This window comes from Euleptes europaea, chromosome 11 (genome assembly GCF_029931775.1).
Source record: "Euleptes europaea isolate rEulEur1 chromosome 11, rEulEur1.hap1, whole genome shotgun sequence".
NCBI classification, from domain to species: Eukaryota; Metazoa; Chordata; class Lepidosauria; order Squamata; family Sphaerodactylidae; genus Euleptes; species Euleptes europaea.
Window position 1 is genome coordinate 19,403,358 of NC_079322.1, and position 72,089 is coordinate 19,475,446.

General features: G+C 41.5%; 1 protein-coding gene across 1 annotated transcript; it reads left to right on the forward strand.

Annotated features, from left to right (window-relative positions):
* Nucleotides 1–12,189: 12,189 nt before the first annotated feature.
* On the forward strand, nt 12,190–33,211 carry INHBA (inhibin subunit beta A). Its single transcript, XM_056857334.1, has 2 exons — nt 12,190–12,577; nt 32,279–33,211. The coding sequence occupies exons 1-2, from the start codon at nt 12,190–12,192 to the stop codon at nt 33,157–33,159; spliced, it is 1,269 nt and encodes a 422-aa protein (XP_056713312.1). The 3' UTR covers nt 33,160–33,211.
* The last annotated feature ends 38,878 nt before the right edge of the window (nt 33,212–72,089 follow it).

Consider the following 72,089-nt stretch of genomic DNA (forward strand, 5'->3'; position numbering starts at 1 on the left):
GGAAAAGAGAAAAGCCTTTAATTCTTGGAGCAGGAGCCTGAAAAGAAAGTAACGTTTTTCTATGATGCATGTTGCCTGATAAGCAATGCATCAGCAGACAGAGGTTCTGAAAATTCAAACAACTGTCAAATGAGATGCCCAGAGGAAGAAGAAGTGGGGTTAGAAAGACAAAATAGGACCGGATTCTCAGAAAAGCTGGGTCAGCAAGCTCCAGTGGTCTAGAGAGAACAGCTGCAAGGCAGGAGAACTCTCAAAGCTGAACCAGGATTATAAGAAAAATACTAAGGCCCGAGCAATAGGGGTGAGCCAAGGGCTGGGCATTGATAGTTGGCCTAGGAAGATCTTGAACACACTTTAAGTGAATAGCTTGAGGCAGGATTTGTTTTGCACATCAGTGGAACCAGAAAGAAAGATAGAAGGTGGCTGCAGAACCCTTGCAGACTGTCTGTATTCGTGTGGTGATGTCCAACTAGGGTTGCCAACCTCTGGGTGGTGGCAGGAGTTCTCCTGCTATTAAAACTGATCTCCAGCTGATAGAGATCAGTTCCCCTGGAGAAAACGGCAGCTTTCGCAATTGGACTCGATGGTATTGAAGTCCCTCCCCTCCCCAAACCCCATCCTCCTCAGGCTCCGCCCCAAAAACCTCTGGCCGGTGGCAACCCTATGTCCAACTCAGAATCCAGGCAGCATTTTATTCATCACTCACTTCCTACTCTTCCTCTAAACAGCTCAGAAAGTGTTGTGATTTCTTGCTATCCTAGTCAACAGAAGCTGTGCTGAACATTAGCATTTTTTAGATGAAACATAAACTTGCTCGCTTCCTGGTTCAGAGGAAAAGTGAACTATCCATTTAATATAAATAAATAAAACATGTCAACCAAATTAAACTCACGTGCCTCTAAAAATTCTATGGATTCTATGGCATTATACCCCACTGTCCTCCCGAGGCTCCACCTCCAAATCTCCAGGAGTTTCCCAACCTGGAGCTGGCAACCCAACTCCCCCACCCCTCACCAGTGGCCAAGGAGAATCCAGCAACTCTAGAAGGGACCCTCTTCATTTTAATGAAGGGACTCTAACCCCATAAACAAAACATGGGTGTGAATCAGTTTCCTCCACTGAAGTTAACAGGAAGGTGTTGGATGAGGGGGTAGGGGTAGACGTTCTACCTGTGCCAGCGAGCCCTCATTTTCATCATTCCAGTTGCCAAGGGCTTTTCGGAATTATCTCTGAATATAATTTAATTTAAAACAAAAAGTGATCTTTATATAAAAAAAGTAAACTTTCCACTAAAGTTGCAACAAATAGTATCTGCAAGATGACACTCTCCCAGGAAGCAGGAAAATGTCACTGATTCAATGTGACCATTAGTCACGGTCTCTGGGCATATTTGAAGCAAATGTTAATTTGATCATTTTCTGTTCTCTGATGGGTTTTCAAGGGAACAGAGCAAGCAAAGTGCTGTAATTTATTTTCCTTTTATGAGAATAAAACAGTTAATGTAAACACCTTAAGTTCTTTACATGCAACACATGATTCACCCACAATTCTATATACTTTATAAACTAAAAAAAAACCCTCACAAAACCCTTTGTAAATAGATTTCAAACCTCCCCCTCGGGACATTTTAAGCACTGACTATAAAATGCATTTGTATCAACCTACCTAAATCAAGTACTGTCTTTGTGCCATCTGCTTTAGCATTCATATCTCCTACCTTTTCTTTTTAGTGATAAAGGTATTTGATAGCTAGGACACAGAAAATGTACTTCAGTGAGTTTCAACAGCCAGAACTTTTCTGCATTAGTTTTTTCTATAGTTTCTGGCCCCATACTACTTTAGTTTATCTCCCGATTTCCACACGCATTTCTGTGATTTTAGTTTTCACTTCTTTTTGTTTGTTTATTATCCCCTGGTTTTTTTCTGGTCCTTTTGAAACCACTTTTACCCCAGCGTGGTGTATCGGTTAAGAGTGGAGGACTCTAATCTGGTGAACTGGTTTGGTTTTCCCAGTCCTACTCATGAAGTCTGCTAGGTGACCTCGGGCTTGTCACAGTTCTCTTTGAACTCTTTCAGCCCCACCCACCTCACAAAGTGTCTGTTATGGGTGGGGAGGGGAGGGGAAGGGAAGGAGATTGTAAGCCTGTTTGATTCTCCTTTAAAAAAGGTAGAGAAAGTCGGCATATAAAAACCAACTCTTCTTCTTCTTCTCCCCCCCTGATTTGAGTTGTCTTTTTCCTTGTGCATAATGTTTCTGTCTGTTTTCTTTGTCCCATCCACCTCCCACCCACTTTTCAATGATTGGACTGTTTTTATTGACAAACCACTCCATCTTCTTCCCCCTCCCTGAAGATGAATGGTTCCAGTTTTATTTTTTTTAATGACCCTAAAATATTGATATAGTGTTGTAATGATAGTTTATGCAGATTCTCTGAATTCCCAGCTTCCATTTAAAAGCCCCTTTTCTTGCAGCGATATAAGGGAAAAGGAATATCTCTGTGAGGGAAGGGGATCTAGACTTTTTGAAATGAAAACTGGGAATTCAGAGAACCTGCATAAACTACCATTAAAATATCAATATAATGATATTTTAGGGCCTTTAAAAAAATAAGGGAGGTGCTATGATGCTACCGATGACAACAGCACCCTCCCTTGAAAATACTCATTATTTAAGTCATGTGGGGAAGAAAATTAACTGACCCCACAACTGTAAAAATGCACAGGGATGGCAGGTGCGTGGAAGAACTGTGCCCAAACCGATTCCATTGCTTGTGGATCAACTGCCAAGAAAATCAGGAGTTAAACTGGGCATGTGGAAAAGGTCCTGATGTGGTACATTGAATACAGCATCAGATTTGGACCCCATAGGCCTAGGTTTAAATCCCCATTCTGCCTTGAAACTCGCTGGGTCTCCCCAGGTGAGTCACTCTCTCTCATCAGGGCTTACTGTGAAGATAAAATGTGTAAAGCTCTATGTATGCTGCCCTCATATATTTGGAAGAAGGATGGGGATAAATAAATCTTGAAAAATACCAGTTAGTAGCACCAATAAAATCAAAATGGTGTTGATGATTATTTCTATAGCACCATATATATGCAAGAGAGCCAGTGTGGTGTAGTGGTTCAGGTGTCGGACTGGGACCTGGGAAACCCAGGGTCAAATCCCCATTCACACCATGGAAGCTTGCTGGGTGACCTTTGGCAAGCCACACAGCCCTGACCCTGGGTAGTATTTGGATGGGAGACCTCCAAGGAATACCTGGGTTGTGATGCAGTGGCAGGCAATGGCAAACTACCCCCAAACATCTCTTGCTTTGAAAACCCTAAAGGGTCACCATAAGTCAGCTGTGACTTGATGACAAAAAAATAAATATGCAAAGTGGTTTAAAAGCAAAATGAAAAGCCTCCTGCCCTTAGCATACATTCTAAATTGGCATGCCTGGTTTGTGGCCAAAACAGGTTGAATACAAAGAAAAGCTATTGGTGCACAATGAATAAACCAATAGTCAACTTGCTCCCCTTTTTATGTCTCTTCTCTCCTTATGTACTAAAGGACAGAAGAGGAAATTGAATCTTTACCACATGCTCTGAACTGAGGCTTCTCCCCAGTTGAACTTTATTTTTTAAAAAATAGCTTGCTAATTACCACTGAAAAACACAACCATTTCGAAGTCATCCAGTGTGTCATTTGCCATAGGTTCAGCAAGACAAGCTCTAATTGGTCAATTTGCATAAAAGTGAAAACACCAAACTTCTGACATTTCAGTTCTTTTTTGTTGCAATTACAGTAAAAAAAATGGCACAAGATTCTAGCTGATTCACATACTAATCCCTGCCAGTGTGTTTTCTAGTAATCACTTTTCAAAGCTAATAGTGATACAGAGAAGGAGAGAGAGAGAGAGAGAGAGATACACACTCACACATATGCCTTTATCTTTTTCAGTTCAAGGTTTCAGAAAGGTCAGTAAATCATGCAACCACTGCTGGGTGGTTAGTGCAACAACAATGGATCAGTTAGATGTTAATGTAGAGCAGTGGTTCCCAACCTTTTTTTGACCAGGGACCACTAGGACTTTTTTGTTCGGTGCAGAAACCCCAAGGTCCAAAACAAAAATTCTGAGAATTTGAAAATAAACTTTAATCATAACTGTTAGTTAAACATTAAACTTCGAATAATATTTGAATATATATTTTTATAATAGAGAACTTTTAATTGAAAATATTAATTTATTATGGCTTCATAACTTTGTTTCGCGGACCTTAATTTAGTTCTCGCGGACCCCTGGGGGTCCATGGACCCCTGGTTGGGAACCAGTGATGTAGAGGGTTAGAATCAACTATTAGAGAAAGGGAGATAATTTTTTGGCATAGCCACATTAAGGCCAATTTAATAAAGTACAGGAATCGGCTTGAAAAATGACATTTGGGGGGGCGCATCCAGATCATTTGTGCGGTTTCAGTGCTTGGACCATTGTGACTGAATTAGAAATCTCAAGCGTACTAAAGGAACAGTGCTTTCTAGATCCCCAGCCTGCCAAACAAATATCCACCATCATCAGTCACAAGAGCGGTCGCCTCTTCTGGCGGGAAGAAGTAAAAATAGAGGCAGCTCATTAGGATGGCTTGGCAGAGCTTAATGGCAGCTGGCGTGGAGGCTTGCTTTCAGTGGGTCTTTCCGGCTCACTGCCAGCAGGTGCTGCTGTAGGTACAGCAGAAGAAGACAATGAAACCCAGGAGGGAAAGACGATGAGAGAAGGACGGGGGTGGAGGGAGAAAAAAAATCTGAAGAGAGAAAGAAGTGAACATGTTAAAAAAAAAATGAGTCATCAGGTTTAGCACTCATTAGGCATTTGGAAAAGCTGTATTCCAACTCCCTGAGGGAATAAAGAGCATGCTCCGAGGTAAATAATAACACTCTTCTTCACCATTAAATCTCCCACAAAAAAATCATGTATTTTGTTGCTTCAGAATCACAGAATCATAAAAAAAAAGTGACATTACATGTAATCTAGTTATTCCCCTGGCATGAGGAAGGTTCATCCACCCCACACACTGGCCTATCCAGACCAAGAAATGCTTCAAGAAGAACTACCAAAGGAACAATTAACTGAGTAAAGTGAAACTTTTGGTGTACCTCAGCTGTTCAGTATTCGAAGTTATTTCCCCCAGTTTGTTTGTAACGCTGATGCTTCCCTGGGATGCTGAAATGCTGAAGTCAAAGGGCACAATTGCATGTTTGAAGTCGGAATGCCAGCTTGACCCCCACGTATTCAAGGAGGAGAAGGAAAATGGGGAGTGCAATGCAATGCGACAACTTTGACTACAGTCTAATACCAGAGTGAAATATTGTCGAAGGCTTTCACGGTCAGAGTTCATTGGTTCTTGTAGGTTATCTGGGCTGTGTGACCGTGGTCTTGGTATTTTCTTTCCTGACGTATCGCCAGCAGCTGTGGCTGGCATCTTCAGAGGAGTAACACTGAAGGTCCTTCAGTGTTACTCCTCTGAAGATGCCTGCCACAGCTGCTGGCGAAACGTCAGGAAAGAAAATACCAAGACCACGGTCACACGGCCCGGATAGCCTACAAGAACCAGAGTGAAAGTTGGTATACAGATTCAAGAAAACAATGGTTGGATCCAACCAGCTTTTCCATTGATGAAAAGGGGAGGAAGGGTTCCCCGTTGACCACCCAAAAAGGCTATGCTGGGGGGTCATTGGACTTGCATGAGCAAAAGCTGTAACAAGGGTAGGAACTGGCCCAAGACTGAGTTCAAAGTTTGGCTGAATCTAGCCCACTATACTTAAGGCAGAACCCTCATTTTGACCCTGTATTACTCATTATCAAGGAGTTGAGGAAGGATGGAAAGCAATGCTTTATCTCCTTGCAAACCAAAAGTATTACAGTATTCTCTGTAATACTGTAAACTTGGAATTACAGTATTCTCTGTTTGAAGACTGAACACAAGCTCAACCCTCACGTTGCAAGGAAGAGCAGGAGCCCCTCCCCTGGGCTGTGGTCCTCACCAGAACCCGGACCCTGCAGTGCTTCTCAATAGTGTTGTATACTTGCTGCTGCCATGTGGCAGCAGGTCCCCATGGCTCCACGTGGCAGATGTAATGTGTAGCTTGACCCTTGTTTTTTTCTATATTACAGATAGGAACCCATGTCTGAAACTTCATGGCTTGCCTTTATTCATACTTGCAGTGAGATTTGAAACATGGACCTGCCATCTCATTCTCTCACAGTGCAATCCTAAACGGAGTTACACCCAGTCAACAGACGTAGAGTGCAGTTCTGTTTAACGCTGCACTGTTAACTGCTCTGCTACAACAGAGTACTACTACCACTAACAGAAGATATTTGCCTAACAAATTCTGGACGAATCAAGTAAATCCATATACACACTGCAGTAAAAAGCAAAAAAGACAGCAACCCCTCCAAAAACCCAAATCAACTTTTAAAAGCTGTCTTGCAAACCATAAACTACTTTTGCATATTACAACTACCACACTTCAGAAATTAAAACAAAAGATATCAAAATAATAAGGATACAAAATATTGAATTATATGAGAGAAAAGGGTTAATGACAGTGAACCCCAAAATCGTGTAGTTCTTTTTAATTTGCAGTTTTTGCCCTGGGCTTAGAGATGAAATTTTTCTGGAAACTTTGAAGCCACAGGGGAGGGGAATTAAAAGTTTTGGGGAAAACTAAAATATATGCAATGCTTACTTTCCTATCAATCCCAAACTTTTTTTTATACCACACCCTCATTAGCACATTATCTTGATACTTACAGGACAATGATTAGCACATTACCTTTGATACTTTTTGCAGGACAATGATTCAGCTCAAACCCAACCCCTTTCTGACTATATATTACTCTTCCTACAAACTTGACACTGAGAGACACTGTCCTTCAGTGTTAATCCTCCGAAGATGCCTGCCAGAGCTGCTGGCGAAACGTCCGGAAAGAAAATACCAAGACCACGGTCACACAGCCCGGATAACCTACAAGAACCAATAAAATCTTTCACTTGAGTCTTTTTCAGTGTTTCCCAAAATTTCCAGTTTTTCTTTTTGGGTGGGGGTGGGGGTGGAGGGAGTTATTGGCAACAATGGGGGAATCCGCCCCCCCATAATTTTTACTGGTGGGGGTAGTTCACATATCTATATGAGCCAGGTTAGATGATACATCTATGGCTCTCTCTCCATCACATGGTGGGGAGTGGGAATACCCAGTGCATCTGAAGGGAGGGAAGGGAAGCTACACTTTCTACTTCCAATCTCCCTGGATATCCATCAGGGTTGCCAGGTCCATCTTTGCCACCAGAAGGAGGTTTTTGGGGCGGACCCTGAGGAGGGCAGGGTTTGGGGAGGGACTTCAATGCCTTAGAGTCCAGTTGCCAAAGAGGCCATTTTCTCCAGGTGAACTAATCTCTATCGGCTGGAGAGCAGTTGAAATAGCAGGAGATCTTCAGCTGGTACCTGGAGGTTGGCAACCATAATATCCATGCAGGGGCATAATGTTTGAACAGAGTATATACCATCCACATGCATAGGTCCCAGGTGTCACAGAATTTGGGAACTTTGCTCACTGAACCATATGCATCTGTTTAAATGCATATAATGAAGGTAGTATCTGGTGAGCAGGAAGGGAAGAAATATCCTGAATCCTCATAATGTGTCAGGAAGCAGTCCATGGACATATTTTACAATTCAGACCAATAAGACATACTATACAAGAGTGCACTTGGTGTCAAAATTGGACCAATAATGTTTTCCAAGGAGTCATTACTGTAGTGAACTCTGGCGCTGATACCTTGGGGTTGCTTGGAAGTTTATCATGGGCTCTTCAATGAGAAGATGAGTAACAGCAGTCCAGTTTCCGTGAGAGACAGGTCACCCACCACTACAATTCTTCCTCCATAAGGCAAAGCCACACCGGATAACTGAATATATTCTAGGTTGACCTTTCAGTGCACACAGTCAAGACCAACCACCATGGCCAATGATCTGTATAAACTTTATGTGCACTGGAATACTTCCCAGAATCCTCTACAACACAGAGAGATTCAGTCACAGATATATAGTCAATCCTTAGCCAAGAACTCGATGATTCTCTGAAGCAAAAAAATTGAACATCATTGCCTTTGGTTATGAGAAAAGTGCAAATTGAAAACCCATATGCTGTTCCGAAGAAAAATGCTGCATTGAGACATTTATTCTAAAATTCTAGCTATGGAGTTGGATCCAAACTAAATTTTCCATCAGTGGAATGGAACTTTCCTGCCTCCCACTGATTTCCACAAAATGCTGTCCCTGAAGGATGGGAGACCCCAAGAAACAACACAAGGATGGTCTGCAGCAGGAAGAAGGAATCGGTGAAAGTTTCCAGTTTTCTATGGATCCAACCCATTAAGAATTTTCTTGAGAATAAGATCTTAGGTGCAAAGAAATTATCCTTTTCCCCAATTGCCTTCACACAAAAGGTAAAAACCTGTTTCTTTCCATTATCATTTTAAATATTACAAAGACACTCGGTTCTCCAGCCTAAGGCATATGGTGACCCGACAGGCTTGTTATATGCATATTAAACCTAAAAAATGGGGCAACTTATCTGGTCATATGTTTTTCATTAGTTCCCAAATTTGGCTCATTATACCAAACTTGCCATAGGAACGCTGCTCGTGTGTCGTTCCCCCTTCCCCACTATGCTCATCTTCAGAGAGGAGCCTATGGTGTTCTAAGAATTCCTTTACAGGAAGATTTTTTTTCATATTCTTTCAATCTTTTCTATTTCAGATATAACTAATTCCCACATTAAATTCATCAGAAACTCAGAGTAAACAATGAGTTCTGTCTGGAAGTATAGGAATTTTCTTCTTCTTCTTGAAGCCAAAGGGCATTCCAAATGAAAATGGACTTCAGGATTTGGCCCATTGTCAACAATGTTTCCATGAAAGCAAAGCCAGTATCCAATCTTGGTTCAAATTGAATACTCATTTTGTTTTGAGGCCTCCCTCTTATTTATTTAAACTATTTACATCCCACCTCTTCTGTTCTTCAAGGCAGCTCATAAAAATAATAAAATAAAATAAACCCGAAAAGCAGTAAGCCCATAAAAATCAATTTTAAAACAGTAATTGTAAATCTACAAACTTCAAGTCTATGCACACTTATTTCCACTGAATTCAGTGGCAATTGCGTCTAAGTAAAAAAAAATTGCATATGATTGGCTGGCATATCTGACTTCACTGAAGTTAATGCTAAATTTTGCTGCATGTGTTGGATCAAATTAATCCATTTTAGTATGAGAAGTATTTTTTTAATTATTCAGCAACTTTAGAGACATTGATACTGCAAACATAATCTGACAATGAGTGTAGTACATCCAAGTTCTCCTGTGCACCTACCATTCCTTTTAATATTTCTAATTTCAAAAATTCCTACGATAACAGTAAATATTAGCTTGTAGAGGACCACACCTAATGTTGAATTATTCTGAATAAATTAGTCTTCCTAGCTTTTTCTTATTTAACATTTTCCAGACAGACTCTCCAATCATTTCTTACTTGTTTTGTATATAAACAACTGTTCTCTAAGAATTGATGGACTGATGCCACTGAGTACAAAATAAAGCGACAACAAAAGCAATAGTGAATTGACAGAGTTGGTTTAGAAAAGTAAATACAGAGGTGTGCAAGCCCATCAATCCCTTCCTCCACCTACTTGAGAACCAGTGGCAAATTCATTATTGCTTTTGACCTGGCTTGATTTTTGTCCAGGGTGTCTTAGAGAGGATGGAGAATGTGCAGGGCCACTTCTGTGTCAGTCTGCTTGGAAATCACTTCAGTGGAGCTCAGTAGAATTACAGCTCTAGATGAATACACAAAGCTTTGTGTCACACTAGGCAAATAGGACTTTCCATTAGATAAAGGTATGTCTCACACAGGAAAAGACACTCATACGCTGACGTAATAAGGGACTAGCCAATTGGGCATTACTTCATCCCACAGCACAGATTTCCATGAATAAGTAAGCGTACAAATGGGAAGTACAGTATAAAGCTGTATAGTCCAAATTGACCGAAGAATCTGAAAAAAAAATTCTTTAAGTACTATGAGAAAGATCTCTGGAGAGGCTTAGGAATCAGAAAGGTAAAAAAAAATAAATCTAAGCTTCATGTTCTCTCTTAAAACTTTTAAAGTTTTCTGTGGAAAATTCAAATACAATCTGTAACTTGTTTTTAAAGTTAGGCAGACTGTTGTACCATTATTGCACTGAAAATGAACATTAGATTTTCAGTATTTATTAAGCACAGCCACACCTAGAAGGAATCTAAGCAGGATATGGAAAGGAAAAGTATTTTCTCTCCTTTCATTGTCAGAGAACATCCATGCCCAAGGTGAAGAGTTAGACAAGGACAGCAGAACTTCAGACAGCTTATTTGGTTTCTTCAAATTGTTCCAATAAAGAAACTGTATTTTGTTATTTTTCTTTCATCGGCTTTTCTAGCTGCCTTATAGAAATTCTTGGGATCCTACATTTATAAGAAAGATGTTTCCATAACATAAAAGACATTTGAATGTCCTATGAGAAACTAAAGAGCATATCACGTGTAAGGCGATCGAGGTGTAATGGCTTTATGAACAAATGATTTAGTTTCAAGCAATATGAATTAAATGGAAGAACAGCAATAGCGTCTGAGGTCTCAGCTCCAGAAGAAAGCATGAATCATATAATAAGGATTTCGGAAATACCAGACAAGGGTCTAAATCTCTGTAGATAAATATACGACGACAGAATTTAGTGGAAGTCCACTAAAGGAGGATCTGGTCTATAACAGTATTTTTTCCTCTCATGTGTTCTTTTATGTAGAACAAGTGCTATGTGTGGGGGGGACGACCCTTCTAGGCTAGCAAGAGCCACTTCTGAAGAAAATTAAGCTGGAACTTGTAGTAAAAAGTTGGCATTTGTGACCTCGCTAATCTTTTACTCAACTTTTTACTTAGGCAAAATTTGCTGTAAGAATCACCATGGATTTGCCTCAAGTTTGTTAAAACTGAGAAAGGACTTCTAGGTTTGGCAGCAGCACATAGTTCTGGCAGCGTTGCTTCATTCTCAATGTATTTGTTGGCCACTTCCGCAAAGAACTAGAACACGGAACCTGGGAACAGAACACAAATTAGGGTCCACCTGGGCCTTTCGGTGCCTCTCTGTTTTCCTCCGCCGAGAAATATTGAGCGTATTATAAGGCCCCTAAAAATGCTTTATTTTACCGTCTTCGGATGCCTCGCCAGTGCCAGGAGCCTACAGCATCTAAGAGAGACCGGACCAGCGGGTTCCTCTTCTCTGCTTCGTTCAGAAAACAGTAAGACATCTCCCCTAAATGTTCTCCGTGTCACACATCACATAGCATTTCCTTGCAGCCTCTTATGCACAGCCCATAACTTATCAGAAAGTGCTTAAAAGGGCTGTCTTTTCCCTTCATTCATTCTCGTCCCGTTCTGTTAACCTAAGGCACTCCGAAGAAACTAAGAGTGGGAACGGAGCGGAGCTGTAAGCCTGGGAAAGGGGGGGGATCTGGGGAGGGGGGGGAACAGGATGAATGTTAATTGAAGAAAAAGAGGAAAAAGACTTAAAAGCTGAGATGGGTAGGGCAGAAAGCATAGGGGTGATATGCAAAGGAGAGGTGTGTGCAATAGTGCTGTGAGCATAAGGAAGGCAGCCTGTCAGAATATGGTCTGTTCCTCCCCCTTCCTAATCATAGCTTTTTACTCACAGACAAAACTCCCTCCCTCTCTCATTCACTCACTCACTTCAGGCCAATCCGTCCTCCTCCTCCTCCTCCTCCTCCTCCTCTCTCTCTCTCTCTCTCTCTTTCTCAGTGTGTCTCTCCCACTCTGAGACAGAGTCAGGACTCCTCTCACTGACAGTCACAAACATCTATAGCACTTACTGGATTCAGAGGGAGAAACCTGCAAACAAAACTTCCCAGAAAACTTTTTTGTTCTTGTTCCCGAGAATTTGCAGAAGAGGAAAGAAAGGAAGAGGGGGAAAGAGAGAGAGAGAGAGAGAGAGAGAAAGAAAAAAAGCCCTGTGTGTGAAGTGGTGGTGCGTTGGAGAAACGGGGAAAAAAAAAGCAGTGCCTTTTTTAAAAGGGAATCACAACAGCTGTTGCTGCCAGGATGCCTTTGCTTCTGAAGAGAGGATTTTTGTTGGTGCTTTGCTGGATTACAGTGAGGAGCTCCCCGACCCCAGGATCCGAGGGGCACAGTTCGGTCACCGTTTGTCCATCCTGTGCCCTTGCCACGCTCTCAAAGGATGTGCCCAGCTCCCAGCCGGAGATGGTGGAAGCTGTAAAGAAGCACATACTGAACATGCTGCACTTGAGGGACAGACCTAACATCACTCAGCCTGTGCCCAAAGCTGCACTTTTGAATGCTATCAAGAAACTCCATGTGGGAAAAGTGAGAGAGGATGGCAATGTGGAGATAGAGGATGACATTGGAAGAAGAACAGAAATGAATGAACTTGTGGAGCAGACTTCAGAGATCATAACGTTTGCAGAATCAGGTGGGTGCTAAAGGGGGGGGGATTCCAACTTGTTTCTGTCAAAGTCACAGTTAACTTTCCTTCGCAACAGTAATACTCTCTGTGAGGTTGCAGGTTGAGAGGAAGGAGGGAGGGGAAGCATGAAGGAATTTCGGTCTCTAGAATTTAGCCTTGGCTTTACATGAGTTGCTTACACTTACTAAACCCAGCCAGCCCAGGAGAGGGGAGCTATCTAGCAGTCTTGGGCTGAAATTCTGAGAAAGTGGCTTCTTCCTACTACATTTTTTAAAAGAACACAGTGAAAATCTGGGTGTGTGTGTGTGTGTGTGGACTGGATTCTCAAGGGTGATGGCTATAAAGGACAGACAGAAACAGAGAAAGCTTTTAGAAATACCCTGAACAAAGAAGATTGGTAAAACAAAATCAATTTCTGAACCAGTCCACAGTAAAAACCTGTTAGTTGTTGCATCAAATTGGGAGTAGATATTTATAAACAATTGTTACTCCTGCCAGTGAATTTTCAAGGCAGTAGAAGTGTTAACCACTACTGTCAGAAAAGCTCAGTAGTAACTAGGACAAATACTTGTAGGCAATCCAAATCGTAATGCTGACTTTTGCACATTGGAGAGAGAGAGAGAGAGAGAGAGAGAGGTGTTCCTAATAGTTCCTTGCCAAAGAATACAACCTTGACAGGGTGTGTTTTGAACTATTCCACTATTCTTAAAAATAAAAGATGTGTCTTACATTATCTATTTCAGCAGTTGCTCATTAATTCACAATACCCATAGAAGAGATACTTACTTCACCTTTCTATAAGGGTAGATATCAAGATTTGGCATGCATGCACGTTATGTTTAATACCAGGCGAGGATGCTTTTATTACTGCACAACTCCCCCCCTCCCACACGTGCACAAAATCAGTTTACCTGTCTGTACCTATTGCTATATAATCTACACAGGTTCAAAACCATTACTGAAAACTTTGTAGAAGTTGAACGTGTTGTGCAGTTAGACCAATTTTTCTGTTGCCAAGACAGCCTGCAAAGAATGTCATTGTTTTGCTCAGCACAGCATATGGTAGGCAAAGTATGCACAGGCACACTGAGCATTTTTGTTTAAAAGTTTGCTGCAGAAATATAAACAATTAAAAGCAACTCTCAAAATTTCCAGTCCTGAAAACCTGTTGACTCAGATGTTCTGTTTGCAGTAAAGAGACATGCAGGGAAGCATATATGGATTTAAGAGCAGACATTCCTGCTGCTAACTGCATGAGTTCCAACTGTACAAGAAGTCCTGGTGGTAGATGTGCTTGTCGGTGCTGCTCTTATCACGTCAGCTGTTTCACTGAGAGATTATTCTAGCAAAAAAAAAAAAATCCACACTCTCCATATCAAAGGATGTGTTGGATGTCTCAGTGCTTATCATTACTAGAAGTATCTCAGTTCTGTTCATTCAAGGAATGAGTATTCAGGAGTTAAGAAATCGTCGGACCATCTGATGGGCAGACGTTGCATCCAGTTTACCAAAATACTCTCCCTCTCTCTGTGTGTCTCTCTCCCTTTCTCTCAGCTGAGGGAAAAGACACATGGAACGAAATGTGGTTTCTAGGCACTGTGTGAGTTCCAGCAGTTTGTACTGTTTCTGCTTAAACCAGGCTCCAAAGGCAACTGTGACACGCTTAAAAGGTGACACTCTTAAACGGCAACTCTCGGTGCAATTGGCTTACACAATCACGTGATTAATATTTGCTGCACCATTGCCCAGAAAGTGACCAATAGTCCTGCTACTTACTTATTTTTCCATGTTACAGCTATCAAATATTCAATCAACCTCAGTCTGAATAGTGTAGAAACATCAGTGCTGACAACTATATTCATTTCCTCTTCTTCCTGGTGTCAGGAGAACACACTCTGCATCAATTTATTGAGGCCTCTCCTGTCAGTGATGTACTTTCAATCTTTCTGAATTCCATCCCCCCCACACACATTATATATGGCCTATCTATTTATTTATGTTATTTATTTTACTATTCCTAGCCCTCTCTCCCCAGTCAAAGCCAGGCTGAACAGCAGTTTTCTTTTTCCTCCACTGCCATCTCCTTCTCCCCGCCAAGTTCTTCCAAAAACTGAGATCCTGAAGGTCAATGATGTTTTTTTAAAAAATTGTGGTGTGAAACAGATAAGGAACACTATTCAGCTTAGACATGAATCTGTTCAAAGGATATTTACTTTTGGACAATGTTTCTGGTTGCATTAATCCTCTGGGGAGTATAGCAGCTTATAAAATATTATTCTATAAAGTTAGACAGTCAATATTTCTCCTAGAACAAAATTCAAGCACCTTAAAGACTGACAAGGTATAAGCTTTCATGAGTCAAAACCCATTTTGTAAGATACCTGATGAAGTGAGCGTTGAGGTGCTACTGGACTCAAATTTAGTTCTGTTGCTACAGATTAACGTGGCTATCCCCTGAAAATGTTTTTCCTGACTTCCAGTCACAGGTCTAACACTGTTTCTAGTGATATGATGCTTCTTATAGGCTTTGACTTGATAAAGGTGAACATCAGGTTCTAAAGTAGCACTGGCGTCCTTTTATCTTTTTCTCCTATTGAAAGAAAATCTAACACTCTGCCTGTATTTATGGGGGAAGCCATTAAAAGGGCAGAGATCCATGAAAGATTCTGAATGGCCAAAACCAACTCTAGGATATGTTCCAGTTCTATTTGAGTAGAACAGTACGAGATGGGAAATATTTTTTCCTCTAGCAGGATGATACTCACACTGCTGTTACTCAAAACAACCACCAAATAAAAAGGCAGCAGTAGAGAATCAGTGAAAATGAATGGAAGCAGACCATTAAGCTTCATCAACTGAATACTGAGGAAAATTGAAGAAATCACTCTCTCTCACTCTCTCTTTGCTTACAAGAGGAGGAGCTGGATCTGATATTATTGTCTTAGTACTCTAAGAAACTATACAGCTCCTTAACATCACCAGAAGTATTTCACCTTTTATAACTGATACATCTGCTGGAGCTTCGGTACAATATAGATCTGATAAACGGCAAGCATGTACAAGCAGATACCTACTCTATATTTGGACTCTTTGCAGATTAGAAGAGAGAACCAAAAACTAGATCCCACAGTTCAAGAGGATACATGGTATATGGAAAGTGGGAGTAAGGAGACTGAATCCATTCATCCCTGAGCACAGGTGTTCTGAGACCCAAGAGATCAGGCAAATTTTGGCAGGTGCTGCTAGAATTCCGTGCAGACTTGTGAAATTCATAACTTTGAATATGGATAAAAAGATCTGCAGTGTCAGGGAAAATGGTGTTATAACATGCTGTTACAGTTACAACATTCATAATAATATTAACAAAATATTGTTGAAAATTATTTATGACATTTTATTATTAATGCAAAAGAACATTATGTAGATCAGTTCTGCCGTGAGCTTAAGCCTACCAAAACTCTTGTACTTAAGTGGTCTTTAGAGGGTAGAAGGAATACTCCTTGTGAAGAATAATCAATAATTGTTTCCTTTTACAACAGCCAATGATAAACTAATTTGTCGGCCACTATTTTTAAAAACATTTTTTAGAGCTTGTTATCCGTCAATGGAACAACTGATATATACTGAACTTTCCCCCTTTGGATAATGTTGGGTCTGCCTGGAAATACTGGCAAATCTATGAAGTTGCTAATTCCAGTCAATAATGAACCGGGGGAGGTAGCACTGATGTTCTTGTAATTAGGATGGATGAGAAGTCACAAGAACTAGTGGAAACAGTGATTGACACTTTGTGATCTGAGTTATAACCAGATCCTAAAGTTCGGCTTAGCGGTAAGTGATTTCAGTGGGACTTTGTCTCAAGTAAGCGTGTATAGGATTACAGTCTTGCTTTTACCCTTTTCTGCCTTTTAAAGGCTTACTAGCAAATAAAAAATCGATGCAAATTTTAAATGAAATGAAAGGGAGTAAAGAGAATGATTAATTTTACTTTCAAAAAATTATTCCGTTCTATCTGTTCGCCTTGTCATAATAACAGAGAAGCAAATAGCCACAAGAGGGCACACTCCAAAGGGTTTCCCCTTGCATTTCATACAGGTTAGTTTCACTACAAGTGTACACTTTTTTTTACCCAATTTTACCCAACATGAAAATTGTGCTGCTTATCTGTAGCTTCCGTGATCATCTTGTTTCCTTCAACTAGCATAACTGGCGGACTTTCACCGGAGTGGTGAACTCAAGCTCCAAAAGAATGTGAGTTAAAGAAACAGGGCAAAGAAGAAGAAGAAAAAAAAAGGGGGGGATAACAGCTCATAGAGCTAGAATTTAAAAGACTAGACATTTACTAAGGTCATACTTACTTGTTGTTTTTTAAAAGCCCTGAGAATGCTTTTTAATGTCTATAGTTTGTAGACTGGGCTTAGTTTTTGCTTTCTCTCTCTCTCCCCCCCCCCATTTTTGTTTTGCTTTCGTAGAATTAGCCTTCTTTTTCAGCTTTTAAAAATATTTCGTTTACACCAATTTAGTTTAACCCCCCCCCCCAATAACTCACTGCTTCATTAAACCAATTCTTTTAAACATAATTTCAAAATGCTACCGGAAAGGGTTGCCCTTTCACTCTGGAAAAAACAAATAAGCTATATTGTAGAGTTGTGCTGTGAAAGTATGGTGTAAGTACACGAGAAAAGATGTATGTCTGTGCATTCAAGTGAGGGTGTGTGAGCATCTTTTTGGGTCCTCATAGATGAGAGTATGCCGGAGCAGGTATACATGTGCAGTTATGGATGGATCCTCAAAGCTTTCACAAGACCATACCTTCAGTTGTCAGGCAGGCACCTCTAGTTTGGAACGCTCTGTTTGCATTAATTACCAGTTTAAAATACAGCTCGATTACAATGTGGACTAGAGGCCTGCAATCGACACTTTGACGTATCTGTGGCCTGCAGCCTTGAAGAGAGAAGGGCAAGACCTGGGCTGGGTTCTATCCTTCTCCTAGGTTTGCCAACCTCCAGGTGGTTAATGAAAAAAGCAGCACAAGGCTCCTTATACTATTTCAGCATAGGTTTCTTAACCCCCAGGTGGTGGCTGGAGATCTCCCGCTATTACAACTGATCTCCAGGTGACGCAGATCAGTTCCCCTGGAGAAAATGGCCACTTTGGAAGGTGGGCTCTATGGCATTATACCCATTGAAATCCCTCCCCTTCGCAAACCTTGCCCTCCTCAGGCTTCACCCCAAAATCTCCAGGTATTTCCCAACCAGAAGTCAGCAATCCTACCTTCTCTTTCTCCAAAAGTCAGATGGATGCTGATATGAAGGAAGCAAAGAAAAGCCTGGTAATGCTTTGTGCCATGTTGTTTCTTGCTTGCTGTTAGGTGAGCATTCTTAGGGTGACTGAGGCCTGGCCAATGGTGTCCCTTCCTCTGTGGCCCATTTGGCAAATCCCTCTGTGAATCTCAGGTCTATACCACTTGGCCTTTTGGGCCTCATGGACCTGGTCTAGTAGGACCTGAAGACCTCTCATATTGAGAAACTACATAAGAGTGTCAATGAGAATAATTTCCCCAATAGTGCAACATGAGACACGAGAGTGAGAAAGTGGCATCCACGGAAAAAACGTAGAAAAATTGGCAACAGCAGTATGAGAGAACAACAAAGACACAGCAGCATGGCCAGGGATCACTGACCACCTGTGAGAAACATATGCATGAGTGGATGTGTACTTAGGAGTGGTAATGCTTTTGCAGAGATAAACGCTTAGCTGTTTATACAACACTATTAGCCCAGCCTCTATGTGAAGACGATGTGGGCAGGAAAGTTAATTATTGTTCATATTCTGGATGTGCATTTCTTTATCTTCAAGGGAGTGTCAAGCCTTGTTGTTAAAAGGAGGGGAGTGTTTATGAAGGCATGGTGATGCATAGTGGTTAGAGTGTCAGACTAGGATCTGGGAGATTAAGGTGTGAATCCCTGCTTGGGTCCAACTCTAAGCCCAGCCTACCTCACAGGGGTATTATGAGGAGAGGAGGGCAACGTAAGTCACTTTGGGTCCCCATGGGTGAGAAACGCATCATTACAACAAAGTAAATGAATTGTAAAAAAATTAATTGAAGCTAAATTCAAATTGTTTGCAAGTAATTTTAACGCTTTCTGCTTGTTATCGTAAGCTCAGAGTTTAGTCCTCTGTAAACAAAAGGCTGCCCTGACCTGGATGGCCCAGGCTTGCCTGATCTCGTCAGATCTCAGAAGCTAAGCAGGGGGTCAGCCCTGGTTAGCGTTTGGATGGGAGACCCCCAAGGAAGACCAGGGTTGCCGTGCAGAGGAAAGGCACTGGCAAACCACCTCTGTTAGTCTCTTGCCATGAAAACCCCAAAAGGGGTCGCAATAAGTTGGCTGCGACTTGACTGCACTTTACACACACAAACAAAAGGCTGATGCTTGTCATTCAACTTTGTGTGATCAAAGTTAGAATTTAAAGGGACAGGTAAACATGGTGCAGCATCTAAGATGCAACGACCCTTATCCAGTTAAAATCATTCACATTCATGGAAAACAGTGTGAAAAATTAACTGCAACTAATCCCGTTTTTAAAAAATTTCAAAACATCAGTGCCTTTTTTGCTTAGGGATAAAAAAACAACAACAAAGTTGCTAGTAAAATAAATACCCTATGAATTATCCATCTTCCTAAGTAAGCTGCAGAACACGGCCACAGCCAAAAGTTGTTGTGATGCTACATCAGCCAGCATGATGTAGTGGTAAGAGTGTCGGATGACAATCTGGGAGTCCCAGCTTCAAATCCACACTCTGCAATGGAGGCCAGTTGCACACTCTCAGCCTGAACTACCTTACCGGGTAGCTGTAAGGATAAAATGGAGGACCAGAGAATAATGTAAGATGCTTTGGGTACCCATTAAGGGAAAAGGCAGGGTATAAATGAAGTAAATAAATACATAAATGCAATTATGTGCCATTTCTTAGTCTGAACATTATGCCAGTTGATTTCCTGTTGTGCTCTCCTTTAAAATGTGCTGCAGCTAAGACCTTTGCATCTGACTCCCTTTCACAAGGCAAGGAGGAGTGGCCAGGTTTCCAGTCAGGAGTAGCATTTAGAGTGTTCAGCCTAACTAGCAAGACATAACAGAACGCTTATATATTGCAAATTCTTTCCGGGACAGGACAAAATAGGGAGGTGGATAGTATTATGTATCTGCTGCTAGAAATCTAGGCACAAGCTATTGCTTTGAAGGTCAAAACCACAGGCTATGGCCTTTTAGGCAGGGACGTTTCCCCATGGTCACCCCCGCCGACTGCTTCAGGGCTTCCTTTTGATCATGCATGCCTTTTCCACCCGTCAGAAGTCACCTCGGTCTCCCTGCGCGTTTTTCCTTGTGTTTTCCAGATGCCCCGAAGCCGTCAGCAGGGGTGACCGTGGGGAAATGTCCCTGCATAAAAGGCCCGTCTTTCAAACTAAGGATATATTGGTGCTGTTTCTCTTTTAGCTTTTCCATTTGTGAGCGGATAGTGAATATTTTAAGCCATTCTGTGGCAGAGGAGGACATTTAAGTGCAAGATGGGCAGCTCAATCTTGCGGGCGTGGAATGTCTTTAACAAGTTTGTATGATAAGTGATCTTTTAGTTGCTGGTCATTCATGGAATTCAGGTCCCCCATGTGTCTCTCTCATCTATTTGATGTTTCTTTATATTTATATAAGCTAATGAAGTGGAGGTTTTAGGAGTACTAAAGAAGTAAAGTGGCAGTGTCTGCTAACAAAAATGTATAAAGTAGTGGCAATATACAGAAAACATATCAAGGAGAAGAAAAAGGTTTTATGTGAGTTGGCTATTAATCTTGTGTGTGTATGTGATATGCCAGTTCTTAGTATTTTATCTCTTTATCAAAGTCTAGAATAAAGAAATAGAACGGAGGGATGGGAATATAATATGGTGGGGGTAGGATCCAGATGTCAGTAGTTTTAATTTATTTTTATGGAACAAGAGATGAGGAAGAAAAAATTTGTTCTCCCAAGAAACCAGGTCATCATGGGTCGGAGCCAGATTTCACTGCCCAGTGATGACCATGAGCATACATCTTCATAACTTTTTATATCTGTGAATTTATTTATTTAAAATATGCTGCTTCTCCACAGACCAGCTCGAGGGGGCTCACAAGCAAAACCAAAATAAAATAATAAAAACATAAATTCAAACTATTAAAAATCCAATCAGTAAGAACCCAGAACAAAAAGCACATCAAAACGAACAGCATAAAACACCGAGCAACCTAAAAGACCCTCATAACGTGGCTACTCCTAAAAGAAAAAATAAAATAAAAGCATGGTACCTGGAGACACCATCATGGCATAGGAAAAACGTCCCTGTGGTTTCAGGGAGGGAGGCTAGCCACCACCAAGCAGGTCTACTCAGAAATAAGTTCAATTTTGCTTAGTGGGGCTTACTCCCAGGAAAGTATTGTTAGGATTGCAGCCACATAGTGCCACCTGGTCATCTTTGCAAAGTACCCACAAGATAGATAGTGCGTAAAGAATTGGTATAAATCTATACGGGCCAAAGTGGCAAGAATTCTGAATGGTTATTTCACAACAGCTTCTCTTGCATCATAAGAAATTACATTTTAATTACATCTATTTCATTGCCTCCTGGGCAATGAAACAAGGAGCTAAGAGTATTTTTAATGCAGTTGCACCAGTTACATATGTTATATATACACACCTAAACACAGTCCAAAAGTAAGCTACTGTAAAACCAACAGCTTGCCTTATACGGGAAAAACTCATTCACTTACAGTGTAAAATAGAACAACTTAAAATTAAACAGACTTGAATAATGGAAATTTGAAGTAGCTGGGCTCTCTTACACTGAATGGTTATTCCCCTTGCAAAGTTAATGTGCATATATAATAAGGAAGTTAGTCGCACAAATCAGAATTACTTCACTCTGGAAAAAAGTCTATTATAACTGGTTAACATTTTTAAACGTACCAGATATAGTCTTTCACAGTTTTACAATTTATACAGTCAAACTCAGAGGGACAGCATACCTGAGGATAAAGGCTTCCATGGAGGGGGTAACCAGAAATTCGACAATGAAGACAAAAAGAAACATACAAAACTTTCTATCAGAAGTTTCAGAAAGAACAGGAGTGACTACGTCTAGAGATTTGTTTTAAATAACATTTAGTAATCAGATCTACACTGACTACTTAAATAGGAAGCTACCTTGAGGATCTGGCCCAGACTACATGGCAGGCCAGAAATGGAATAAATACATTCATTGTGTATTTTTGAGCTATGCCTTCTCTTCTTCTGAAAAATTATAAAGAATGAAAAAGTTTCCACAGCCTGGGATTAAAACATATGGAGAACATGAATCATACTAAAGCATGCTTTGGGCTGTACAGCTCTGTGACACATTTACAATGCAATGCTAACAAGAGTTACGCTGTTCTAAGACCACGGAAGTCAATGGGCTCAGAAAGGTGTGACTCTGTTTAGGATTACACTGCCACTCTTTTCTGTGAACACACACAAAAACACACGAAAGTAGTGCCAGTTGCACGTTTGCTGCTACATACTTGGCAGCGTGAATAAAAGCTCCTTGCCATTTCAAGCTTGCCCACCAGTGTGATACAGTGAAGAGAAAAACAAAAGCCACTATAATTATTCTTTATGGTAAATTCAGGTTTGCATTTCTGACCCCACCTCTCCATGTATTTTCAGACAACCTGAGAGGTATGACTAAGGGATGGGTGCTTTGATAGGAGATATGGCGAAAGAAAAGCCCAATGTAGGGCTGCCAAGCCTCTAGTGGAGGCAGGGCATCCCACTGGCATTTCCTGCCACTGTTCAGAGTTGGCAGGAGAAAAATCAAATAAAAATGGCCACTGCCTAGTGAGATGTCACTTCTGGAAAAACCTAGAAATGATGTCATGTGTCTCTGTGAATTTCAGCAGTTCCTAAAGAGGATTGATACCACGTCTGGTTTTTCACCGGAAGTGACATCAATCCTTTTTAGGAATGGGCCAAAACTCTATGGTAAAACCACAGATTTTTGACCAATTCTTAGAGAGGTGTTTCTCATGTCCTCCTCAGTCTCCTACAGGTTGCCAGGCCTTCTACAGGATATAGACAGGATACAGACAATAGAACAGGGTGACTGGAAATGAGCAAGTCTTTCATTTCAAAGGAATCACTTGCAAGATGCACCAAGAGTACAGAATTTGGGGGAAGTGAAACTGATGCTAGCAGGTAACACTTGGAGAAATTCATGCTGATGTTGTCCTGAAGATGTGCTTTCCCATATCAGAGGCTATGGATAAGTTTGAACATAATATTATACGCATGGCATAGCTGAGAGATGAATCCTTCCAACCTGCAACATATTTTTGTGGGAGGATAGCATGTAGACATCTCTAATCCCATAACTACAAACTGTTGAGAAGTAAGCCAGCGTGGTGTAGTGGATAAGAGTGGTGGTTTGGAGCGGTGGACTCTGATCTGGACAACCGGGTTTGATTCCCCACTTCTCCACATGAGCAGCGGAGGCTAATCTGGTGAGCTGAATTTGTCTCCCCACTCTTACACATGAAGCCAGCTGGGTGACCTTGGACAAGTTACAGCTCTGTTAGAGCTCTCTCAGCCCCACCTACCTCACAGGCTGTCTGTTGTGGGGAGGGGAAGGGAAAGGTGATTGTAAGCCGGTTTGATTCTGTCTTAAGTGGTAGAGAAAGTCGGCATATAAAAACCAACTCTTCTTCTTCTTCGGATTTTTGCCTGAAGGAGTCGGAAGCCCAACTGATAATTTAATATAACATTATTATTTTTATTCCAAGGAGGAACTTCCTAAAAAGCAGATATGATCTCAGGTTTTGCTCTAATTATTCCTTCCTTAAAATCATATTCTGGTCTTAAGAGACAAAAGACAATTCTGATTTCAAGAGCGGAATGGCAATGGGCAGTACTCATGCTCTTGACTTGTGGCCCTCAGTCATAGCCCCATTAAAACTTGAAGGTGAACGGTGATTTTGGTGACTGTTTCTCAGTCTCTAGCCTACCCTCAGTCCTCTATTCTGGCCATTCCTCTCATAGCCTCAGACAGAAGGGAAACTGGTTCACTAAATCAGTGTCCTCCTTCTGCCGTTTTTCTGCCTGCTGCCCATCCTCTCCGCTGAGAGTAGGCAGATGGTCTCTGAATCCTCAGCCACTAGGGTTGCCAACCTCCAGGTACTGAAAAATTCAAATATCAAGGTTGCAAGAAAGACACACATTATATTATACACAAACCACAATAACAACAACAGTAACAACAGTCAGTGCTCATACACAAATAGTTTCTTATTAATCCTAATGTTCAGTCCTATTGGCTAATGAATATTTCGTTTCCCAATAGATGTGGGTAAGTATTCTTCTCCAGCAACGGGAAGATCCAAAGATGAAGAGGAATACGGCAGTTTCACACTTTCTTCAGTTCCCCTTCGTGGACCTGTGAAAGACGGTTGTGGAAAGACTTTTCTGTATGCAATAAGCAACAAGAAGCATAGGTCCACTAAGGGGAACTGAACACACACAAATAATAAGAAACTATTTGTGTATGAGCACTGAGTGTTGTTACTGTTGTTGTTATTGCAGTTTGTGTATAATATAATGTGTGTCTTTTTTGCTACCTTAATATTTGAATTTTTCTGTGTCAGCTTTTGAGTAACTGCCTGTGTACACAGAAGTGTTGATTTTGAATTACAACCTCCAGGTACTAGCTGGAGTTCTCCTGTTATTACAACTGATCTCCAGCCGATAGAGATCAGTTCACCTGGAGAAAATGGCCACCTTGGCAACTGGACTCTATGGCATTGAAGTCCCTCCCCTTCCCAAACTCCGCCCTCCTCAGGCTCCACCCCAAAAACCTCCCGCCGGTGGCGAAGAGGGACCTGGCAACCCTATCAGTCACCCACCCAGCCCCTTTATACAGTGCAGTAGAAGTCGTGCTGTGCATGCCTGGGGGAGTATTCTAACCTCTCACAAGATATGCTGCTCTCACAAGACACTGGGCCCAATCATCAATTTCGGCCTGCTTTTCCTCATAACCAAGCTCTAGCAACTCTGTTGGAACCTCAGGGGCCACGTGGCTCAGAATCTTAACCAGCAATGGTAGTTTGTGTCCATCCACCAATTGTTGCTTCCTCCTGAAAATGAGCAGCAGTGTGGAAAAAGACAATTGGTGAACTTAGACAATCTCAGCCTATAGGTGACCTAACATCCACTATTGTTTGCACTACTGAGACGAGTGGCCCCTGTAGTGCTGATCTGTAGCACCACAGGGACCATTCAGTTTGGTTTGCTCCAGGGCCATTTTTACTTCACTTCTGCGGGAGTTGTCCTTATTCCAAGTGTCTCCCTCTTGAAGGTGGCCACCTGAATGGGTAGTAAGCTCAGGGAGCTCTTCCTTCATCTGCAGCTGCCACCAGTTGGGGGCAGAGGAATCTCCAGTCTTGGACACCATTTTTTGTTGTACTCTTATGTAGGCTTACTCCAGTCTAAGCCTGTTAATTCCAGTGGGTTTAGAGTGCAGTAAATCCGCACAGGGTTGCACTGTATTTGTGGTATAAGGACCTTTTTCTGGTAAACAATTTAGGAATAAGTGGCACGCACTGTGTTAAAGGTAGAAAGGAGTACATTTGAGGGAATAAGAGAGAATCTGATTATTTCTGAAAATATCCCAAATGACTTATGAGACGACTATAGATTTACTCTACTTCTCACATTGGATGAAATTAGGGTGCATGACTGTTCTAAGAGGGATGTACTGTGTCAAATGCATGCAAGACCAAACATAAGACAACACCTACTAATTATTTATTGGAAAGTGTTGCTTTAGCTCAGCCTTGCAAATAAATTTGCAACAGTCACTAGTGTACACATATTTTAACTTCTCTGTCCACACACACACATCCATTGAAATTGCTTGTTGCCCATCAATAGTCTAAAATGGGGGGGGGGCTGTTTTCCTGCCTGGTTACCCTGAAACACTTCTTACTCACCATAGGTGAGCAATTACTTGAAAACTCATTTTAGTTTTCCTTCTGCTATAGAAGTAATGACACTATGAAAATGCTCTGCCTGATGCTTCTATTCTAACATCTTACAGTAGTAAACGAGATAAGTGATTTGACAAGATTTGATTTTTCAAAGGTTATCAAAATATATGCTTGTTCTCATACTCCTTCTTTCTGCAGCTTCATCTTTCCTCAGTTTTCTTCTTGAACCATGCCTTTTTAAAAATAGTGGACAATGATTGGGAGCATTTGTTTAATTTTAAACATTATGGATATTTGTTTTTAAGGTCGAGCCTATCCCCTTCTGAATCCTGTTTCAGCATTCAGGTCTAGAGGTAGATGGCACTTCTCTTCATGGGATTTTTCCTCATTCTAAAAGAAAGCCAATAAAGGAAACATCCATTTAAAAAAAGTCTACAACTCAAAGGATTCTCCAAACCATAATTCTGAAAATTCTCCTTCCTTCCCTACTTACATGTAGTTTCCCTTTCAATCTTCTGCTTTGCACTAACCACAGTTTGCTATGGTCTGATTCAAACCATCAGTTCTGATTGGAAGGGAAAGCACTAATCATAGCAAGCGATGGTTAGAAGATCTAAATAAAATTCCTGTCACATATTACACTGTAACAGAAAACTATAAAAGAAGTTGTGAGCAGGAGGGGAGAAGAAAGGAAAACCCCGTAGCACAACTTCAATCCTTTGTGCCATGTTCAGAATTGAGCCTATGAGCCTAATTCATTCACGTTTCATTTTCTTCATTCTCTACTGATCAAGCCACAGAACGGCCCTTCTTAGCGTTTATAGCTATCCCTTCCCCCATTAATTTCCATTTAATAAAAATAGCAAGTTACAGTTCAAGATAAATTATTGCCAAGGAGCTAAAATCTCTATAAAAGCAATTTATTTCTTATTATCAATCATTTATTTTATTTTAATTATTTTATTTACTTCATTTATACCCAAGCATGGTGTAGTGGTTAAGAGCAGTGGTTTGGAGTGGTGGACTCTGATCTGGAGAACTGGGTTTAATTCCCCACTACTCCATGTGAGTGGCAGAGGCTAATCTGGTGAACTGGATTTGTTCCCCCACTCTTACAAGTGAATCCAGCTGGGTGACCTTGGGCTAGTCACAACTCTCTCAGCCCCACTTACTTCACAGGGTATCTGTTGTGGGGAGGGGAAGGAAAGGTGATTGTAAACTGGTTTGACTCTTCCTTAAATGGTAGAGAAAGTTGGCAAATAAAAACCAATTCTTCTTCTTTTGTCCCCAATGGGAACCCAACATGGCTTACAACATGGCTTGCAACATGGCTATACTTCTCTTCTCCATTTTATGCTCACAACAACCCTCTGAGGTAGGTTAGGCTGAGAGAGAGTGACTGGCCCATGGCCACCATGTAAGCTTCCATGACAGAGATTTGAATCTTGGGTCTCTGAGATCCTAGCCTGACACTCTAACCACTACACCATGCTGGCTCTCATCATAATCATCACTGACGACAACAACAAGATCAGCTGCAAGTTTATATACCTAGGCCAGAGAATCATCTCATAAATATGCTAATTTTAAAGAAGAGTTATTGTTACTGCAGTTATGATGGAGACAGCATGTTAAATTAAGAGCAGAATCTGCAGTTGATGTTGATTCATATGAATTGGTTCCAGTAACCAAAATCCAGCTCCATTGCACAACAATCCGCTTCTGTGACTGGCTATTGGCACAAGCAAGTTATGGTTGGAGACACAAACATGCGTGACATTGCAGACTGTCTTCTGTGATCTGAAGTTAATGGTCCTTTCTGCAGAGCGACAGGGCGGCAGTTAGATCTTATTTCACTGCATCAGAAAATGTTACTTTTAACATGCTAGTCACTCCCTGGATTGTCTACGGAAAGTTTCAAGGAAGGGGAATTTAGAGCTACTTCTGAGCTAAATGCAACATGTGATAGAAGTTTTATTATGAGCTGAAACAAATTTGCTCCACAAAATTCTCATCTGAGAAATTTAATGCTGAATATTATCAAGGTATATTCTGAATGCTCATATATTCTACAGATATTTTATTTCGATCCTATGTATCTGAGACTTGATATTTGACCACATTCAATAACTGATACTCAAACAGTATTTAGTTATTTCACATGGCAGTGCTGACAGCTAATGCACATAATAGTGGTTGTCGAATTTTCTACCTTTTCAACGCTTTCCGCATTGACTAATTCACCAAAGCATCTGCTACAGAACCCCAAGATATTGGGGCATGTTCTAAGATGCAAGCTCAGTTCACACGGACTATTGGGTCTCACCATCTTCATCTGAGATATTAAAGTGTGCCCTGTAATACATCTAACATTCCCTGTGGCAATGCCAAAGAAGAACTATAGTCATTCTCAGGCTTTCATTTGTCCACCATTACTGACCATCTCATTAAAGGGCCTCGATAAGCTGGGTTCCAAGGAACCTAGGACTGAGCTGAACAACGAATGTGCATAAGCACACATGCTCTTATGTTCTTATGATTCCCTGAAAGCTACCGTATATCATATGTCACCATGTGTGATGGTTAATGTTTAATATTTGATCATTGTCATGTTAGGGTATTTTTTAAAAAAATCTGACATTATTTCATAGAAAATGGGCAATAGTAATTAGCATACAGAAATTGACCGTTTATTTTCATATTTGAAGCCTGCCCAAATTGAATCAATCAGGAGGTTAAAACAGTTCAAAGCATTCAAGTTCTGAAGTAAAAGTTCCCCTGCTGCAAATTTTAATTCTGAATTCAAAATTTCTAAAATTAGCAATTTTAAAATACTTGTTACATATGAAAGAAGTGCTGTTAATTTACATAGCAAGTGCTATTTAGTTAAATATCTGTGAACTACCCCAGAATATTTACTACAATTAACAGGTTTATAGTTTTTTTCTAGGAGTTTTTATTTTCAGAATCAATGGGCTCATAATATTTAAACAATATCTGTTTCCCTTTGATTCATACTATATTTTATTTAAATGATATCTGTCTCCCTTTGATTCATACTATAGTTTATTTATTTATATGACATTTGCCTTGCCTTACACCAAATTACAATATTAAACACACACATACAGCAAATGCTGGTTTAAAATGAGATTACATAAAAACATACTACAATATTATACCTAATTAAAAATATAACCCATTCCTAATATTTGTCCATGGCTAGTGAAAATACATTGGCTTTTTTTTTGGGAGGGGGGCTATGGCTAATGATAAAAGGTTTCACAATGCATTAACACTGAGAATGCTGATCTGTTTTTGCAGCATGGTGTAGTGGTTAAGAGTGGTGGACTCTAATCTGGAGAACCAGGTTTGATTCCCCACTCCTCCACATGAGCGGCGGACGCTAATCTGGTGAACCGGGTTGGTTTCCCCACTCTTACACATGAAGCCAGATGGGTGACATTGGGCTAGCCACAGCTATCTTAGAGCTCTCTCAGCCTCACCTACCTCACAGGATGTCTGTTGTGGGGAGGGGAGGGGAAGGCAATTGTAAGCCAGTTTGATTCTCCCTTAAGTGGCAGAGAGAGTCGGCATATAAAAACCAACTCTACTTCTTCTTGTTTTAGTAAATACAATAATTAAGAAGTAATTGAAAGAGAACATAGAAGTAGAGGCCCTAGACATAACGCTTAAAAACAGTACCTGGAAATTCATGGGGTACCTATGGAGAGACTGGAGCACCAGTAAAATTAACATCTGGGCAACCAGCTCAACAAGTCTTAAATCATCTGAGTCTATACCAGCTGAAGCTTCTGAACAGTCTTTTACTGCAGACCACCACTCTCAGCACAGATCAGACTGAGTTTATTAAGATATGAAAGACTATTACTATTTCTGAATCCAAGAAAGGTGTTGCAGCCTTCTTATCTGGTGGTATTGATTACTTATGCTTTCCTTGGTCTGGAGAAACAGCTAAAAACCTGTGTGGGAAGTTATCAAATATTTATATATAAGGAGTGTAAATAATTGTTCTTTATAAGTCAGTAATGTTTAATATTAAGACATTGTGGATTTATGAAATAAATATGAGGTGTACTTTATTTCTGTGAGGGAGGTAAAGCCCCAAAGTGTGTAGGCCCCGCCAAGTAGTGGCACTAATGCCTATTCACTAGTTTCCAAGGGAGTGGTTTTCTCTCACATATTTATATGGGATAAAAAGATATAAACTGCTTCACTTCTGATTGGTTTGCTTATGATTGGTCAGTTAGTGGGCAATTTAATCACTTTCATTGGCCTTGACCTTAGAACCTATGAATGGAAAGCCCGAGAAATAATGAATTTAAATTGTTTGAAGAGAGAATAAAAGGGTAGCATGGGTTTAATCAGAAGGAGTCTGAGAAGAGAGAGTCCAGTCAGTAACTGAGTCACTCCCAGAGTATGAAGACAAAGAGCTGTGATCTGGAAGAAACACTGAGAGGAAGACAGAGGATAGAGGAAAGAGGAAACAGTCAAATGAGACTGAGATGTAGTCTCCCAGGTGCAACACTTTGGTGTCCTTATTTTTCTGTGAACAGTCCTGACCAGAGGAACTGCATTCATTTGTGTGTCTTCAAGATATAGAATAAGTAGGATTGCCAGGGCCCTCCGTGCAACCAGCGGGAGCTTTAGGGAGGTGGGTTTGGGGGCGGTGATCTGAGTCCCGTGTGATGATGGCACTTCTGGCTTGATGTGGAAGCTCTAGCACTTGCCCCCAAACTCTATGGTTTCCATAGAATTTTTGGGAAGAGTGCTAGAGCATCTGGCTTCCACATCAAACTGGACACTACCTCATTGTACAGGGGATGCAGATCGCTTGCCCCCTTCTGCCAGCCTGCTTCCACCCACTGACCAGCTGAGTGTCAGCAGGCAGCAGCATGAATCGGCGGGCAATTGTCCGCCATTGGCGAGAAGCTGGGAACCCTAAGAATAAGTCAGTGAAAAGCAGGCCTGAAGGAAGATTTCAGAGCAGTGCAACCAAAACTCTGTAAAGTGCAGGATAGAAAAAAACGAAAACGGCTATTTGAATGTATAGGAAAGGAGAACTAGCCTAGGAATTGCCATCTCCCACAGTTACAGTAAAACTAAAGAGAACAGTCAGAATGTGTGCCTGCATAATAAATATTCAGTTAAATATTCATATAATTACTTAGTTCTTTAATAAACATTTTCATATTTGGTGCTTGTTTTACATTCGTCTCAGTGTCTTACTATGAACAAGCTCTGGACAAGCTGATGGGGGTGAATATTTTCTGCTTCAAGTCCTCACTTAGGTCACTGCCGGTCAGTTGATGAGGTGGGCCTTAGGTAGCAAGCGCAACTGATGTGCTTGCTGGTGTCTAGCAGGTGACTGGGGGGACTTGCAATAGCAAGCATTCTAGATGCACTTGCCATGCCTAGCTATCTCTGGCAAGGCTTTGCTATATATTGTGAGATTTCAGGTGCGTTTATTTGTTTGAGTTGTGGAGTCTATGCAAGCATAGACATTGCTTTTCCCTTCTGGGTGATATATACATATGTGTGTTTGTGTGTAAAGTGTCGTCAAGTCACAGCTGACTTATGACAACCCCAGCAAGGGGCTTTCGAGGCAAGTGAGAACCAGAGGTGGTTTGCCATTGCCATCCTCAGCAGAGTCTTCCTTGGGGCTCTCCCTTCCAAGTACCAACCCTGCTTAGTTTCTGTGATTTGACAAGATTGGGCTATACCGGGCTGCCTTCCCTCCTTCATATACCCATATATTCTCCTAATATGTATCCCAGATATAGTATACATAAAACCCAGTCTTCTCTTAGATGTAGTGTGGACAGATAGAACCATTCCATCCTTCGCTCACCCCCTGCATCACCACACTAGGACACGATGAACAATTGTTCCCTGTTTTGTCTCAAAATACCATTTTAAATATGTGATAATTAACACAGAAATGAATGCTTTTATTTGTTTATGCTTTGACCCTCAACAAAGATCAGAAGACATTCAGAAAACACGCCCACCTTCATGTTCCTTGAACAAACTAAGTTGCAAGCAGGAAATTAAGCATACACAATTACTTTTTACAATTAACTGTGGATAGCCCAACTCTTTCATCCCAGTGGTCATGAACACAGTTGTTTCCCATCACCACTTACAGAAGAGAAACATCAGCCCTCACACAGTGTGTTTGCAGATAATTATCTTTCCTCGGGCAGCTATGGAAAACAATTGTGTGCTTTTAGCCATTGGGACCATGCCCACAGTGGTTGTCATAACAAGGATAATATTTTATACCGTAAAAGTGAGAGCAGTTTTGAATTTTTAAAAATGTGTTCACCAGCCAATTTTCCCATGACAATAAACTATGACCTAGAAAGAAGGGATGGCATGCATATGCAGTTCATGAAAACGAACTAACAGCCTTTAATGAAGATTCCAGGCTGCATGGAATCTGGCACGGTAAAGCATGTTCATTGTGCCCAGCATCTCATTTAAATTGGTTACTACCAATGGCAGCGAAGAAATCTCAGCCGAGAATCTGTCGTTTTAACTTAGTCTTTGTATAGTGTCATGTACCTTTCTGAACAATGTGTTCTGTGCCTCTGCTAATTGATTTTTCTCATATTTGTGTTTTTTTTTTTAATTATAGGTCCCGCCAAGAAAATGCTGCATTTTGAAATTTCCAAGGAAGGGAGTGAGCTATCGGTAGTGGCACAAGCTGATGTGTGGCTTTTCCTAAAAGTCTCTAAAGCCAATAGGAGTAGGACAAAAGTGACCATCCGGCTATATCAGCAGCAGAAACTGTCAAAGCGCAATTCCCAAGGAATGGACGAAGAAGGAGGGATAAGGGGAGAGAAGGGTGAAATGCTTATCTCTGAAAAGGCAGTAGACACTCGCAAAAGCACCTGGCACATCTTCCCCGTTTCTAGCAGTGTTCAGCGCCTTCTGGATCAGGGAAAGAATGCCCTGGATGTGCGGATTGCTTGTGATCAGTGCCAAGAAACCGGAGCCAGCTTGGTGTTGCTGGGCAAAAGGAAAAAAAAGGAAGAAGATGTAGAAGGGAAGGAGAAGGAAGGCAGTGAAACTACGGGAGAAGAGGAGAAGGAACAATCACATAGGCCCTTCCTGATGATGCTAGCCAGACATTCAGAGGATCGCCAGCACAGACGGCGGAGGCGGGGTCTTGAGTGCGATGGCAAAGTCAATATCTGCTGCAAGAAACACTTCTATGTCAGCTTCAAAGACATTGGCTGGAATGACTGGATCATTGCCCCACCAGGCTACCATGCCAACTACTGTGAAGGAGACTGCCCCACTCATATTGCGGGGACATCTGGCTCGACCCTGTCTTTCCACTCCACTGTTATCAACCACTACCGCATGAGAGGCCACAGTCCCATCGCCAACCTCAAGTCATGTTGTGTACCAACCAAGCTGCGGCCCATGTCTATGCTCTACTACGACGATGGGCAGAACATCATCAAAAAGGACATCCAGAACATGATTGTGGAAGAATGTGGGTGCTCATAGGTGTGCATGTGTATTGCGCGCCCTCACCTGCATATGTGCTCGGGGCTGCCTTTCTACCAGCTTCAACAAGACAATTTAAAACAGAACACGAGAAAGGAAAGACCCAGTGGGTTCCACATTTCCGGAAAAACAATCACATTTCTAAAATAGCATCCGATGTTAAAAAAAAAATGACTCAGAGACAAAGTTAAGAAGAATGGTATCATTCACCAGGGCTTGGATGAGAAACATTCAAATGGTGCGGGCAAGGGCATTTTCTCTTATATGATCCATATTTTATTACATAGTATTTTCACACTTAATCAGCAACAAGGGGAGGAATGCTTTCCCTCGTTACGTTAACTATGCATTCAAGCCCTGACAGTTTGCCTAAATCGCAGCAATTTGGATGCCAAGTCCAAAATGGTATTAATATTGCTAGAAAAGCCATGTGTATGAACACTTCATTCACTGGCACTTTTCTCCTGTCAGTTTACCAAGGACGCAGTGAGTGTGCGCATATGTGTGTGTGCAGGTTTCTTATGGCACACGCACAGATTGAACACACTTGTGTATATATATATTGGTAAAGGGGACTATAATACGCAGGTGTACACACCTTTATCTTCTGCACTATTTTTGCAAAAAAAGAGATAAAAATTATAAAGAAAGAAAGAGAATGAAAGAAAATACAAAGTTACATTTCGTAAAGGTGCTTTTGACATTAGAACTATGCAACCAAGTTGGTTTGAAACTGTTTACCTGAGAGAGAGAGAAAGAAAAAAAATACCCAGACTTAAAAAAAAATGGAAGTATCATGTTTAATTTTTTTTTCTTCAATGCGAGATACTTGAAAGGAACATGTTTGTCCAGCTACTGGAGCCAAACATTTCTATATTTTGTAAAAAAGAGAAAAAAAAGAGAAAAAAATTTAAATTGTTTACTATTTGCACTACAATAATGTTCAACCTGTCTAATCCTTATTTAACAAGTATTTGGGGGGAGGGAACGTGGTTGGGGTGGAAGGGAATCAAAAGCTGCACTTATTGTGAGCTATACAAGAACTGCTACAGCACACAAAAATACTTATTTTTATTATAATTTTTATTATTTTATACCTTTAAAAGAATAGATGTGTACACCAAAGACACTTATGTGAGCCTCTAAACAATTTGTTTTTAGCTAGTGTCATTCATAGGTTAGGATCTGGCTTAAAGGGTTACCAGCAAGGCTGGCTGCATGTAGGATCTTGTCGGTGGTTTAAACTTGTTTAGTGCCCTGAACGCAAAACTGAAGTCCAGATTTGGCCGTGTATTTCAAACACTCTATCAGGGTGTTTTGAATCAAGATTCTGTTTCAGGCCCACCAATAATTCAGTTGTGCATCCTTCGTACGTACAGCAGCTGTACACTGTTGGCAAACAACTTCTTGTAAGGGGGAATCTATATTTGTATATGTATGTATATATACAGTTTAAGCACTTCTGGCTACACTTTTAATGTTCTTAAAAACAATGAATGTTTGTGTGCCAAGCACAGTATATTAAATGTTTTTTTTCCCAGTGGAGGAAACTTATTTTAAAGCATACCACTCTATATGAAAGGAATAAAATCTCCAGCATAAATGTAGAAATTTCTAAGTGAAATCCAGCTTTGCACCCTTCTCCAGCCCTGTATTTATTCTTCACTGCAGCAAAATCCAGTAACTTTTGTGGAGCTTAAATATATGTATATTGTGGTTAATGTGAGTTGGATGGCCAATGTGCATAACCACCAGAGATATGCCCATTCACGTGAAGGTGCAGAGAATGTATGCAACTTGATAACATGAACACACTGTCCAAACAACATTCACAGCTTTCAAATGATGTTGGAGAATATGAATAACTGGACAAGGTCAATTGGATAGTGTGCACATTGGTAAGCCAATGTATATATTCTCCATCCAGGGACTTATGCACATTGCCTGGGCATTTTACAACATTGACACAGAGGCTATGCATACAAATTGGATAAGACACCAAACATCTCTAATCAGTTCACATTCTGCGATATCCGCTGTTGCCCATATTGACTTGAGCAACAAAATGCTTTGTTGAGGTTTTCAATGTGGATGTGTTCTCCAGCTTTCCGTGAATGCACACAATCAGTGGTGCTTATGCATTTTCAGTCTACTCACTTCAGCTCCAACATATGGCCAAAATTGTCACTAAAAAAAAAACTGCGAACAAAAAAAAAAGTTTTCCACTCTTGAAAGAGGATGAAAACAGAATTTTCCCTCTTGATGATGATTAACTCTTGGTGAAATCCTGAAATCCATGTTGTTAAGAGCTCAACTCAAATTGACTTCAGTAGTAGCTAAGATTTTAGCAAATGCTACAAAGGTTTACTTTCATACACAACATTGGGGTGGATCCAGCCACTTACTCAGCAAAGTTTAAACTTCCCATCAACCTAAGGAGCCTTCCTCCAAATAAAGGAGCCATTTGGCTGGATCCACTCTGTTGTAAGCAAAACTTTCTGCTTGTTTTAGATAACTTTCTATTAATGAGTTCTACTTAAACAAGTAAAGCTTTGTAGCAGCTGTCTATTATATTATCAGTTGGGAGGGGTGTTTTGCTTACGGAGTCTTCTGGAGAGCAAGGCACTAATGCTTTTTCAACTTCTGGCAATAGTAAAATGAATTAAATTCACAGGTTAGCCCCAGCTACATTGACCGAGATAGAATGTTAGCACCTTGAGGGCAAGAAGGGTGATAAAGAAGCACTGTCGGGGCCTTTGTTGTCAGCAGTGAGCCAAAGAAGACAATTTCCATCCAGAGACTTGTTTCTGCCCACAAATTGGCTATGCTGCCAGTTTAAAAGTTTGCTGGGTTGGTGCATGCGTTTGTGGCGGGGAGGGTACTCGGGAACCCTGCATTCAGCATGCTGAATTCCCAGGTAGTGCTCACTGCCTAAGAGATGATAGGCTCCTAAAAGCACCAGTCACCTGTTAGGTGCAGGAAAGGGGGGGAAAAGCCAGGCAGTGGGGTAGCGGATCCATGAATACAACAAGCATGCAGCCTGTTCTGCCCTTTGTGGATCCCCTCATTCAGGGTCAGAGTGTGGTATCTGATGCATGCAAACACATGTATGTGTTTGCAAGTATTAAACACAATACAAAATAAAGGGGGGAGGGAAAATATGTTCCGTATTGAGTAAATATCAAAGCTTATAGCTAAATCTAATTTATTCTACAGTATTCAGCCTGTGTAGTAGAGCTAATGGATTATACATTTGTGTAGAGGGTTTTTTTATACCACACTTTTTTTTACAACTTTAAAAAAGAAAAAAAAACTTTGTTAGAATTGATGTTGTAATGGGATTACATTAAATGTATTCCATTAAATATCAAGGCTTTCAGAATTAAATTATTGACAGAAGAATTTTTTTAATTAATAAAGAAGATATGCAGGCATTCGTATCAAATGTATGCAAAAGATGTCCTTCTGAAACTTGTTCTTCACTTGCTGAAGTGGGATTTTATAGGGCAAAGGAACCAAGGTGACTGAGTGTATATGTAAACCACAGAATCACTTCAGTTACTTCATTAGGTTCAATCTGGCCTATCAGTTGTATATATAGTATTCAAGATTGTCAGATCAAGACTACAAGAAAACTTGAGTACCTTCAAGGTAATAATAATATAATTTCACCAGAGATTTTCCTCATCAATGTGCTGAAGTGATAGAAGAAGACACATCTGGCTGAATTTTTCACCCTATGGAGCTCAAAAATAGACCTGGTATCCTAATACAGTTCACAATGTTTTCTTATGTGAATTGTTCCAGTACCTTTAATGCAGCTACATAGCTCTATATGTACCAGTGGCAGTTCACATGAAGAAAACAAAAGTTGGAATGGAAAGTAATCCAGATCGGGGGGGGGGGGGAAGGCTGGAGATATTGGCTAGTGTAGTGCAATAGCGGGAGTGTTGAGGTTGTATGCCAGAAAGCCAGGTTCAAATTCCTCCCCAGCTTGTATTGGGGAAGCCACTGTTCCTTAGCCTAACTACCTCACAAGGGCATTGTGAGGCTAAATGAGAGAAGATGGTTGAAATGTTATCAAAACAGTTAACGATAACATCCACAAAGAATGCCACATCTAGTACTAATGAACATTCCCTTTACTAGTTAATCACTTGCTTATTACTGTTTCATTGTTGGACAACAGCATTGGCAACTTCATGCTAGCAAAAGCCATATTTATATTAGTTTTGCTAAAAAGATATTGGGGAAAATCCAATTCTGCTCCAGTTGAAGACAATAAATCCATCCATCAACCATAGATATCACCAGCACTTGGAAGATAGGCCTCTATGGTGTTCAAGCTGTTTGCTGTAATCTATTTATCATAAGAGAGAAATACTTTTCAATGAATGAGAAAAATCAAAGTTTAGATGTGGTGGACAACTTTATGATATGCATATTTGAAAGAGTGGGAGGTATATAAATGAACAAGAAACAGTTTCTCATCCCTACCCAGTAGCTTTCAAACAGATTTACATGCTGTTTCTAATGTTTTAAAGGGTTTTCTCTCTCATTTTTCATTTTCTTCAGTCAGTCATAGGTTTTTGATTTGTGGTTATTCAAAGCAGAGGGAGGTGAAAAAGCATATGCAAAAATAAAATATGAAATTGGGACATTAATCAAGACTGACTGTGGTTCCAGTAGAAAAAAAAATGATAATTTGTTTTAATTAAATTGGCATGTCCTCAAAATAGAGTTTAAATTGCTACCACATTTGACAAGTTTGTAGAGGACATATGGTCTTAGCAACAAGAGCCCTTTTTAGGTAGCAATTAAAATAGGGTTTTAAAATAGTAACACATTTGTTCAGTATCTGTTGCAACCATTGCTCAGGTGTTCTCCAGGCCATCCAAAGTACCATGTTTTCACCTACTGAGAAAACCTGAAATTCAGATACTAACATTCCTTAAGAACTTGATTTTGTGATAAGTGCAACATTGACCTATGGGTTGGGAAGAATGAATGTACTGGTCTGTGTGGTTTACAATGGCTCAGTGCAGATAAAATATTGTTCGATCTCTTAACATGTGCTCATCCTTCCATCTCAAAGAAGCAATACCCTTTGAGTTCTGAAAACAACTGTCAGGATAATACCGGTACTAGCTTATTTTCTGACCACAGTTAGTGCCAACCAGTTTGCAAACTGTGCCCCCTTCTCAACTATAAAGTTAGGAAAGGAGGGGATGCCTCCATGAGCCTATAAAGCATTCCTCATCCAATAATGGTTAGGAGATTGAGTAGTGTTACAGCTGCACTGAGCCAAAAGTGGAAAATCTTGCAGATGTCTATATGTTCCAGAATATTCTATGGCTTTAGACTTATTGTTGTCCAGTCCTGAACACTTCAGATTAAGAGGAGGTTTAGCTCTGACCTTCAGTAAGAGAAGTTCTGTAGCAATTATTTCATTACAGCACTGAAATATCCAAATACTAATTTTCTAAAATTGTATCAAGATTCCAATCTGCAAATTCCTTCAAGCATGTCACTACAAAACTAAGGGCAGATTGACAGCATCCTGCCTTTGCTGGAGCTTTTTGCAAATTCTTCGTACAAAATAAACATTTTGTCAATTAGGAATCTTTAACCCTCTTCAGCCCTAACTTTATTATGGTAATTGTTCCACTGAAATCAATACAATGAAGTCAAATCTGATAAAAAATCTGTAATGAAGATCATAAGCCAGATTCTGATACCTTTACTTACAATGAATACATCTCTTTAACCTCCAACTGGTCAACATTTTACATGTGTTATTCACTATAAAGGGTTAGGGTATCAAGGTCAGAAACCCTTGTGAAGTCCATGTTTCCATAAACAGAAGCAATCTGTGTTTTTAGCTTATCTCATTATTTATTTTTTGATTCAGTGAGTTGTTGTTAATTTGTAATAGTTTAGTTTTGTATTTAAACTCTTTGAAAGAACTTTGATGGTGGGTTGTGTATACGTATATATACACTATATATATATATATACACACACACGTATATATATACTATATATACGTATATATACATATATATATATATGTACACACACGCACAAACACACACACATACGGAAGCCCCAATCCAGCGAGCACCATCCTTGTTCAGAGACAGATTTCAGTGTTTGGATTTCCTCTCTGGATCTGATCCTGCATGTGTGACTCTGGTGTGGGTAAATCACATCTTATCACCAGGAATGTGCAATATTGGCACACATAAAGCTAAAAAACTGGTTAGTTCCATTAACTGTGATCACTTGCTGGGGGACTACATGTAGGCACTCCTTTCTTTTCTCTCAGCAAGTGATCAGTAATGTCAGAGCAGATAATGCTGACCATCCGTTTGGTGGGGTTAAGAAGGGGAGATCTGACGTACAATTCTGCACATGATAACCTCTGGATTGAGGAAATGAAATATATGTATTTGTGTGTGTGTCTATGTGAGTTTATGCACAAGCATAAACAAACCACATATATATATATATATGAAAGCCAAGATATTATGACACTTATTTTGTTGGGGATTTAAAAAATGTTTTTGTTATTATTATTGAGTTACATTTTTTTGGCATACTACATGCAGTGCTTTAACCAATGTCCATTCGGCAAATGTAATTAAAGTTGTTAATTTATATGAGTACATTTCAACTATGTCATTGTTTTCTTAATATTTATTGTGTAGAAGGATCGGTAATTTTTTTATTATTTACAGTATGTTTTAAGAAGTAACCGTTTGATATGTTCTCCATTTCGTTTGTGTTAGAAGTTATTTATTTTCATAGCATTCCGTCTGATATTTTATACCTGGAAGGCATGCAATATATACTTTGTACAGTTAGCAAGACATTTGCATCAGCTCCCAGTAGTTTCTTAAATAAAAGACATGTTTGGAAGGGAGAAAAAACACTTTATTTTTTATTGGTTTGACAGGAGTAACTCCATGCACTTGTTATCAGACCAATAAATGTGTGTTGTATCTGCATGAGACAGAAGATCAAAATTTATTCCTGGTCCAAATTAGCTAACTTTCTAAGTAAAAGCTACACCAGTGATGAGTTTGCTCTATTGGGAGTCCATGCATTAGAATGGGAAAAGAAGTATCAGATAATGAACTCTGCCCATCTGCCCTGCGATGTAAACGGCAAAATTATAACAGCTCTAGTGGCTCTTTGCATTTCAAATAAATTCAACATGTTCAAGATGTCCGGGTCAATAATGGTTTACCTTCCAATTCCTTTTGTCAACTTGCTCTTTCCTAGACAGCAGCAAAAATCCACAAGTGGAACAAATAAAGGGAGTTTCATCTTGAACTGTGTTATTGTCCCATATATATCCATGATGTTGAGTGGGGACATCAGAAAACACTATTTATAAATATGCAGATGATCCAGGTATTAAAACATATCAGAAGGGCTATGGGCTTTACAACTGCTTGTTACTGTAGAACTCTATACACACCATTCCTTCCTTCACTGCCTTACTATGTTTTCCTACCATTCTTCGGGGAGGTTTACATGAAAGGCCTCACCTGCATATGGGTAGTGGGATAAGCATAAATGTATAAACATACTTTTTGAGTCTTAATGGGTTCTTGTTTGTCAATAATCCAAATTCCAGCTTGGCTTTATTTATTAAATGAAATAAATCAGGTGATGCCTCAGGGCACTCACCTAATTTTGTGCTTATAGCTGAAATGCTTTACCCACACTGATATTGCCAACTGTGATTACCAACACTTAAACAAGGCAGCTGACCCAACGGAACCTTACTGAATCTATCCCAATCCCCTTCAGAGTATAGTAGGTGACAGAAAAATGTAAGATCAAGATCAGTCAGACAGGTAAAAAGGTAAAGGTCCCAGGTGCAAGCACCGGGTCATTCCTGACCCTTGGGGTGATGTCACATCTCAACTTTTCCAAGGCAGACTTTGTTTGTGGGGTGGTTTGCCAGTGCCTTCCCCAGTCAGCTTCCCTTTACCCCCAGCAAGCTGGGTACTCATTTCACCGACCTCGGAAGGATGGAAGGCTGAGTCAACCTTGAGCCGGCTACCTGAAACCAACTTCCGTTGGGATCGAACTCAGGTCATGAGCAGAGCTCAGGTAAGCACTGCAGCTTACCACTCTGTGCCATGGAGCTCTTCTAGTCAGACAGGTATGCTAAAATAAATCCTACTTGACCCAACAGAGTGATCACCTTGTGCCCTCTTTTATCACCTGCTGTATCTTCATGAACCAGACTAGGGGGCAGTGCAACTAAGTGGTTAGCAACTGCTTGGTTTCATGTAGGATTGTTAGGGCCTATAACTTGGAAGGCAGCAGAGGTTGCCCTCCCAGCAGCAGGAATGGGGCTGGGCTGGAACTTGCATACTGGAGATTAAATCAGGGACTTCTATTATATTTTGATCTACCCATCCTCCAAGGAGCTCAGGACAACATTCGTGATTCTTCCTTTCTCTACTTTATCCTTACAAGTACCCCATGAGATGTGCTAGGCCAAGAGAGTAACAGACCCAAGGTCACCTAATGAGTTTCAGGTCTGAGTGGGAATTTGAACCTAGGTCTCTCCAGTCTTAGTCCAACATTCTAAGCACTACACGATACTCCTGAATCAAAGTTAACAATGAATGGCTTGAATACACTTATACCTGTTGCACTGACAGAAACAATCCATGATAATATTTGGTCTACATCTAGTACACAAGAAAAGGCATTACATTTCATTCAGGCTGATTTGTGGTTCCTCTGTTGGGCTTTTTAAACAATAATTTTCTCTGACAATTCCTAGAAAATATATGAGGGTTATTTTTTTAGCAAAACACAAAAATGCAGAGGTTCCCCTGCACTACTTGTTCCCTATCACTTCAATTTTTGTTCAAAGAGCATTTAATGATTGCTCCTAAAAATGGTGAAGCCTAATTCGCTACACAGGTCTCTGTGTAGAGGTGATGGTGTCCTTGTGGCTGCTGCATGGACGCTGTCACCATTTTAAAGTCATTTAAAAATGCCATGAAGGCCTGGTCCTGACTGGTTCTGGAATACAGTTAGGGTTGCCAACCTCCAGGTGGTGGCTGGAGATCTCCCGCTATTACAACTGATCTCCAAGCGACAGAGATCAGTTCCCCTGGAGAAAATGGATGCATTGGAAGGTGGATACTATGGCAATTGGACTCTGTGGCATTAAAGTCCTTACCCTCTCCAGTCCCTGCCCTCCTCAGACACACACCCCCCCCAAAAAAATCTCCAGGTATTTCCCAACCTGGAGCTGGCAACACTAAATACAGTACTGTTGTCGTCCCCCACCCATCTTCAGTCCACCACACTGTGGTTTTGCACCTTTTTAAAATGACTTTAAAATGACAGTTTCCTTGTAGAGGCCACAAGGATCCCATCATGTCTAGTTTGGTCTTCATTTAGCATTAAGTAGTTAGACAGATTTTCTGAAGACAGAGTTAGAGAGCCCATTAGTAATTTGGTTAAATGCAGTTTAGATAATAATTACTGTCAGGTGGATTCATAGCTGGTTGGACAACTGTACTCAAAGAGTATTTATCAATAGGACTTCCCTAATCTGGAGGGAGGTCTCAAATGGGGAGTCACAGGCTCTTTTCAACATCTTGATTAACGACTTGGAGGAGAAGGTAAAGGAAATTCTTATCAAATCTGGAGATGAAACAAACCGAGGGAATAGCAAAGACCTTAGAAGATGGAAATGAAATTTAATATGAAAGGTTGGAAAGCTGGGCTGAAACTAGCAACATGAAATTCAACAGAGATAATTCAGAATTCTGCATGTAGACAAGAAGAATCAAATACAAAGTACAGGATGAGGGATGCCTTCCAAAAAGGATGTTGGGATTTCAGTCAATAGGTTGAACATGAATCAACTATGTCATACAGCCCTAAGAAGGGCTAACATGACTATAAGCCACTGAACAGAAGCATACTATGAAAGTCACAAAAAAATATTGTTCCATTCTATTCCAGGCTAATTAGACCTCATCTGGAGTAGAGATTTCTACACCTCACTTTTAAAAAGATGAGGTGTAGACTAAACGGAACAGGTTCAAAGAAGAACAACAAAGATGGCCCGGGGTCTGGAATACAAGTACTATGGGAGAAGCCTGAAGAAATCAAGTTATGTTGGAACCTAGCCACAATGTTATGTTGTGTGACAGGATGTTCCTGCCTTAAACAAATAAGAGTAGAAAAGAGCAAGAGTCCAGTAGTACCTTAAAGACTAACAAAATTTCTGCCAGGGTATGAGTTTTTGTGAGACACAGCTCACTTCTTCAGATGAATTAAATAAGTCATGTTACAGCAACTTTATGAGAAGCTCCCCATTAGTACTCTTATTTGGAAAATAACAGAAGCCCCAACAAAAACTTGACAAAAGCCAGTGTTTTCACCAAGGGTTTGTGCTCAGCATGTGTAGATTGCCCTAGTTTGAAATAACTGCCTGGCTTTAGGGTCAAGTTTCAATAACCCGTCGTTTATCAAGCAATACGCAACTCCACCAAGCACCAGCTATGTGAAGCATCCTACCAGAGACTCAGTAAATGTCTTCGTTTTGCTGCCAGCCTGGAAGTCCAGTAGTAGCATCTTAAAAACATCTTAAAGCAGGCTCTATGTAGAGGGCCACAAGTCATGCAAGTCTGGTTTAGGTCAACTTACTGTGAATGACCATCCTTGACTCTACAGCATGAATGCAGCAGGAGCAGAAATTGGGTTGTTGAGCTTGTTATTCCTGGTCTATGGCTGCCTGAGGAGGAGAAAAACAAAAGATGAGTGATGAGAGAAGGGGGGCAGGGGAATTGGGGGGGGGAAGCAAGAACAGCCTGTGAGCTGTTCTTGTATAAACACAAGCATCCAGTTCTTTCTTCACAACACCAAAAAGGAAGTGAGATTGAAAAGATCAATGTAACATCAAAGACGCAAATGCACCCCCATTGGTAACAAATGTTTATAAGAGGAGACATGATTGTTAGACCATTACCCTGCCACATATTCCTCCTACATGGTGATTTATGGCAGTCTTAACCATGATAAAGAAAGGCAGAGTAAAGGAACACAGGATTTAAATTTAGACCCATTTAGATTTTCCATTGTAGCATTTTCAAGCATGCTTAAAAAGAAAGCAAAAGTATGGGCTGGATAAAGTGTTTTCCCCTTCCCCTTCCACTATTCTTTACTTTGTTTCACATTGTTACCTTCGATATAAAAAACCAACTATTTTATATTTTATGTCAATGATGTAGTAGGTAAGAGCAGCAGACTTTACTCTGGAGAAGTGGGTTTGATTCCCCGCTCCTCCACATGAAGCCTGCTGGGTGACCTTGGGCCAAGTCACACTTCTCTCAGAACCCCCTCAGCCCATAAGGAGGCAGGCAATGGCAAACCACCAAACGTCTCTTGCCTCAAAAACCCTACCAGGTCGCCTTAAGTCAGCTGTGACTTGACGGCGCTTTCCACCACCAATGCAATAACAGACAGCAAACTGCCAATTGCTTGTCAAATAGTGAGTCTGAAGTTATCAACCGTTAACAAATCTTAACTGAATTTTGAGGAATCATAACCATCCTTCCTTTCATCGAGCATATGTTCAGCGGTACTCAAAATATTTGAAATGATGCCTAAGTTCCACACATATTCTGCCTTCTCGTACCCACTGCTGTGGGGTCACCTGTCAAGGTGCAGCTCAGACCCGGCTGCTGGGGTTGTGGGTGTAGGAGGCCACAGGCATCGCCTACAGTCCACCACCTCCCATGCTACCAGTTGCTGGGAGTTAGTCAAGTTCCTGCAACACTCTGAGAACCTCAGCTCAGGGCCAGACTTATCTCTGGTCCCACAGAGTCTGAGAGACGGAGCATAAAATGCGACACCTGCTGCCTCCTGCATTGGTGTTGGTGGCTGGGAACAAAAAATGAGGAGGCAAGAATGCATCCGCTCCAGCCTCTCTTCTCCTTTTACTGCTACTGGGAGAAAAGAGACTCAAGGTCTCCTCTCCTAGTTTGGATGTTGAGCCTTGGGACCCAGCTGCAAGACAGTCATGAGCCACAGTTTGAGAACAGTTGCTAAAGGCATATCTTCCATACACACCAAAAGATCATGGCCTTTTTATCTCTTTCTGCTGGAACTCCTTGTCCTCCTATCTGTCTGATCTCCTCATGCTTAAATGCATATTAATAACCATCCTTATCCTTCCAGGGGGGAAAAGAGCTCTACCAACTTGGAGATGAAAAGTAGGGGGGGGGGAGAGTAGGCACAGATGCTCATTTTTCCCCAAAAGAGAATGATGAGTGTGCCCTTGAAACCATCAATGTTTACAGCAGAGTTACATATCACAACAACTGTACATTTCCCCCAAGTTACATATAATGTTGGAGGAGTGTTCAAGAAAAAAGGAGGGAAATGCTTTTTCCAAACACAATTTTTTAACATGATAAAATTGTTCTCTTGTATGTATTCTTATCAACATTTTGAGAATTGAACTTCCGGGCTTCCGGTACAGAGCTCAATATATAACCTTTGTTTTAGACTGAGTGGCTCCCTGTAAAAATGGGTGTATTTTTGTGGATTCAGAGTAGTGTCTGGAAATGATACAGCAATCCAGTGTCCTCTCCACTCCTGCTTGGGAGGGGCCCTTGGAAAAGCCAACTGCCACTAATTGACTAATCAAAACTAATGAGGCCACTGCTTTAAACAGTGTCTTGGAATATGGCTGGTTGGAAAAGGAAAGCAAGTAACAATGATTTTCTCGACTTTTTGAACAGGTTTGATATTATTTTACTACAAGGGACATGGTCTGAAACAGATTTGTATTTCATTCACTATGCCTGCTGCTGTAGCTGGTTCCCGGGGTCGTCACAGTGGGGGCTTAAGCTATATGCTCTCAACCTCTCTTTGCTCATCCTATGTGGCCCTTTCAGCTCCCCCTCCCCTGGCACAAGGTTTTCTTATCAAATTACCCGGTATTACTTTATTGTTTATAAATGTATACTTTCTCCCTCACAGGAATTGTGTAATTTCCCAAACTCAGTGGGAAACTTTATCGAATTGTATTGTAGATCTAGAAACTTCTTACTCGCTAGCAGAAACTTTTCCAGCTGGAGATTTGATGATGATTATGATCCTTGGTTGCTATCGATCAACAAAAAAAAGTTGCAATCCTGTTCCTACAGAAACCAATAGCTAAACTTTTACTGGCTTCGTAACAATGCAGGATTGTCAAGATTTTTATCTGATAAAGTTTCTACTGATTTTTAAGTCTAATTGGAAACAGGAAAGTTTACACATTATGTTTTGCACTGTTGCTAGGACTTTTAAATAAATTTATAATTAATCTTTGGTGCCAACATACATAATCCAAGATCAAGCAAGGTCTTCAGGATTCTGTTTTTGCATACAGTCCTGGAGCAAGAACATGAAAAGAACACTGAAGTGTAGGGTTTTATTACAACACAATACGGATTTATGACACTTACATGATTTTTGGCTGATTTAATCATCTATTTGAACAATTTCCTGCTGAGCAGAGCAGTTACCCAGCAAAGATTTGGGAAGGGGGGTATTAGAACTTCAGTCTGATTGAGGATACACATTCACAAAAAATCCCCTGCATGGTTAGGAAGGCATACAAAAAAGCAGCCTGCCAAACAGGCATGAATCTGTCAATGAATAATCAAACTGATCACTGAACAATCACCTCCCTGTTACCGACCAACGAATAGGACATGAACTCACCTGGAGGATCTTCAGGCATCCCTAGTATAAAGCAAGAGAGGATAGCCAATGAGAATGTCTCAAAGCAGTCCTCGTCAACGGTAATGGCCAATGACTAGTTTAAATCAGTAGTGACTTCGCGTATGTGCAATTTTGCAAAAACCAATGCAAGCCTATTCGGCAAGTGCTTATTTATTTTATTAAATTAATTTCTTACAATATTTGTTTCCAACCTTTCTTTTTGGTTCAAGGCAGCAAGAACCAAACAGACGGGGCGATTGGATCACATGTGATCAACATCTTCAAAAATAGCAAGATCAAATATAAAACACCTATTGCGAAATGTCTCAGAGACCTTCATGATTTGACCCTGATCATGTGATAGTAATTGATGGGCTTCATCCTAGCCATAACGCTGAGAAGCAATGGTTGCAATAAAATTGTACTACTAAGGAAGTTATAATAACGCATATTGCCTAGTTGAGTGGCCAATAAACATCTATTCAAGTGTTATATGATAACAGTGTAAACTGGGCAGGGGGTGGGATTGAAGACCCTGTCGCTATGAACAAAACAGGACTCCCGGCTTTCATGGTCTGACTGAGTATCCAGACTCAATTTGGACTGAATATTCAGGAAACTCCTCCTATCCTCAAGTTAGGCCAAGGACACTGGCCCACAGACCTAAGGTCAGTTTGGCAACATAATCTTTCAGGGTTTAGAGTCTGGTTTAAAAATATTTTTTAAATGCACAGAGTCTGACAAAATGTAAAGAGTTGCCAAGATGAACACTGGGGAAAGCCTGGGGGTGGTACCCTCCCCCATACCAATACTGTAAAGAGATGTGTACCTTTGAACATAATCTTTCATTACATGTAGCATGTTTCCAGGCACAATTCAAAGTTCTAATGTTGTTCAATAAAAGCACTACATGGCTTGAGACTTAGGCACATGAAAGAACATCTTATCCCAAATGAACCTGTTCAATTTTAAATATGTGCTTCAGAGGCCCTTCTCTGGGTGCCCCCCTTCAAAAATCAGGTAATGGCAACCCATAGAATAGAATAATAGAATCATAGAGTTGGAAGGGACCACCAGGGTCATCTAGTCCAACCCCCTGCACCATGCAAGAAATTCACAACTACCTCCCCCCCCAGACCCCCAGTGACCCATAAATGTAATGCCCAGATATAAGGGCTGGTTTAGAACACTATGTATTCATACGCACACACATGGAAGCTTTGGGAAGTTGGCATCCGGGAGCCATGAACCAACAAATCATGCTCTCTGTGCCTGGTACGGCTTCTCACAAGTAGAGAGCTCTGAATTATGTTCATCTTCAGGAATGTGGTTTCTGGTTACCGAGCTCACAAGATCAGGCACTCACTAAGTGATGCCTTCGGCCAATATCTATAGGTTATGCTAATTAGAGTGAAGTAGACACTTAATGTGCATTGGTGCTTTTGTGTATCAATCTGCTTGTCAGCAGCCATGGGCCTGCCCCATGCGAATGCATAAATGATACTGACTTTCCTTTGTTTCTCGGGTGAGTAACTCTGCATCTTATTTGTGAGTTATTTCACCCCCAGGTCTGTGTTTAGCTAAATAAAGAACTGTTGCTCTTTTTAACCTCCTCCTAGTTGTCTTCATTGGACTCTATAAGACAACCAGGGCACTTCATAGTCCATGCCCAGAAGATGGCCAAGATGCCTTCCCTCTCATGATCTGCCTAAGGTCATAGAATCAGCATTGCTGACAGATGGCCATCTAGCCTCTGCTTAAAACCTCCAGGGAAGGAGAGCTTACCACCTCCCAAGGAAGCCTGTTCCACTGAGGAAAAGCTCTGTTAGAGCAAAGACTTTGGTGTGTAATCCTAAGCAGAACAACACCCTTGTAAGCCCGTTGACTTCAGTGGACACAGAAGTGGAGTGCCCTTCCCAGACGTTTTCATGCCAGGCCAGTTTTGATTTTTTTTCCCTTTTAGGAAGTAGGTTAAACAACTTTATTTGTTTGCACATTTCATGACTTCACTGTTTATATTGGTTTGGGGGTTTTCTGTATTCCTCTTTATGTCCATTATCCGCCTTGTATTTATTATGTTTCAGCAGTCTGACACAATTCTTTGTAATACTGGTTTTTAGATTCTAAACCACCTTGGAAACTGGAGAATGAAAAGGCAGGATATAAATAAATCATATGAATTTTTTAAAACCCTCCAGACTTTTTTGTAAAAAAGCAAAAAAAAAAAAAAAAGATATCATATTTAGACAACAGAGATCGCACTACACCAGACAGGAAATGCAAGAAACAATTTGAAAAGTCATCTGAACAGGATCTTAATGCTTGTCCATTACATGAATGACCAAGAAAGAACATACTGTCAACATAAGATAGCAAATGGGTGAACTTATTTCCTCTTTCTAGGCTAGCCTGAGCAATAACAGGACATACTTTATTTTGCTTTTGAGTAAAGATAAAAGGAGACAGCTAAATGGAAAACTGACCACAGCTCTTCACTACCCCAGGGCTGTCTTCCATTTAGCATGGTCTCTTGGTTTATGAAACTTGGAGTATCCTAAAAAGTATGTGGATTTGGGGACACACAGCTGTCTGCTTTGATCTGTACACGGTACATGGCCATTCCAAACACGGACTAAAAAAAGGGAGCAAACACAAAGGAAGAAATAACCTATAAAATCAAGCAACATAATTCTAAATAAAGCCTAAGTACATGCAATTACATTTGCACACATTATCCAGTTACTCTTCCTCCCCTCCCCTTTGTTGTCTTCCTTCTGTAGACAGATTCTAAGTTCCTCTTGGCAAGGAATTAAGCAGGGACCCAATAATGGCTGCAGCTGAGATCTTCCCCAATTTATCACAAAGCCTAATGACCTAAGAATATCGATGGCTAGCGGCACGTGATTAGCTAGAGACTCAGCCAATGTACTGGTAAAAAGCCCATTGTCCAAATTATGGATATATTGTACAGCCCTTCAATCTAAGATGGGCCACAATGGCAGACATGCATTTGGTAAATGCATTTGGTAAAAACCCTAGGAGCCACAGCAATGCAGTATACTCATAACATGTGTTTCCATATTGAAAGCGCAAATATTTCCTATAGGCCAGATGAATGCAGATGTGAAAACAAGTGTCTTTGAGAGCAAGAACCCCAAACCACATATTAGTATCTAAGACAGGGAGAAGTCATATATTGAAACCATTCTCAATTTATATCTTTAAATATTTATTCAGACCTCTAAGGTCTAAGACAGGCCCTTTTCCATTACCTTTTTATCTATTGAAAATATCTTGAATAGAAACCTATGTTAACGTTGACATCAGAGCCTGACTGTGTCAGGAAAGGGAGGCATAGAAATCAATCAAACAAACAACCTTTTGCATGACCTCTTTAGCTAACAAATCAGAAACCTCTTGCAACAGCAAAGGAGGAGCTGTAGGCAGTGTCGCAAAAGGTAACTGAAAAACAGGAGAGGAACTAAACTCTAAGAAATAACCTTTTTTAAAAACAACGGATAGTATCCAAGTGTCATGGATTATAGCAGCCTCATAAAAAGAAGGGAGCCTATCCCAAAAAAATACAGGGTAGGAGCTAGTCAGGTAAAGGACCTTCCCTAGAAGACTGTTCACAAGGCAACTGAGGAGCCTGTTTACTATGTTGTTTTCCCTGCTGTTTCCTGCTTTGAGGCTGAGAGTTATAGGGAGGGCGATATCACTGTTGCCGCTGGGCGGGCTGGTACCAATAACGCCTCTGATGTTGATATTGAGAAAATATCTTATGCAGAAAAAATGGAAGGCCAAGAAATATCCAGATGTGAATGAATGGATGAATAAGCTAACTTAATATGCGACTATGGCAAAACTAACATCCTTTATATGTAATAGACAAATTTCAGAAATCCAGGAAAAATTGAATTTAAAAAAAATTATATAGCTAAAAATTAAGAATAAAACTAAATCAAAACAGAAGAAGAAAGATATAGGCAATAAATGTTTTACAATCAATATGTTATTAGATATGAAGATATAGGTCTATAAAACGCATGGTCAGTTAGCCCAGTTACAGCCCCGTTCCAGCCCAGTTTCGTCCAGGATCAAATCTTTGCAAACGGACGGTACCTTATTTACTCTTCTTTCAGCCCTGTATCGAAGCGAAATGAACCCGCCTTTTCCCATTCCTCTTCTGGGAGAAATAGAAACAGAAATAGGGGAAACACAGATGATTGGCATCACTCACAGCCAATCACGAGGCAGTTTGTGAAGAGGCAGGGATTCAAATGCTTCCTGCCTGCTGCTACTTGGGAGCTTTTTCTGAGAAAAAGAAAGTCTTTTTTAAAACGAGGCTTGGATTCCCCCCCTTCTTTCAGGTAGCTCCATTTTTTTTGTTTTTTTTAAATGCGTTTAAAAGTACAAGCGGGGGGGGGGGAGCCTCCATTAGTCAATTCGAAAGGACCAATCACCAGGAGCGGGGGAGGGCTTACTCAGCAGGAACCCACATTTTCTGTTTACATGGATCCATTTGCACATAGTTTAGTCCCTGCTCGTTCCAGCTAATGTGGGTTCATTTGATCCTGGGTGGAACGGGGATGGACCTGTGCTAAGTGACCATGCGTTTTAGACCATAGTGAGAAGATAGAGTAGTGCATCTCAAAGAAGTGGACGACTAAAACGTAATTTCAAAAAGCAAACACCATATAAACTGTAATAATATGATTATGTTTAAATGTTTGTGTGTGTGTGTGTGTGTGTATAGAAATAAAATTAGATGTGAGGCCGATCTGGTTGAGACATCGGCCACTCCATTGATCGCCAGGGCTGATTTGGCTGATCTGGCTGGCCAGGCAGGGGTCCCCTCCCTCCCTCACTGCTCCATGTGCGTCCCTCCCCAGAGTTTTCTCTTACTGTCCGGCCTCCACTTTCGTGAGAGGCTTTTGGGGTAAACTGGAAGACATTCTCCCAGGCCACAGTGCTATGGCCTTCTCCAAGGCAGAACAGGCAGGAATCGTGCTCATCCGATTAAGCCATCTTTGCCATGCATTCCCGTTTTTGAAAAGTGCCATGGTATGATATTTTTCACAAAACATCTCCTGAGGAGAGAAACTTATGGGAAGCTTCAGAAATTATCCTCCCTCCACAGCAGCAAACGGAGGGCTGAGGGACAAGAAAATGAGAAACGCGCCTCTATCACATGCTGGTTTGGATGGGAAATGCCAGCGCAAGACAGAGGGGAGCTGGACCACAAGTGCTTGGAAAATTCTAGAAAGCTTCAGATTCCTTCATCTCCACGGCCGGCTTGTACATATGCAGTCCCATGTGAGACTGCACAGAAACCATAAAGATGAACAGTTTATTCAGAGCCAGGGCCCTGGCAGCTGCACTGTCCAGATTTCTGTGATGACATAACAGCTGATTTTTTTTTGTTATTGCTGGAGTTCAACTTTTCCACTTCCTCTGTCTGGCAAACTGGGAAAACTACCATTTAAATCACCCTGACTTTCATTACTGCTCCCACTGGGACCTGGGGTAGGATTGCCAACTCTGGCTTCAGAAATTCCTGGAAATTTGGGGGTAGTACCTGGTAATGGCAAAGATTGGGGGAGGAAGGGAGGTCGGCGTGGATGTAATGCCAAGGGGTCCCCCCTCCAAAGCTGCCATTACTTCCAGGGGAACAGATCTCTAGTTGGGAAATCAGCTGTAACTCTGGGACAACTCCAGGCCCCATCTGGAGGTTGGCAACCCTAACTGGGGGAAGTGAAAACAGGATGTAGATATTTGATGCTCTGTGAATATCCAAGAATTGAATAATCCTAGTAGTCTTCAAGTCTATGCTTCTCTATTATCAAAACAGTATTGCTGCTGTCTTAGAGATAGAGGAGGTGAAAAATGAAAGCTGCTGCAACAATTCCCAGAGCTTAAGTTAGTTTTAAAGCATTTGCTGGAAAATATACAAACAGTGTTGTGCTTCTATCCATCAGCATTTTTTCCTGTTATTTTCTGGCAGCATAACTAACTTTTTAATTCAACTTTAAACCATTTTCAGTTTTAAAAGATAACAGGAACGATGACAGTCACATAATAAATTTGTTGGGCATAATCCAGGCCCCCCACCACAACCACTTTAAAGTTCTTTTTGGGTTCAGTGTGAGAGACACAGTGCCATCCAAGAAGAGTAACACCTTTCTAAGTCCATTGATTTCTAAGAGCTTGGATGGGAGTAACTCTGCATAGGACAGCACTGTTAAGCACATACTTTATTTCCTACTGGGTATTAATAGATTTTTGGAAGTACTAGAAATACAGGATTGTGTCCATTGTAATTTAGTTATTGAAAGATATTATTATCTCAGTTCTTATCAAGTGACATTATTTATTTATTCATTCATTCATTCAACTTATAACCCACCCTCCCCAGCCATGACCAGGCTCAGAGCGGGTGCCATCATCCAAACACATCAAAATATCAACAATAAAAGTAATAATTTGAAATTAAACAGTAAAACCCAATTAAAAACCTTAAAACTTCAGATGGTTCCTAATTTAGCCCACAGTGCCCGGAATAAGCAGCAGGTTGCCCCTCTCAATAACAAGAGTAACATAGAAACCAGGGGCGGGTATAGGGAGGCCAGCAGAGGATGATACCCACGGCTGGAGAATATACCACAGTTATATGAAGGCGTGAAATAGCAAGAATTATATAGAAAATGTAGTGGTGGTGGTGGGGAAATAACGCGATTTCAGTGTTTCCGTAATCTTTTTTCAGTTGGTCATTTGTTGCTTGCTCTCCCACATTTCATGCCTCATTTTTCTCCCTGGCTTCATTTTCTCTGTCTATCTGGGGAAATTAAAGTTGCTAACTCTGGATTAAGAAACACCTAGTGATTTGAGGGGTGGAGGCTGAGGAGGGTGGGGGTTTGGGGAGTAGAGGGACCTCAGTGGGGTATAATGCCATGGTGTTTACCTTCTAAAGCAGCCATTTTCTCCAAAGGAACTGATCTCTGTAACCTAGAGACCAGTGGTAATTCTAGGAGATCTCCAGTCACCACCTGGCAACCTTAGGAAGTGTGCATATGAAAGAAGAGTTTGAGGATGCAGCAAGCAATGCCATGGTCTTGGATTGTAAGGCTGCACCTTGGGCAAGCAGGGCAGGATGTGAACAGCCTTTTGCATTGTGAACTCCCCTCTTGCACGAGTGCATCTTCATACTCAGATTACAAACTGTGCTGAGCATCTGATCTAAACACTCCAGTTTTACCATGCTAACAAAACTGACCCTGGCACATTCTGTTAACCTGTGATAATCTAATATGGTCCATACTGACTACAGTGGCACTTACATCTGAGCAAATTGGCCTAGGGTAGGGCTATAAATTAGTTCTGCCACCATGAGCTACGGAATTACTGAGCAGTGCGCACTGCAAATTATTATAAGGAATTGTTCTTCAGTTTACAGATCTAATTGTGTAACTCTGCCAACACCCAATCCTTTACCCCAAACCTCTTCAAAGGATTTTCATATTCTTTATTAATCACCAAGTCAGGGACAAAGGCATTAAATTAAGGAGCAATGCATTATTTGTTATTGAACATATTTAGTTTCTTGTGGGCTACAGTGTCTCTTCAGTGTTACTCTTCAGTGTCTCTTCAGTGTTACTCCTCTGAAGATGCCTGCCACAGCTGCTGGCGAAACGTCAGGAAAGAAAATACCAAGACCACGGTCACACAGCCCGGATAGCCCACAAGAACATATGAACTCTGACAGTGAAAGCCTTTGACAACATATATTTAGTGTTTACGCAGCCTGATACCCCAATTATGAAAAAGATACTCCCCCCCCCCCGGAATGGAGTTTTATTATTTACCACATTAAAAGTAACATAAATTTTGTGGGTTTTAATGTTTTTAATGTGTGTTGTAAACCAACTTGAGCTCTGTAAGGAAGAAAAGTGGCTAATAAATGTTTTTAAAAAGTAAATAAAAGTTGCAACCAAAGAAATAACGCAAAATGCTAACTCTGATATGTATCCTAGATCAGTGGTTCTTAAACTATGAGATGCACACCATGGGTGGAACGCAGAAGGTAGTCTAGGTGAGGTACACAATTTTCATAACAGTTACTAAGAATTGACTCCCCCTCAATCACTTCTAGTTAATCACATGAATAACATTTATTCTCAATCATACTAGTGCAATGTTTATGTCCTTAACATTTGCCATAAATTATAAATATAATAATAGAATGCCTGTAAAGATATAAATGTCCTTTTGGGGGGGGAATGGGCTTTTTGTTTTTATCATGGTAGGACCCAGTTTCTTTGACTGAGTGAATGATGGGACGTAAGATATAAAAGACTGAGAACCACTATTCCTGATGACATAGGCAGATTTTATTGTTTGGCAAGGAGTAGCTAGAAGCGACACTTTGGTAGGAGTGGAGAGAACTTTCACCAATTTCTGACTAAAGTAAAATTAAAACTGCCTTGCCTACTTTTATGAATAATAATTAAGGGGGGAGTTGGGTACTAATGTGTGAAACAAATCATATATCAACTGGTACCCAAAGACCGTGTTGGAGCAACTTAACCGAATGAAGCGAAGAAAAGCAGCAGGTCCAGACCTGATTCCCTTGGAGCTTTTTCTAGTAAACCCCGAATGGTGGGCTGCTCGTTTGGCCCCCTTCTTCTCGGATATTAACCAAACAGCTATCATTCCGGAGATTTGGAGGACAGCTACAATCGTGCCAATCCACAAAAGCCGTGATGCCAGCAACCCTGGGAATTATAGGCCGATTAGTCTTATTGCCATCCCGTGTAAGATCTATTCTGCACTCCTCTTGGAGAGGCTACAGGATTGGCTTGACAAAGAGGCCTATCGCCACCCTGAACAGTGTGGTTTCTGTCGAGGTATCTCTACCACAGACCATTGTCTGACCCTCCTTCAGGTGGCCTCTAAGTATTCGAGTCGCCCGAGGGGATGTTTATATGCGGCCTTTATGGACCTAAGAGCTGCATTTGATTCTATCTCCTGACATAGACTTTGGAAGAAACTGATGAACACCAGTATAGACCGCAGACTCCTGGTTTTGATCATGGCCCTCTGTTCTGGAACAACTGCCTCAGTGCGGGTCGATCCCAGTGGTACACAGACAGATTCTTTCCCAGTTCAAAAGGGGGTAAGACAGGGATGCCTGCTTGCTCCCTCTCTGTTTAACATCTTTATCAACGACTTGGTGCATATCAAAGAGGGAGCAAAACACACCCCATACCTGGCCGGTCAGCCCATACCACTCTTATTATATGTGGACGATGCGGTTTTGTTGGCGACAAAGTGGGGCTGAGGTCCACTATCAATCTCTTCTTGGAATATTGTGAGCAAGAAGCACTCACTGTGAATTACGCCAAGTCAAAGGTGCTTCGCTTTTCTACCACCAAGAGAAGAGGCTCCCAGTTTTTCAAAGTCAAAAATGGACAACTCGAATGAGTTTCCACCTTCCGCTACTTGGGCATTGTCTTCAGTTACAACCTATCTTGGTCTGCCCATCTGGACCATGTGAACAAGACAGCAAGATCCACCACTGTAATGGTAGAGAGGTTTTTTCGAACCAAGGGGGCCAAGCACATCCCGTCTGCCATTGATGTCTTCAACACAAAGGTGATTTCCCAGATTCTGTATTGAGCAGGCATTTGGATTTCCGGCGTGGATGAGAAACTAGATTGCCTTTTGAACAATTTTCTCAGGAGAATTACTGGAACCCCGAGGTGTGCTGCTGGGCCTGCCCTCCGTATGGAATTGGCCCAACCCTCGCTTGAGGCACGTGCGTGGAGGAGAGCAATTAAGCTTAGGTTTAAGTTGCCTGATGACAATCTCCCGCCCCAGGCGGGGTTTCTCCATCTTACTCTTAAGGACCCGGCCCCCAACCCCTGGCTGAACCTGTTAGCAGAAAAACTAAAAGTACTGGGACTCCCAATCTCTGCTCCCTCTGACAACCTGGCTCCATCTCATTTAGCGGCAATCTTGAAGAGATTGAAGGAGTTAGATTGGGCCAGTACGGTTGGGAGGGCCAGACATACTTGCTCCGGTCTGGTCTTGGGACTCCCCCCACCAGAGAAGCTTTCAGAGTTCCACTTTACGGTTTCAATCTTCTCACATCGTCGGGCTCTCCTTTTAGCTCGTTTAAATGCCTTTCCATCTATGGTCATGTTGGGCAGATATACCGGGATACCTTTTCCGGACCGTCTCTGCCCATGTAACACGGGCGAAATTGAAATGTTGGACCATCTGATGCTCCGCTGTCCTCGCTGGTCTTTAGAGATGCTCTTATTGCTCCAATCCTCACCAGCTTGAACCTCCCTCTACATGCCTGGGTGTTGTCTTTTTTGCTTGGCGACTCAACTAATGGTGCAGCCACATCGAATGTTGCCCGCTTGTTGGCTAGAGTGGCTGCTCTTAAGAAGAAAGAACTCTCAACACCTACCTCTGGCAATTTTTAGTCAGTTTGCTCCGCCCCCAGTTTATTTTAGTTGGGATTTTTACTTATTGGGCTGACACCTAATTTTTAGCATTGTTAACTTAAGCTTGTATTATCCTTATCATGTTTATTATGTATTATGCTTCCTATCCTCCCTCGTCTTCTCCTCCCTTCCTTTCCTCCTCCCTTGGTCAAAGGCTGTGATCACGACCTAATAATAAATTATTATATATCAACTGGTACCCAACCAATATGGAATTATTTTCAAAACTCACAGTAATGTATTCATAAATGTTTTTGTAACACAGAGTTAACCTATTACTGTCAGGCATGGCCTGAGAAAGGAATGTTGTGGTTTTCTCCAGATGCTGGCCAAGGCCAGCTATAGCCCTGCAAACAACGTGTTTAGACTGAACTCTGTGGGAATGCTGGTAGAATCCTACCTCCCTGACAGCTCCTGGGAGGGGGGTTGCCATGGCATCCAGATCTACCCTGATTTACCCTATGCTTCCATATATGCCCTGTACTGTGCTTGTAGTTTTCATTAGTGTCCATTTGATTCTTAGCTTCTGTTAAACTGTGGATTTTTCCAATAAATCAACTCTCTTTGGACTGCTTGTCTGTGGATGTCTGTTTATGGGATTATCATGGGACTATAGCTTACAATTATACGAAGGAGGCAAACTTGTTACTTGTGATATATGAAGAAGTTTTGCATGTATAAAAAGGGCAATAGAGTCTCCATTTTTTGTATTAAAACGTGCTTATTTGTAAGGCTCATATTACATAGGTAAAATGTACCTTTGATTTGCAACTATACTATTGAATTGATATTAATGTATATACAAATACATTTATGAATACATTACTGTGAGTTTTGAAAATAATTCCATATTGGTTGGGTACCAGTTGATATATGGTATGTTGCATACTTTTAGACATACAAGAATGCTTCTCAATACTTATTTCTTGGGATTCCATTTGTTTCTAAACATAGAGAAAACAGTGGGCTTCTTTGAAATCTCTGGCTTGTCACTATGAAAAGCTGAATGCCAGATTTGGTTTTTTGGTTTAAATCTAACAGGGTCATTCATATGGGGAAAAGCCGGAAAGTAGGAAGTGATCCAAATAACTGGGACAATAGCCGAGGGGTGCATAGGGTTCTTTAATAGAGGCTCTTAATTATGAATTAACAAATACAACCTGAAGTTAGGTAGTTCCCAAAGGCATAAAACCTAAGGAAGGTAGGTTCAGAGCCATCCTAGCAGGAAAATAGATATTTGGTACCTTTTCCAAGTGTCTGGTGTTATCAAAAACCAGCAGCCCAGAGGAGACAGTAGCCACCTGACCCTTTAGCAAGCAGAGGATTATATTTAATTCAGACAACTCAACAAAGTCCATTGTTAACTCAATATGACATGTGGTTTAAGATTAAGTTCATTAATGGATTTGTGGAGGATAACTCTTGAAGAGTGAAGCTCTTAATAACCTGTATGTTTGCCTGGCCCGCTACTGATGGGTTATCTTCAGGAAGCGACTGAAGGTTTTTAAATACTCATGATTGCTGATTTCTATGGCCATTTTTGCGCAGAGTGGTGCGCTTAACCTTACTGACCCAACCAAACTCTAATTTCCAGTAAGCACACTGGAGCTATTTTAGTGCGTGTTCAGGGCAAAGACCGCCACATGCTTTTTCAAACCCCTCTGAGTAGCCATTGGTTTCACATGTATTGATGTTGTGCTGCACACTGGCCAAGAAGTAATCTGACTTGAAGTTTCTAATAACACCTGGCCTACATGAGCATTTTACAACATGCAGATGCTACTACAAGGTGGGGTCATGGCTAACAGCTTAGGAACAAAGTACTTGGGAGATCTGTGGTCTTCTGACTTTTCCAATGTTATAAGGCAACTGCAAAAAAGATGAGTTGGATTTGGGTCGCAGTGCTGAGGAAAGACATAGGCTTTTCCTGGAGATGAGGAAAATGAAACATATTGTATCTTTTTATTTTTTTGTACAATGGCTCTGGAGGAAAGAGGTGAAGATACAAAGAGGAGGGAGGGAAGCACTAACACGCACCCCAGACCCAATACAAATTGGGTGAGGGATCCTACAGTTACTTTTAAACAAGGTATCATCACCAATTCCTACATAGTGGTTGGCCAAGCATATTCTTTTAAAAATTCCATCCTGTAAGCGGTTGGCTGCTTGATGTAGTGATGGTATCCACTTCCACTTGAATTATACAGATACATTAAAACTGGGAAGTTTCCGATGACTTCAGTTAAAAGTTCCAGTTAGGTGCATTAAGCATTTTACCTGTGCGGTCCAATCATGTTAAGTCAGAATCAAGTCCCCTGTCACTCGGCTATTTACTATCACTCAGCTATTTACACATGTAAAGTACTTTACATAAAGCCAATGCCAGCATTATACCATCTATACACTATTTCCCAAATGTGGCCCCATCTGCAGATATCTAAATCTGTGGATCGGGGCCACACAGGAAAAAAAAAAGATTTTCTACAAACTTGGGGGGACCCTATTTGCAGAAAAATCTGAAATCCTTAAAAAAATAATTTGAGGGGGTATAAATCCCCTCCCCAAAAGTGCAGACAACATAAAAAATTACCTCTTCCTGGGCCCAGGAGCAACGGCAGTGGCAAAGGGAGGTGGGAGCTGCAGCAGGCCCAGCTACAGAGGGTGGGAGCCTCACTGGGCCTGGGAGCAGCAGCAGCAGCAGCAATGCTGGGGGGAATGGTAAGAGGGGGAAGGGATCCCCCACGAGTATCATGGATTGATCCTGGCTGAATGTCAGGCTTCAGCAAATGCACGGCGTTTCAGGCAATAGAACTCAAATCCAGGCAGAGCAGCGATTCAGAGATTCCGAAAGTCAATGATTTCAGTAAGGAGACAAACAAGGCTGGAATACATGACTGGGGAAGAGTGGATACATATATAGGGCTAATACAATAGGGTTACAGTAACAAAGAAACAATGTAGTCGTTTCCTGCCGGTGACGACTTAAGTTAAACGAAAACAGAAACAATCGTGAGTAATTAGTGGAGGAGATGGCTGAGCTCTGGGCTTTGTGCGCGGGACCTGATATCAGATCGAAGATTTACACTGGCGGGTCCCAATGCAATTGTAAATCCCTGGCCGGAGTTCGTGTGCAAAACGGGGGGGGGGGGAGGAGTGCACGGAGAACTCTATTTTGTTTGCGGGGAAACCATCTTGTTTGAGGACGGAGCTGTCAGAAGCCCTATCTGACACTGAAACAGGGAATAAAGGAGGCTACAGCGACTATGTGTTTTTGACCAATATCTGTGGCACAGAGAACTACTAATCAAATTTTCTTCCCGCATCTAAGGATTGTTAAAGGCTTGAAGGGAAACTCCCATGCATTTGAACAGTTAGATTTGAGCCCAGTAGCATCTTAGAGACCAACAAAATTTTCGAGGCATAAGCTTTCGACACTCAAAGCTCCCTTCATCAGATATGAGTAGGAATGAACATTTCTGACTCCTTATATCCCAGTCAGAAGGTTGGAGGGGTGTTATAAAGAATGCTTGTAAAGGGTGTAAAGGTACCATGCATATTGTAATCAGCTCGACTAGAGCAGAGGGGAAATCCTTGGGAGATGCTAATTTTCTGCCCCAAGCATTTCCCCTTTGTTCTAATCAAGCTGATTACAACATGCATTGCACCTCTACATCCTGAGTTCCCTCTTTACAACACCCCACCCAACTTCTGACTGGGATGCAAAGACTCAGAGATCTCCGTTCCTACTCGTATCTGACAAAGGGAGCTTTGACTCTCAAAAGCTTATACCCTGAAAATCTTAATGGTCTCTAAGGTGCTACTGGACTTGAATCTAACACAGACCAACACAGCTACCCTCTGAAACTATCCCATGCATTTCTTGCTACTCCATTTTCAGGATGAGCTTCTAGGCTGCCCCTCCAAATCCTCACACCAAATCCAAAGCTTTTTAAAACTTCCAAAGTTCACTACTCCATTCCATAATTTACTCTGTTTGGGACTATTTGAATGAAAGATATAAACGTCAGCTTTTCAGACTTCTCTATAATCAGTATATGAATATCTACCACACATCAGCTTTCTCTATTTTGTAGAGGTACAGCTGAGTACATGTTTTGCAAACTGTCTCTAGCATCTCTAGTTAAAGAAACTTAAACCTGATCTAAATGATACACTCACCAAATAACAGCAGACTTATGGGGACCCCATAGGGTTTTCAAGACAAGAGTCGTTCAGAGGTGGTTTGCCTTTGCCTGCCTCTGCGTTGGCTGAGAGAGTTCTCAGAGAACTGTGACTGGCCCAAGGTCACCCAGCAGGTTTCAGGTGGAGGAGTGGGGATTTCAACCCGGTTCTCCAGATTAGAGTCTGCTGCTCTTAACAACGATACCACACTGGCTCCAGTGTCAGAAAACAAACATTCGGTCCTTCACCATTTCATCCATTTGCTTATGGGTTATATTGCGTGGCGGCTTTTCTGTTCACTGTTCTTTTTCAAAAACCTAATAGCGACTTCCATGTGTAGACCATTGATTTTTATCTAGATCTTTAGAAAGTTTGAGGAGGAGGATCTTTGCGGTCAAAAGAGGAGGGTACTTTAATTTGCTTGTTGTTTCAGATAAACAGCTGTGGCATTTAGTCAATTTCAAATGCCCACAACGATCATGGCCAATTACTTGAGTTATTAGATCAGGCTTTGACTGGTTACCCAGGGAGCACTCCACTGTCAGTTTAAATGTTTCACAGATTCCTATATTTCATGAGTACTTGCTTCTTGCCCTCTCAATCCCACCTTCTTAATTGTAGTAGCCCTGAACCAGGAGACATAAATCATTTTCTACAGATGCTGCACCTTTTTCCCTGCTAGCAGCTGTCTTAGAGCATTAAGCTGCATTCTACACTGAGAAAGGAAAGGGAAGGCTTGGGTGTGACAAACCCACTCAAACAGATTTATTATGTTCCTTGGCCAATGGGCCAATTCATCTTTCAACACAGGCAGTACTAAATGTCCTGCTAACCCAAACTAACAGCACTTCAGTAAAATGTGAAGAATGTAGTGAAAATATACACACCAGGAAGCTTGGTGCTGTGTACTCAGCTGGGTCAGGCGGCTTTCTTGGTAACAAGGCATCGTAGGTATCCCTTGTTAGAAAAACAGCACATATAGTATAGCATCTGCATTTACCACAACAAGTAGAAGGATCAGATTGTGACCGGGCCCTGCAGCTTTTGTAACCAGACACTATTTCATCCCTAAAATGGCAGAAGTGTCCCCATGATGGACTCAAGGATGCTGTCACATCTAATTTGGCTCTGAAACTTCTGCACATGTGTGTTTTGTTGCCATCCCCCCCTTTCCCAATTCTCTACTTGCTTTCCTCAATGGCCTCCCGTCACGGATCCTAAAAAGTTCAAAATTACTGAACATTAGCCTTTTTGCATGGCTTTTTCCCTCGTGGTCACCCCTCCGACGACTTTGGGTCTTTGTTTCGCAGACTAATTCTCCAATTAACGTAGAGTAGACGTGCCTTCTACCATTGGTCCATCGAGGCCAGTATTGTTTGCTCTGGCAGCATCTCTCTAAGGTCTCAAGTAAAGATCTTTTCCAGCCCTGCTTCCTGAGATCCTTTAATTGGAGCCTGAGCCTGAACATATATGTAAACAGTACCAGTGAACTATGCCACCTGCCAAGTCCCCCAGCGAGCATTCTTAGAAGACTGCCAGTCTCTGTAGTATGTTACAATACAATCCTAAACAGTTGCAATCTTCTAAACCGACTTACTTGACTGAAGGGTGTAACTCTGATTAGGATAAGAGTGGCAATGCCCAGAAGCCAGTGGAGCAGAAGTTTTGCTTTCCCGTGGTCACTCCTGGAGACCATAGAGGACAAGCAAGCTTTACTGAAATGCAGAGTAAATCTACCAGTCATGTCTTCAAAACCCAACTACGTAAAATTTTGACTTCGATTTGCAAAACCACAAATGATCTCTGATACTGATGAACAAGCAGCAGATATTTTTTCATACAATAAGGCTATTAAATTTTCCTTAAGCACACACATATGTCTGACAAGTAACAAATGTATATGCTAACATATTATGTAATTCCCTAATTGCTCATGTTTATAAATTGTTCACATACTGCATTCAGGGCACTGTCCCATTACTGGTCAATATTACAATAATGGACTTCAAATAAATCCTAATATCACAATACTTGTCAGGAGATATTTGTTTCTCCGGTCGTTATTGAGGAGTTGAGAAAATACCCCAATTTCCTTCGTTTCTTGGAATCTATGATCTGATTCTAAGAAACCAGCACAACTATTTGCCAGCCTCCCAAGTGAAAGTCCTGTCTACAGGCTCACAATGAGATCTGATTTCTTTTTTAATCAGTTAAATTCTAAACTTTCCTCATCCAACTTCAGGGGTCAGGGCATCTGTCAAAGCTATTTGGCCAAATATAGTCCCAAATTCTTCTTGAAGCAAACCTGGAACGATTTGTACTCTTCCATCCTCAGAGGTAATTAAGAAGGTAGGTGTTTCAGTAATTGCAGGTCTTCTCAACTTTAGCATGAATGCTTTTTTCAGATAAATGGGGTGGCTTCAGTCCAACAGAACTGGTCAATGTGCACAGCAGGTCTTTCCTGTTTTTAACTAAGGGAAAGGGAAAATCACATCTTTCCTTCACACAGCCACCAATGGAAGTCAATGTGAACCTTTACAATCTCGGCCTACATAACTACATACCCATCAAGCAGAACCCAGTTTACCAACAGTGTACTGAAGCCTGCCAGGAGCCTCAACTCCTCCCTCCACATATACACATATGTTTCTGAACTAGGGTTGCCAGGTCCCTCTTTGCCACTGGCAGGAGGTTTTTGGGGTGAAGCCTGAGGTGGGCGGGGTTTGGAGAGGGGAGGGATTTCAATGCCATAGAGTCCAATTGCTAAAGCGGCCATTTTCTCCAGGCGAACTGATCGCTATCAGCTGGAGATCAGTTGTAATAGCAGGAGATGTCCTGCTACTACCTGGAGGTTGGCAACCCTATTTTGAACTCCCACACTGACAGCAAACATGGGAAATTTCCTGGACAGAATTTGGCTTTGTGTGTCATAAGTTACTTAAAGCGCCATCTCAGCAGAACTTCACCCTTCTAAGACCATTGATGTCAATGAGGATCAGGTGAGAGTTGTGGCTTAGCTGATGGGGAGAGGAGGATTTGCTGGGGGCCCTGGCAAGACCCTAGTTGGGTGGGTGCTTTGGTGTTGATGCAACAAAGAGGAAAGAGACAAGATGGGGCAGTACCAGTAGTAAGTAGCACAGTGAGCTTTTCCTGCCCCCATGTGGAATCAGCCCAAGAGGGTCTTTGCATGTATACATTTTGTGAATTTCCTCAAGCTTTGAGGGAGAGGCTGGGGCTCAGTAGCACCTCCTGCATATGATCTCAGGTTCATTCCCTAGTGACCGACCATGCCACATAAGGATTACCCAGTGGTCAATACTATCTTACCACAGAAATTATCCGTTATCTGATAAGCAAGTGCCCAATATGCAAGCCATAAAAACTGGGATACAAGTACCCAGATGCATACAAGATATCATACTACCAATTATAGTAGGTGACCCTTGCTCTGTTACTGGTGCAAGTATTTCCTCACCCAGAAACACAGAAAATTCCCAAAAGATTATTAGTTCTCACTCTGACATTTTATAATAAAACGAATAACTTTTTTAGACTTTGAGATTAAAAAAAAAATTAAAACAACTGTGTTGCTGCTGGGAGGACTCTATACAGCCCCTAAAATGACAAAGTATAATAGTTTCACTCATTGACCCATATTAACCGTTAATTTGACCCATATTAACCGTTAATTTGACCCATATTAACCATTATTTTCCCATTACGACCACCAACTCTGGCTTGGGAACTTCCTGGAGATTTGGGGGCAGTGCCTCGGGAGGAGCTTATCTTCTTTGTGATGTCACAGAGTCCACCCCCGAAGCTGCCATTTCCTTCAGGGGAACTGATCTTCGTAGTTTGGAGATCATTTACAATTCTGGGAGAATTCCAGGCCCCACAAAATAAGGTTTAAGTTGTCAATAGGGGTTGTACAGAGACTTGATGCTTTACTAACTTACTCCCATTTTCAGTCTGGAGGCCTGATAAGTGTTTGTGTGCCCCCCCCCCATTGATATAGGAAGCAAATTTGGATGTACAACTATTAACACTTTCCCCCACTGCACCCCAAGGCATCAGAGGTAACAGAGAGCTCCCAGTGGCCTTTAATAGTTGTGCGAATAGGACATCTTAGCAAAGGTAGCTTACCATGCCATTGTGCTTTTAGCAACACAGAAATCCTGGCCCACATTGCATATGGAATACCCTGTCCACTAACCACAAGTAGTAGGGTTTGAGGCTTCGGTTATATTTCACAGGTATTGACTGCCACGCTATGCATGCGCCTGTTTTATTGTTCATGCATTTTGTAATGCCTAGGGTTGCCAGGTCCTTCTTTGCTACCGGCGGGAGGTTTTGGGGGCGGAGCCAGAGGAGGGTGGGGATTGGGGAGGGGAGGGTCTTCAATGCCATAGAGTCCAATTGCCAAAGCGGCCATTTTCGCCAGGTGAACTGATCTCTATCGGCTGGAGATCAGCTGTAATAGCAGGAGATCTCCAGCTACTACCTAGAAGCTGGCAACCCTAGTAATGTCCCTTATTTATTTATTGAGAAAACATATATACCGCCATTCCAGAGACCTGCTAGAAATGGCTGCTTTGCAAGCTTTGTGCTGAGATAGTACGTTATAAATCTTTTAATTTATACACTACAGTTGGCTCTGAAGTGCTTCACTCCTTGAGACACAGTGGCTTGTTCATTCATCGCAAACAGAGAGAAAGTCTGGGCCAGTTTCAGTTTCATGCTGACAAGGGATGAATGAATGTTTGTTTGGTTCTGTATTTGTTGTATTGTCTACTCAGATTGCAATTTACAGGGTATTTATACATGTATTGTGCATCATGTATATGTATAACATATAATGCTGATTTATTGGCACAAACAACATTGAAAATGTGTATATTATACAGGGGGGATTCTATGTAAGGAACCGAAAATGGCAGTGAAAAAGAAAGAATTACGGCTCGATGTGCACGAGGGAGAAGCAAAATCAAAACAAGCATCTTCAAGTCAAAACATTGGGGATGAGAATTTTGAAACAATCCCTCATGCTGAGAGAGCACAATATGCCCAACTTTCCTAACAAACTCCTGGCTAAGCATGGATTTCACCTGGGTCTCCCAGACAAAGGCCCGGCCCCTTAAACATATGGCCTCTCACAAATGGTAGGTGTTAAATTTCTGTTCCCACATCAGCACAGGAACTACTTATGCTAAGTGGGATTGGGAGGCAGTTCACTCTTTGTTTTCTTTCTGCACCATTCCTTCCATTTTTCTCTCTTCTGCTGTTCCAGCCGTTCCTAAAGACGGTTTCCTACTTTGCCTAACCGCTGAGTTTACTGAGGCCACACCAGTGCTATGCTAGTATTTCTTGAAGAAAAATAAAATTGCAAAGCGTGAATGGAAAACACACATCCCTAAATTCATAGCAGACGTGAGGGGAACCTTCCCCCCTTCCTCTTCAGGAGGCAACGGCCAAGGAACTGGATCCAATGAGTAAGAGCAGTCATCCCACCCACCTTTCCATCAGATGACCCCAGTTTTATCCTCTGATTTGTGCTACTTGACTTTAAATAGATGAACCATAAATAATGCAGTCTGTGGCCAAAAGAAAGCCTTGGTGTTGTAACAAATTATGGACCAAGAGACAGTAACAAATTATGGACCAAGAGACAGATTCACATCAGCCTATCCAGTACTAGGGATTGCAGCTCCAAGACTTTTAGGTCAAAAAAGTTTGGGCTTCATCCATGTTCTTGTGGAAAATGGAAGGACACAAGAGCTCCTTTGGGATGCTAAGCCTGCACCTTGCATAACCTCAGCTTCAAGATGTTTTCAGCCACAGCACTGCTTCTCGGCACCTGCTGCCTCCCCACCCCCTCCATTCAATAAGCACGAACACGGACATACCAGTGTTTGTTTATTATCTTGTCTGACGAACTTCTGCTGAATTGGCCTCCAGTTCCTAAAGGGCAGCTGTCAAGGGTCATATATGGGAGCGGTGCAGAAAGCATCCTGTAGGAGATCTCAACTGAAAAAGCAGATCCCGGCAACTCCCAAAGGGATCCGCCCTTAGTGGTAGCTAAGCTAATATCAAAGATGCGAACCCTTCTTTTTATGAATCCACGGTGACGAATAAAAGTGCAACTATTTATGCAGCACCGCTGGGATTCTTCTTTCCCAGATACACAATGGAGGCCTTATAGTTCAAGCTCATAGTGATGTACAAATGTGCTGATTAATTATGGCAGGTTAAGAACCTGGGGTAGCCAGGAGAAAGGTTCAGGTGGCTGCAAGGAAGACTAGAGCTTTAAGCAACAAATGCTTGGATGAGCTGAAGTATTCCTGTGCTTAATATGTTACATTGCTATGTCAATATGTAATGGTCACAGATGGCAATATTAGTCATGAAAGAACAAAGGAGCCAAGTCCGTAGCCAAATTAAGACGGGGGGGGGGGGGTAGAGGGAATGAGCTTGTGCAAAAGACAGGATTTACTTCTAAAGCTCCTTAAACACCACTGAACACCTTTACAAAATCCACATGTTGGTAGACGAAGCCTTTGAAGCCTGTAAATCTTTAAACTGGCTGATATCCAGTGGCAAAAGCTGAAGCAAGAAGTCCAGTGGTGGTGGTGGGGGGACGCTCAGAAGTGAATGGGATGATCTTAATTTAACAATGGGCATCCATCCCACAAATTCTCATGCAAAACAGCAGCTTCCCCTCTTTTATTAATTAACTGGTCAGCCATTTGCAGCAGGGAGGATTAAGAATGTTTATATCTGTCTTCTTTGCATCACTGCACAGGACACATTAACCCCTTGTGCACATGTCAGTTTCTCTTTTGGTATAAGAAGCTCAAAGGTTCAGCCCTAAGCAGAGTAATTATCAATATAGCCAATTCTCATCATGGCCAAATCTGTAGATACTTAAATCTAGACACCGGAGCCATTAACAGATATGACAGATCTTTCTGCAAACCTGAGAAAAGTCCCCGGTTTGCAGAAAAATCTGATACTTAAAAAATAAATAAATAACAGAAGCAGTTGCTTAAAGAAACAAATGGCCCCCTTGGGCCATTGCTAGGCAACCACAATGGTATTGCCAGTTGAAGCCTTGGTTTTTGTCCGTAAAAGGCAGGGTAAGGAGGCATGGCCCTTTCATCAGGTCCAGGCCTGGCAGCAATGACTGAGCAACTTGATACCACGCAACTTGCATGAGTCACCCAGGCACAGCTGCTTGCTACAGGTCAACAGCAGCCACCCTATGGAAGCCAGTGCATTATAGTGGTTAGGGTTTCAGACTAACATCTGGGGACCCAGGTTTGAATTCCCTCTCTGCCATGGAAGCTTGCTGGGTGACTTTGGGCCAGTCACACACTCTCAGCCTAACCTAACTCACAGGGTTGTTGTAAATTAAAATGGAAGGCAATGGTGCAAGCTAATATAGGTATTTTCCCATTGTGGGAAAAGGTGGGGTATAAATGTAGTAAATAATAAATATAGCTGAAGATGGGGAGGCAGATACAATGTAGGCTGATTGGTGGGTGGGAAGGAGAGAAGGAAGCAGAGAAATCTGAAGGTATGGGGGTTGCCAATAAAAGAGAAAATAGAGGAGGAAGGGGAAATTAGGTGCCCCTTACAAATCCTTTTGGGATTCCCATCGTGCAACTAAGCCCATCCCAGTGACTGGCACCATGCAATACAGTAACACTTTTCCCAAGGAAAGGTTTCCAGGAGTAGAAAAGGAGAGAAAGCTGAATACATTGGGCAGAAAAATGTAGGCCAGGTTGGTGGGTGGGAAGGAGAAAAGGAGGCAGGAAAAGGAGAGAGGTTATGAGGGCTTTCTGCAAAGATAAACAGGAAATGCCCTGGCCTGTCTAGCCTGATGTTGTCAGATGTTGGAAGCTAAGCAGGGTCGGCTCTGGTTAGTATTTGGACGGGAGACCACCAAGGAAAACCAGGGTTGCTGTGCCAAGGCAGGCAATGGCAAACCACCTCTGAACATCCCTTGCCTTGAAAATCCAACAGGATTGGCAGAAGTCCGCTGTGATTTGACAGCAAAAGAGAGGGAGGGGGAATAGCAAGAAAAAAAATTAACGTAACAGGATTTTGAAGGAAAGTAACCCTTGTGTTCTACAAAGGAAAATGCTCTCCAATAGGCAGAAAAATTCCAATGAATTATTATGCAAGCAATCCAGAATTTAACAAAGCTTTGCCATTTCTGAACCTATAACCTGTTCTGTATGTTTGGGATTACACCTGTGCTACCACCTTCTCTCCACCATGGCAATGATGCTGAACACAAACTAGTGCTGATCACATACAGACCCATTTCATGTTACCCTAGCTTCTCAAAGGAAGAAAGAGAGAATTTTTTGAACTGATGTGTGGAGTAGAATTATGATTGGATATCCATAAAATACGTGACTGTGGAGAAGAACACCATTGCCATGGGGCAGGGTGGTGAGCTTGGCATAATTTGCTCTAAAATGCAGAACAGGAAAGGCCTCTAACATACATGCTAAAAGAAAGGGTTCTTCTAAGTAGCAGATGAGCAAGCCAGACCTGTGGGGGGCACTCAGCTCGCCTTGCTTTTTCTGAGACAGTGAGACAGCATTGCAGGGGCCACTCAGTTCAGACCCTGCGAGCACAGCCACCAATGGGCATCACTTCATTTATTGCCTCTGTTGGCAGTGTGGGAGAAGAAGAAGAGTTGGTTTTTATATGCCGACTTTCTCTACCACTTAAAGCAGAATCAAACCAGCTTACAATCACCTTCCCTTCCCCTCCCCACAACACACACCCTGTGAGGTAGGTGGGGCTGAGAGAGTGTGACTAGCCCAAGGTCACCCAGCTGGCTTCATGTGTAGGAGTGGGGAAACCAACCCGGTTCACCGGATTAGCCTCCGCCGCTCATGTGGAGGAGTGGGGAATCGAACCTGGTTCTCCAGATCAGAGTCCACTGCTCCGAACCACCGCTCTTAACCACTACACCATGAGCTGACGCTAACCACAGTTGCTGCTGAAGAGCCAAGTGGCTCCCATAGCACTGCTGGAGCTCCTGAGGCTTGGCTGTGTTTGTTCCTGGCCAACGATGGCCCTCCAGGGCTGTGGCCCACCAGGAACTTTCCCTATCAGTTAAATGGCCAGTCTGCTCCAGAGCATTTGGATAGTGTTATAAGGATATACACTATACCTGTATTTGCTTAGCTGAAGATACTTCTGTTTAGGAAAGAAATTCATTTGCTCTCTGTGGACCACACAAATATAGTGAAAGAAGCACGTCCTCCTTTCCCCTCCAGACAGTTCATTTTATAATTCAGAATGGACAATTTACTCTCAGCTCCTCTTGTCCCTGAAGGGGAGCATACCGGCAAAATGAGTTACAGTGTGTACATGGGTTTTGTACTTTCTATCCCCTCCTGGCATGTGTCAGTCGCTTAGTTCACTACGTCAGTATTTTTCTGAAAAAGGTTTTATTGGTGCCACTACTCAGGAGACCTGACTTCAATTTATAAAATGGTACATTTATTTTATGATGATTAATGGGTGGGAGTTACCAGCAAAAAGCTGCAGCCACCCAACAGATGTCACAAGAGCTTGAGAACATACAAAGAGTCGATCACATGAAAGGTTTCAGTGAATATGAAATCCGGAGTGAGGATGCATTTTTTCCTCCAAGGTCTGGAAACGTTAACAACATTTGGCAGCTGTTTGCTTTACAAAGATAACCAGAAACAGTAAGAGGATTATCATGCGAAGTATCACATGAGCTGCTCTGGCAGACTCATGTGGCATTTCTGAGGCTCAGAAGCAGTGATCCAAAGATTATTTGGTTAGGAAAGCCAGATGCCCGTCCCCTGGCCAAGCAGGAGAGGATGTTGAGTGGAACTCACATGCACCTATGATGGATACAGCTAGGAGGAAGAAGAAGAGTTGGTTTTTATATGCCAACTTTCTCTACCTTTTAAGGAGAATCAAACCGATTTAAAATCTCCTTCCCTTCCTCTCTCCACCACAGACACCTGGTGAGGTAGGTGAGACTGTGAGAGCTCTAAGAGAATTGTGACTAGCCCAAGGTCACCCAGCTGGCTTCATGTGTAGAACAGGGGAAACCAACCTGGTTCACCAGATGACAGTCTGCAGCTCATGTGGAGGAGTGGGGAACTAAACCCGGTTCTCCAGATCAGAGTCCACCGCTCTCAACTACTACACCACGCTGGCTCTCTAACACCACTGCAATAGTGGGGGAGGTGGAGCAATATTTCTTTTAGATAAACAACAGCATCAAAACTTGCACAGTATAGAGATGGGGGGGTCATAAATATGTCCCTTGGAGACTTAGCTGAAACTCTCTACAAATGCAGAATAGCTGAAAGTGGAAGCAAAAGCCTGAAATTAACAACCATTTTGGCTTTAAATGGCACTGGGATGGTACACTGGCCACAATGGCAGCTTCCGTTTTTTCCTCTTCCT

Coding starts and splice junctions, on each gene's coding strand:
- INHBA (XM_056857334.1), top strand. CDS start 12,190: ATGCCTTTGCTTCTGAAGAGAGGATTTTTGTTGGTGCTTTGCTGGATT. Junction 12,578..32,278: donor CATAACGTTTGCAGAATCAG/GTGGGTGCTAAA, acceptor TTTTAATTATAG/GTCCCGCCAAGAAAATGCTG.